Below are 72,089 nucleotides of genomic sequence, written 5' to 3' on the forward strand. Positions count from 1 at the left end.
ACCACTTTGCCTGAAGGCAGAACTTACTCTGGTGTGCAATTCATAACTCACAGCCTCTTAGGCTAAGGCCAGACTCCAGCTGAGATAACATCTTTACTTAGCTCTTTCCCCCATCCTATTCTGTTTCTCTCACTTTTTTATGATTTCTTTCAAGGGCATCAATGAATCATATGACAAGAATTTCCCTCAGGCTCTGTTTCTAGGGAACCCAAGCTAAGGCCAAAAAAATAAATTGTGAAGCCCACATAATGGAGACAGGACAGGACTCATAGCAGTACTGGGACTCTCAGGAGAAGAAACCGAGCGCTGGCCTCTGGCCTGTTCAGTCTGTCCCGCACAGGATGAATCAACTCCAACCATTTTCAAGGTTTTTTCCTCTCTACTGAACATTTAAATTTCCATAAAGAGAGTCTGACTTATCCTGAGTCACATGCACACCTTAGTACGGAGAGAGAACAGGGCACCTCTTTCAACCACCCCATCAAACCATCCAGTTTCCTTGCAGTAGCATTTGGGTACCTTACCAAAAGAAAAACAAGGATCATCTGGACAAATATCACCTCATTCAATCCTTAGGACAGCTCATGAGGTAGATGCTATTATAGTTGTTATACAAATGAAGAAACTGAGGCACAATTCAGGAAAGGCCAAGGAACTAGACCAGCACCCCCCACATTTCTTGTTTTGAAGATCTCCTACTTTGTAGGGTTGACTCTCCAACATTCATTCAACCCCCACCTGGTTAATAAACCTGTCATGGCAATCCCAAGCCTGTTTAGTCTGTTTTGTGCTGTTGTAAGAGAATACTATAGATTGGTATAGCTATAATGAACAGAAATTTATTTCTCACTGCTCTGGAGACTTGAAAGCCCAAGATCAAGGGGAAGGCATCTCACAAGGGCCTTCTTGCTGTGTCATAACATGGCAGAAAGTATCATATGGCAGAAAAGCAAAGAGATAGAGAGAGAGAGTAAAAGGGGGCTGAACTTCCCTTTCTACAACAAACCCACTCCTGTAATGACTACATTAATCCATTCACTCCACCCTCATGGCCTAATCATCTCTTACTAGGCCCCACCTCCCAACACTGTTACACTGGGAATTACGTTTCCAACATATGCTTTTTGAGGAACACATTCAAACCACAGCACATGCCTCTCAGCCGTTATTGGTTCAGGAATGGGTATGTGTCCATGTCCTGGCAACAGGACATGAGGAAAATTTTCCTGAGCCATCTGGGAACTATCTTCTTCTTCCTGTGGAGACACAATATGAGACCATCCCCAACTCTTCCTGTAGACATTGCTAAGTGTGCCTCAGACACCTTGCTCACCCCTGTGGTCAATGCTAGCATAAAGAGGTGGACAGAATTGAGAAAGAAATGGAGCAGAGCTTATGTATGTCCTACCTGAAGTCTGCTGAACCTCTGATCTCTGTTATATGGCAAAATAAAATTCCCTGTTTTTAAGATACGGCTCGAGCTGAGGATTTCTGTTACTTTTAGCCAAAAGCATCTTAACCGATGCACTCACTACTCTGGGTTGAGAAAGATGTCAAAGGAATAAGGACAGTTTCAAAGATAAGTCCCAGGACAACTCATGATCTTGAGAATTGCCATTGACTACCTGTGTAAATCATCTAACCTCTCTGAATCACAGCTTCCTCATAAATAAAATGGAGATAATATAGTTAGCCATCTGTATCCTGGGTTTTACATCCATGGATTCAATCAACCACAGATGGAAAATATTAGGGAAAAAAGATTCTGCAAAGTTCTAAGAGCAAAACTTGAGTTTGCTGCATGTTGAATGCTATGTTAGATGAAGTGATGTGTAAGCACTGTTTTAGGTATTATAAGTAATCTAGAGATGATTTAAAGTACACAGGAGGATGTGTGTATGTTGTATGCAAATACTATGTTATTTTATAAAAGGGACTTGGGTGTTCATAAATTTTGGTATCCGTGGGGAGTTCTGGAACAAATTCCCCATGGATACGGAGGGATGACTGTGCTTGTATCTACTTCATAGTGTGATCTTAAGAATTAAACAGGATCAAACATTTAGAACAAACAAGCCACTACCTGATGCTAGTAAGTGTGCAATAATAGCTGGCTATTACATATACTCTTGGAAGAAAAGTTAGAATAGAAAAACTAATATCTATTGCTTTAACACTATTGGTGAATATTTAACTATTTTTTCTGCATTCTCCCCTCACACATCATTTCGGATATTTACCTATATATGTATCTAACTCAGCCAATGCATCATCTCCTTTCAAACAGCATAACTCTGTCAGTGCATCCACTTACAAGTTTGACCATATTTAAATTGTGAAAACGCAAAGATTCTTCATGTTCTCTTTGTTCTGCTTTGAATAGCCCCCAGCATAATTCCAAGAACATGCAGACACAATATATTCTTAGTTCAGTGACTTTTAACCATGGGTCAAAAATCAAATTCAACTGCAGTGGTTCTTAAACATTTTGGGGTCATGAACTCTTTTTTGAGAATCAAATAAATGCTGTGGACCAATTCCCAGACAAATGCAAAGCCAAGCAAAATGTCCATACATGAGATGCCTCCCCTCCCCCAGGCACAAGGCTCCCTGAATTAAAGTTTTTAAAATAAACCAAAACAAAATGATGAGTAAGCATCACCATGTACCAGAGGCTTTACTAAATACTTCTGGTATCTAATCTTTGCATTTAATTATTTACTATATGCATCCATTCATACATTCATTTAATCTTTACAAAAATACCAAGGTGAAGGGACTACTCTTGCCTTTTGTGTTAGTTCAGAGATGTTAGTTATCCTTCATGATATCAGCTAAGTGGTTTTACTATCCCAACTTATAAGCCCTCCTTGTTCCCTCACAACCTTCCCTAGATCACCAACCGAAGTCACAGGCAGGAACAAGCATTTTCCCACCAGTTCTGCTGATTGGGAAACGAAGGCATTGTGAGGAGAAGGCCTCACGAGAAGTAAAAATGTTAAAATGAAGTCAACTCAGCTCATGGGAGCCTGAAAAGGCCTCCATTCACTGGCTCCTTTCTTCTTTCATTCTCTCAACACGCGTGAGCTTTGCAGTGTGCCAGGCGCTATGCCAGGAACTGACATCATGCAGCATTACAGGAAGAACCCACAGAGAATAGATCTGAATTCAGCTTCCTCATTTAGCTGCTGTGTGGCCTCTAGGAAGATAATTAATTCCCTGAGCCTCAATTTCCTTATCTGTAAAGTAGAGTTACTTTCATCTTCCTTGCAGAGTTGTCCCACAGATCAGATGTCAAGACAGCAGCCTGCCTAGGACCTGCACAGGATGGGCGCTGAACAGAAGTCAGTTGCTGACAGATTTCATACCTCTGAGGTCCAATAGAGATCCTTAGAGGAAAAAAAGCAAAGTCCTACTCATGACAGGGACCCACTAAAAAGGGCAGAGCAGAGGCCTGAGCTAACACAGGGAACATTAACTTCCTCTTCTCTTCAGACCATTCGGCTGACTCTCCTCTTAGTTTTCATGCTGAAAAGGGGAAAATATTTTCCAGGCAGTTGGGAGGAGAGTTTTTCCATTAATCTTCCCTTTGCACATTGCTTCACCAAGATCCAAAGTGACACAAAACTAACTCCAGGAGTTCACACCAAAGAGGATGGAAAAACGTACCCCTGCCAGAGCTAAGCAAACGAGCTCTCTCCAGGCAAGGAGCCCTTTCATCAGGGGAAGCGTCAGCACCGCCCCCCAACCCATCGCTGCACCCCAAGAGCACACATGAAAGCAGCATCCCACAGGCCTCCCCAACGTGTCTGAACACAGTCCTGAAAGAGTGCTTTACAAATTTCTGGACACCCAAGCAGAAGCGATGTGCCTAGGAAGTATGGGGCTGAGAAGGAGGGTAAGCCAACCATACGAACCTTGTCTTGTGCCCCAAAGCCTCTATCAGAGGCTAGACCTCCATTTTTTTTTTTTTTTTTTTTTGACATGGAGTCTCTCTCGGTGACCCAGGCTGGAGGACAGTGACTGATCTTGGCTCACTGCAACCTCCACCTCCCAGGTTCAAGTGATTCTCCTGCCTCAGTCTCCCAAGAAGCTGGGATTACAGGCATGTGCCACCGTGCCCAGCTAATTTTTGTATTTTTAGTAGAGATGAGGTTTCACCATGTTGGCCAGGCTGGTCTTGAACTCCTGACCTCAGGTGATCCCCCTGCCTCAGCCACCCAAAGTGCTGGGATTACAGGCGTGAGCCACCACACCCAGCCAGACCTCAACTTTTTTACTCAGTTTCCTTCCAGCCATGAAGGATGATCTTTGAAGTGGACTCCTTCAGTCCAGCCTGACAGCCCATCCAGATCTGGGTACCCAGATTTCAAATGGATGCCCTCCACATTTATAGAACCAAATAAACAGGGAGGGAAGAACCTAGCAAGAACTGCTAGCCCGGAATCCAGTTGGGATTGACCAGAATGTGCACTGAAGCCTTCCCAGTGTTTGGCAGAAAATCAGCCTCCTTGGTCAAAGGGATGCTTGTTTTGCTGCTGACAAGCTAGCTATTGATGGTGCCAGCTGGCCTTTCCTTTCACACCAAGGCGAAGCTGGGGGCTGAAGGGTAAGGCAGGCATCTGGAAGTGTACATCCCGGCTCTAGACACTCTTCCTGCTGCGTCAAGGGTGCTGGCCCAGAAAAGAAAGAGAGAAAGGAATAAGATGCTCTTAACCTATGCATCTCTCCCTCCAAGGGCAAGTGGTTAAGGGAGCATGGGGCTGGTTCTAGTCCAGGCTCTACAACTCAGGTCCCCCCAGCCTCTCTAGTACGTCTCCAAGCCCCTCTCTCAACCCTTCCAAAGAAACTCATCTCTCCTCCTTCAGTCAAAGAACAAAAGCTCTCATGCCTATTGACTCAAGAATAGACACCCCCAAAATCACAAACTACCAGTTCCACAAATAACCAGACTCCAAATCCCAGTTTGAGCTAATCTGGGACCCCCTGCTGTCTTTTTGGAGGGGCAAGAAGAGATATCTTGTTGCTGATTTTTTTTTTTTTTTTTTAAGACAGAGTCTAGCTCTCTCACCTAGGCTGGAGTGCAATGGCATGATCACAACCTCCGCCTCCTGGATTCAAGCAATTCTCCTGCCTTCAGTCTCCCAAGTAGCTGGGATTACAGCTGCGCACCACCACACTCAGCTAATTTTTGTATTTTTAGTAGAGATAGGGTTTTACCATGTTGGCCAGGCTGGTCTCAAACTCCTGACCTCAGGTGCTCCGCCCACCTTGGCCTCCCAAAGTGCTGGGATTATAGGCAGGAGCCACCGTGCCAGCCTGTTGCTGATGTCTTTGTACCCCCAGGGCCTACCCTCTGCCTAGCATGGTTAAGAGCACAACTAAAGTTTACAGAACACTGATCCCTTCGTATGCACCTTCCCATTTAATCTTCCCCCAACCCTAACAGGATGAGGAGGAAACAGCTGCAGGAGGAGGTTAAGTAACTCTCCAAAGGTCACTCAGCTGGTAAGCAGGGATTTGAACCCACCACAACTGATGCTTCATCACTGTGCTCTGCTGCCTCCTACTCATTGGATGAGCAAGTGGTCCCTTCTGAGATGCACTTTTCTCATTGTGAAATAGGTTGTTCTGATGTTTGTATGAATTAATGTTTGTAAATAGCCTCCCGATGTTTGCACATAGTAGGCCTTTCCCTCCAGTCTAGTGAATACATCAGGTCTTGAAACAATATCATTTTGTTCAATGTCATTTCATTATAATGGTGATGAGGGAAAAAATAATGGATTCCCTGCCGGGGCCACTGTCTGCATGGGGTCTGCACGTTCTTTCCACGTCTTTGTGAGTTTTCTCTGGGTACTCTGGCTCCCTCCCACATTCCAAAGGTGTGAACATTAGGTGAACTGGCATGTCTACATGGCCCCAGCATGAGTGAGACCGTGTGTGTGTGTGTGTGTGTGTGTGTGTGTGTGTGTGTGTGTGTGTGTATCCTGCCATGTGATGGCGTCCTGTCCAGGACTGGTTACTGCCATGTGCCCTGAACTGCCAGGAGAGGCTCTGGCCACCCACAATGCTGAACTGGAATATGTGGGTTGAAAGAAGAATGAATGAATGAATACAAATGATTGTAAAATAAAAAATTATAATGTCTACAATAATTATACAAATGTACAACCATAAATGATGGGGGACAAAAGCACTCAGCAAGCCTGCCATATTTGTGATTGCTTGTTTTGGAACTGTGTGGTGGGAAGAGGTGCTCCTGACAATTTTATTTGTTTTGCAAACATTTATTCCTTGATTTAACCTGCCACCATCACTCACTGCCCTCACTCACTGATTCAAAAAAAATTGGATAATGACCTTACTTGTTTTTATTAATCTTTCTTAAATGTATGTATAGCTCACATTTATTTCAATGTTTAATATTAAAACTATTTTGGTATTTATTTAGAAGTTTGATGATGTTTTTGTGACCAGAAATATGCCATAGGAACTTAATTAACTCTTGTTTTTATCAATTCGCCTACTGATTGGTTTCACTTAAGACTGAAGTTTCCAAGAACTTACCAGAAATGTTAAATGAGGACTTACTGTATGTGAGAAATGGTAGGAGTTGCACGATGAGTCAGAAAATTTTCAGGATATTAACATGTATGAAACATGTCCCCTCCTCCCCAGCCTGCCTTTTGAACACAGTTTACTGGTCCCTTTCACTGCCCACCGCCCCTACTGCTCAGACGCCAATGTTCTCTATCCCACCCTCCTGTCACATGTAAGATGTTCATCTACTAAAGTGTTGAAAAACTATGCTGTTCATCCTCTTGGGGGCATGTGCATTTATTTTTGAAAAGGCCATGGGGAGAGGAATGCTGGATCTAAAGGATGTAATTCCTTGAGGTGGCATTCCAAGCACTGAGGCATTTGAGGTTTACCATTTAGATGACCTACACATAAAGTTAGTTCCAGAGCGGTCATACATCTGGTACATCACTGACCAAGAACTAGCAACAGTACATTGGTAAGAAGTGTAAGTCCAGCCGGGCGCAGTGGCTCACACCTGTAATCCCAGCACTTTGGGAGGCCGAGGCGGGCAGATCAAGAGGTCAGGAGATAGAGACTATCCTGGCTAACACAGTGAAACCCCGTCTCTACTACAAAAAATTAGCCAGGTGTGGTGGTGGGCACCTGTAGTCCCAGCTACTCGGGAGGCTGAGGCAGGAGAATGGCGTGAACCTGGGAGGCAGAGCTTACAGTGAGCCAAGATGGTGCCACTGCACTCCAGCCTGGGCAACAAGCGAGACTCCGTCTCAAAAAAAAAAAAAAAAAAGAAGTGCAAGTCCAGATAGAAATCAGGATAGAAGAAGGGTTGACTCTGTATTCCAAAGTCACTCCACTACCAATAACAATTCCAGTAACGAGAGAGTAAAGTGACACCCATCCTAGGCCATGAAGCAGAGGACTTGATTTCAAGTTGTCCATGCTTAGTCCAGACCTGGCCTGAGCCCAGCACTTGCTCCAGCCTGCCAGACTCTCCATGCAGCATCCCACTGACATCTCACTTCCAACAATGTGTCCACAAAGGAGCGTGTCTACCCAACCTCACCTCGCCCCAAACCCACCTCTTTTTTTCTGAGATGGAGTTTCGCTCTTATTGCCCAGCCTGGAGTGCAACGGCGCGATCTCGGCTCACCGCAACTTCCATCTCTTGGGTTCAAGTGATTCTCCTGCCTCAGCCTCTAGAGTAGCAGGGATTACGCTTGGATATTTTTTTGTATTTTTTAGTAGAGATGGGGTTTCTCCATGTTGGTCAGGCTGGTCTTGAACTCCCAACCTCAGGTGATCCGCCCACCTCGGCCTCCCAAAGTGCTGAAGTCACAGGCATGAGCCACTTGCCCGGCCCCACCTCTTCTCTCGAATGGTTCCCTGTGACAGACTGATCTGGAAACCCCTTTGTCATCAGTGGGTCCTCTCTGCACTTCACCTCTCTTTCATCTATACATCTCTGTCAGAGACACCATTCAGTCATCCATTCACTCAGCAAACATTTAAGGAGACTTGGCCACAGTAGTGAGTGAGACTGATGTGACACTGCCTCATGCCACCTGCAGCCTGGCTTCTGCCCTTGGTCAAGCCCTCCCCACAACTTGCCTCAACTGTTGCCATTGACAGGCCTCATCACCATCACTCTGTCTTCCTTCTACTCATCCCCACAGCTGCCAGAGAAATCTTTCTAAAGAGCTGCTTTGATCATATTATTTCCTCCCTCTTTCTTAGTCCAAATATGTCATCTATAAAAACTCAGAAGGATAAGCAACATCACAGCATTGAGGTGAAGATAAAAGGAGATCATATGCTGTGAACACTCTTGGCTCCACAATAGGTATTCAAGAACAGTTTGTGAAATTCATCTGATTTGTTTGGCTTTTGTCAGTTAGTAAGATGCCAGTAACCAGTGGCTTACTAGATCCCAGGTGCTGAGCCAGGCATTTTGTATACATCATTCCTTTTAATCTTCTCATCAATCCTGCAAGGAAGGTTCTTTCATTACACCCATTTTGTGCCTAAGAAAACTGCAGCCGAGAATGCTAAAGGAATCTGTCCACCGCCCCTTGAAGAAAGAGGGCAGGGGTAAGACTCAACTCCAAGTCCTGCTTTCAAAGTGTAACTGTGATGCTATGGAGCCTCTCTCAAGAGTTTCCTTTTTTGTAAACATAATGTTGAGGGTCCTCCTCTCCTCAACAAATGCCTGGAGAATTTAATGAGTTCTATTTTAATGAGCTTGGAGAGCATCATCTCCAACCATCTCATTTTATAGATGAGGAAACTGAGATCCAGGGAGGAAACTTACCCAAGGCCCGGCAGCTGGTGCCAGAACCTCGAACTGCAGGCTCCAGTTCTGACAGCCCCATGCCCTACCGTGGAAAACAGCAGGCATACAGAGAATAACATCGCTTCACGGAACATCCAAAAATGAACACTCTTGCAACCACCAGCCACGTCAAAAAAGAGAACATTCCAGCATCCCAGGAACTCCCTCTCCTACTCCTTTCCCTCCTAAAGGTAACCAATATCCTGACTTTTTTTTTTTTTTTTTTTTTTTGAGACCCAGGCTGGAGTGCAGTGGCGTGATCTCGGCTCACTGCAAGCTCTGCCACCTCCTGGGTTCATGCCATTCTCCTGCCTCAGCCTCCCAAGAAGCTGGGACTACAGGCGCCCGCCACCACACCCGGAGAATTTTTTTTTGTATTTTTAGTAGAGACGGGGTTTCACCGTGTTTGCCAGGATGGTCTGGATCTCCTGACCACGTGATCCGCCCGCCTCGGCCTCCCAAAGTATTGGGATTACAGGTGTGAGCCACCGCACTCGGCCAATATCCTGATTTTTATGGGAATCATTTACTTGCTTTTCATTATATGATACATATATCCTATATATCACCAAAGTATGCATTCCTAAGCACTATAGTTTAACTTTTCCTGACTTTGAGTTTTACAGTGTAACACCACAGTACATACTGTTTTGTGAGTAACGTTTTTTCCTGGATATTGTGTCTGTGTTTCAGCCACGTTGTTGCATGCAGCTGTAGTTCATTCATTTTCATGGCTGTAGAGTATCTGCACTGGTTGAATAGTGTCCCCCCAAAAATTCACATCCACATAGAACCACAGAATGTGATCTCATTTGGAAACAGGACCTTTGCAGATGTAATCAGTTAAAATGATTCACACCGGATTAGGGTGGGCCCTAAATCTAATGACTGTTGTCTTTATAAGATGTTCATGTGAAGACACTGAGAGAAATGGGGTGAATACCATGTGAAGATGGGGACAGAGATGGGAGTGGTGACAGCTACAAGCCAGGGAATGCCAAGGATTGCTGGCAAAGACCAGAAGCTGGGAGACAGGCATGGAGCAGGTTCTCCCTGAGAGCCTCCAGAAGGAACCAACTCTTCTGACACCTTGATTTTAGACTTCTAGCCTCCTCATTGTGAAATGATAAATTTCTGTTATTTTAAGCTACCCGGTTTATACTAATTTGTTATGTTAGCCCTAGGAAATGAATACAGTATTCCACTGTATAAACAGCCACAGTATACCTATAAATATACCATTTCTTATCCATTCTGAAGTTCATGTTGTTTGGTTCATTTCTCATTTGGAGCTATTATGAGCAATGCCACTGTGAACATTGTTCATGTGTCCTGGTGCAAGGATGTGCACTTCTTTGGATGACACGCCTCTCCTGCCACCCTGCTTCCTGAGCACTCAGCCTTCTATGGCTATAGCAGTAGAAACTCTGGGTCCTGGTAATGAAACAACTCAGCTAAAGCAGAAAAGGATAATAGTGCAACTGGCCAGAGCCCTGCTGGTGATGCACCCTCTGATTCGCTGCAGCTCCAGCCAAACTTCTCCTGCATGAGTTCTCCTCCATTCCTCCATCTCTGGCCTTGCTGTGGCCCTGACTCCAGCCATCACTACCTCCCACTGGCAGGGGAGGATCCTCTTCCTGACTTTGGCTCTGCCCTGCCTTCACCAGAGTGTGCTTCTACACTCCCTTTAGTCCCGTTTTTTTGTTTGTTTTTTTTTTTTTTTTGATTTTTTTTTTGTTTGTTTGTTTGGTTTTGATTTTGCTAGCTGATTGAGTTTGGAACTGGTCTGTTCTTTGTTGCCCCCTGGACTCAGCCATAGCATCTCAGCCCAAAAGTTCCTAACAATGGCCCCTCCTTGCAAGGAGAGGCTTCCTGAAGTATTTTCTCCTCCAGGTACCAGGAAATCCAATGATTTTAGAGAATTTCCACCCCTGAGGACAGTGAGAGGCTGAGGGCAGAGAACGTATGGTATCACGGGGCAGGAGAGGTGAGCATCTATGTGTTAGAAGCTGGGGTGCCGATGCACGTGGCTGCAACAGCATCTCCCGGTGGCCAAGTCACAGGGGAAGAAAAGAATGTTTGTGTCAACCACCAAAGGGCTGAGGTAAACAGTTGTCTTCACTCAGTACCCATTCCTGAAGATGAGTCACTTCCTAAACTTCCAGAGCTGTGACGACGATTGTTTATCTGACATGAACATTGAGCTTGTTTTCATTGCTGCAATACCATCTCAAACACTGGGTTGCCCTTCCTCTAAGTAACAACATCCTCTTATTATGAATTCTGTATTTCATTTGGACCCACCTTCTTAGCATTTGTATTATTCTGTACAACGTGTTCTGGGAAACTGTAAAAATAGCAATATTGAGGTAAATAGAATTCTTTTTTTTTCTTTTATTTTAAGGAAAATCTTACTGCTTTGATTTTAAAATCTGATGACAAATCTGTGGTTAACCCCACCCATCACTGTGCTGAAGAAGGAAATTGGATATTTTTTCCGTGGAGATTTCAGCAGTCAATACTCTTTCCTTATTGCTCCAAGTCCTCCCATAGAGAAGTTCTGGGGAAATAGTGAGAAGCCAAAGGGTGGTAGCTGGGAGCCAAAATGCTTAGAGTTATGGTAAATGCAAAATGTGTTAAAAAGAATCCTGAGCTTTCAGTGGTACCACTGTCTTATATCCAACTCACAAAGTAATGCGGTGGGGAATGTATCAGGCAAGGTCCAATCAGGGAAGCATGACCATGATGAGTGATGTAGAAAAACACAGATTTGCAATAGAGATTGGACCTTGAATCATGATGGGAGCTGGTGGAGACGTCTGTGCAAGGCATTCCCTCTGCTTTTGGTGGGCCAATCCTGAAGTTGCTATGGGTCAGCAGGCCAGACAGTTTGGATGGAAGGCTGAATATGAAGTGCAGAAAAGCAAGGATAACGAAAATCTGTGAAGACAAAGAGGAATCCATGAGGACCAACTGCAAGTCATATCTGTCTTCTACCATCTCAATCTCAACCACATGGGCGACTCGCCAGCTGGGATCCTCCATCATGGAGTGACACACACACCTGGCCAGAACAGCTACAGGAGGAGGTCCAGAAGGAGGAGAGGAGGTGCAGGTCCAGCTGCTGCCCTGTGTAGGTCCGTGATGAGTGAAGACTGCAGCAGCGCCTGGTGCCCGACACTGACCTCCAGACAGTGATGGATGATGCTCCATATTCACCTTCCAAATCTCATGCAGATTCCTCATATGGCAATCCTAATCTAGACCATATAGGGGAAGGAATTCTGGGAAATGTAGTTCTCATAGCTAAGTTGACACAATACAAAACCATCACAGTGGTGGAGTCAGAAATACCAGGTAGATGGTAAGTATGGTGCTCCCTTCTAGAGGCACCACTAAGCTAACATGCATATACTACTTACAGTGTGCCAGACACTCTTCCCAGCACTTGACACACACCAACTTACTCAATCCTCTGAACAGTCTGATGAAGTAGTTACTTTCATTATTCCTATTTCATACATGAAAAGCTAAGGCACAGAGAAGACCACAAAGATAGTAAGAGGCAGACAAATTCTGGCATGATAATGGTCATACTGGGCAGCCCTTCATCTTCTGTATTTTTTATGGCCTGCTATCTTTAAATCCTGAATCCTGCTTTCTTCTAGTTTTCTATTTTAATACGCTGTTCCCTCTCTATCAGATATAGGGACCCTGACAGAATTTTCTTATGAGTGAATTATTCTGGTATGACTGTAACTCTCCTCTTCCCTGTAATCCATGTGAAAAGAAATGTATGTCTTTTCTCGTATTCTCTTCATTCCAGGATAAAAATCTCTGCCTGAAAATAACTCACCTAAGTATTAACTAGGTTCATTTCTCAAGGTCATATAAGGAAGTGATTAAGACATGGAATTTAGAGCCAGATTTGAATTCCATCTGCACTGGTCACTAGCTGAATGATCTTGGTCAAGTTATAGGCAAGTTGGCTATTATTATTGTTTGTGGCAACCATTTATTGCTGGGTAACAAATCAACCCAAAACTCAGTGACTTAAACAACAAGCATTAATTCTTGCTTGTGTGTTCAAAGGTTGGATGTGGTTCTGTTAATCTAGTCTAGCATCAGCTAGGTATCTCTGAATCAGGTTGAAGGTACAGATGGGCTTGGCTCCTCATTGATTTGGGGCTCATGTCTACTCCATGTGTGTTCCTCATTGCTACGAGGCAGCAGCTTCCCAGGACAAGCTCTTCTCATGGTAATGGCAGAGATACAAGAGAGGCAAACAGAATCAAGTACTGTCACTTAAGACATAGACCCAAAACTCTGCCATATTATCACTTTCACTCACATTCCATTGGCCAAAGCACAAGTCTAGGTCAGGGAAGTATAAATATAGATAGTAAATATAGACGGCAAAGGGTATGGACAGAGGGAGGAAATAATTCGAGTCAATAATTTAAAATATTATTAAAAAGCAAATAGCTCTCCTGAGGTTCCCCTTTTAAGTACATTTCTAGATATCAGAAGTTTAACTTTGAGAAGAAATGCAAAAGTGAGTGGATATTTCGGATTGGATATTGACTAGGTGGATGGTGCTCAGAGGAGAATTTGGAGCATATTTTCCTGCTCTCCTTGCAATGACTTTAGGTCAAATTCTGCCCTGTGCTATCCATCCTACATTCCTGTGGTCCACCGTCATAGGTCCAGTTATTGACGTTGTTTACATATTGAAATCCTTCCCAGTATCAGTTCTGGGCTTGGCCTAGAGAACCGAAGACCCATTTTAGGCTCTCACCATCTCCCATTCTGTTACTAAACATCTCACTCAAGGACATTTTATCCCACCAACAGAATTTGGATCACAATTCTCAAGGATTTTAGGGACAGACTGGGCCTCTAGGGAGAAACGTCTGTTCCATCCTTGTGACTGAGTTACATCGGAAGCACACGGCTTGAATTTCCTGATTTCTAAGTGTCTGCATCCAGTGTCTTATTTATTTGTAAATGTATCATTTAAAAAAAAAAAAGGTTTTGTTTCCATGATGAGATAAGTCATCTATATTTATTCTCTTGGGTGAGCTTTATTCATTTTTTTCTCCTAGAAAAAAAATTTAAACATTTTTTAGAGCAGAATTAACGTTGGTCTGCTGAGTTCCCAGTAAATGAGGCAGTCCTCCCCCAGAGTAGCATCAAATCAAAACCAAACTGTGTTACCCATTGTCCACCATACTGTAAGCTCCTTGAGGAAAACAAGTCATGTTGTCTTCTTGTTTCTATATGTACAGGGCCTGGCACAGTTGGAGCTCAAAATATCTTTGTTAATTAAATGAGTAAATTCCAATCCTCTGTGACAGAGTCCACTGTAACAAGACTTCAAAAAACAAGAACACTGTCATGTTGCATGGCTGTGGATGTAGGTTCTCATAGGAGACATTTTTTAGGAAGAATTAATTCTTGGCAAAATCATGACATGGACATAAAATTGTCAGCGTCTCAACTCTGTGGTCACCTCAAAGCCCTGCTACCCCTACATCCCTCTAGTTTCTTCCCATGATGCAAAAATGTAGGTGGGGTTTAGGGGCATTCATTTGCTTTTTTACTCACAATAGTTTATTAAGCATCTATTATATGCCAAGCACTATGTGTTAGGTTTTCAGAATTAAAAAATTAAATATAGGTAATTGCCCTTAGAGAGTTAATAGTTTAGTGACAGAGATATACATGTAAGCTGATTATTATTACACAACATGACAAATTCCCAGATACTGTGGGAATTCAGATGGGATATTCCTAGTTCTTCCTGGAAGAGGTGACATCTGAAATGATTCTTGCTGGACAAATAAGAGTTGGGAATGAGGTGCAGTTCCAGGAGAAAGAACAGCTTGTACAAAAACTTAAGCTGGAGAGCAATGAACGTTCTTGGAACACCACAGAGCTCAGCGTGACTGGGGAAAGGGGTGTGAGTTTGGGTGTGACCAGAGATGTGGCCAGAGAGGGAATCATAGCTGGATCATGCCTGTCAACTCTTAAGGCCTGCTGAGAAGTGTTGATTCATCCTGAGGACAAGGGGCAGTCACTGAAAGTTTGTAAACAGGAAAATGACCTGATCAGATTTGTGATTTTAAAAAGATATAGACTTAAATCAGGGAGACCAATTAACTGAGATCGCCACAGTTATCCAAACAAGAGGCCCCTGTCTAGAGTTTCCTGCACAGTGACAGGTCAGTTGCAGTGCAGGGTTTCACCTGCCAATACCCTGCATGAGCTCTGGTCTACGTGCCTTTAACACATTACAAGCTTTGGCCACTCTACTCACACTTGACTTGAATTTCCTCCTTTGGTGATTATTTTTTTCGTGCCAAGTTTGAAGTTGACAGCTTCCAATGTTTGATAGATTTTTGGTACATAGTTTTCAAGCTTTTTATTTCCTTTAAAGTAGAAAACTGGGGATTTTTCATACTTGAAACCCAAGATTGCATGAATGACTTAGTTCAAACTTCTCCCAAAATATTGACTTTGGGTAAAGACCAAATCTGAATTTCAGGCTGGAGCACAAAAACAGGTTTGGACATTGTTGTTGTTTCTTCTCTTTGAAAAGAAGGAAAAAAGGAATCATGTGAGCAAAGGAAAGAGATGAGAGAAAGCAGGAGGTTTTTTCATTTCACCATTCAAAGAATTAGCATCCAAATAATAAATAATATCCATGTGAACTTCCCTCATTCTATAGGAAACAGCAATGCCAAATTCTGAACCTTCTGAGCAAAATGTCACAGACTCAATATTCCCTATCGACACATGAATTGACTCTGGCTCCCTTCCTTCCCTGCCTTGCTATGCCTGCAGTCTCTCCCTAAATCGCCACCACCACAAGTGTGGCCTTAGCTGCCTGTCACTAGGATAGAAAGGAGTTCTCTTCTATTGATTCTCCAAAGAAGCAATTATCAAGTAAAATGAAAATTTCATTTTCAATTTTCATAGGCCTACAGCCCTTGCTATCTGTATCTGATTCTGAAGTTCTATAAGGCCAAGTATGATGCGTTCAGTGTAATCTATTTACTGTCCCTTACAAGGTTAACTATTACTGCATAAAACCACCCTAAATCTTACGGACTTTGAACAAAACAGTTTGCTATTTCTCACAATTCTGCGGGTTGATCCGGTGTGTGTATACATCACTGGATTTGGCTGGGGTAAGGTGTGTGTATATTAAACTAAGGTTGGCTGGGGGCATTGGGATTGTTAGAAGGCCCTAAATGGCTTCACTCACATAAATGGCAATTAGTGCTGGCTGTCAGCTGAGAGCTCAGCTGGAGCTGCTGGTTGGAGGTCTCAGTTATCCAGTTTGGTTTCTCACATGGCTAATTGGGCTTCGTTGCAGCATGGTAGCTGGGTTCCATGAAGGGGTGTTCCAACAGGTGGATGCTGCAGTTCTCTTATATAAAGTACTTCTGCTCTGTTCTGTATGTTAAAGCCATCCACATAGTCAGTCCAAATAAAGGAGAAAGAAAACGGCAAGGACATACCATAAATGCATGTGGGGATGAAAGATATAATTGGTAGAAAGAAAAAGCCAATAGGAAGAGGTTACATTGAACAGCTAACTTCTAAGTGTTTAGATATGGATGGTACAGGATCAGACTCAGTGGTCCCTGGGGAAGGTTCAGTGAGTAGCTAAGCACTAAGCCCTTTGTAAAAAGCCCCATTAGGTTCATAGCCTGTGAGGTGATCATATACATCCTTCCTCTAAGAATTCTGTCAGTCTCTTCAATTTTGGCCCAGTACACAATACACAACTTGATCCTGATGAAAGTAGTCATTACAGTTTCCTTCAAAATAAGTTGCCAAGCTCTAGGTCATGAGATCCTGGCCACAACTGATTGAACCAGGAGTCCAGGCCAGGGAAGCTGGACCTAAGGGAGACCAGCTGCCAATGAGAACGCCTAGTGTGAGACTCTGACCAATAGGATCACCTCTTATTGGATAGTATGAATCAACATACCCAGATCCTCACCCTTGGGAATTTGTAATGCAAAGTGAATTGAGAGAGGGATTGAGAAGCAGAAAGATGTTCATGGTGAGGCACTGAGAGAGAGAAGCCCATTCGAAAAGTGACTGAGTCATGAGGGTGACCGAGTCAATGGAGTAGAAAAAAATTGATTTCAGTTATGTGGGGACAAGATGTTTGGGGCACCAGAGCAACCGTTGGACCCAGTGGTGAACACATTGTGGTTTTCTCTGGGTCTGACCTCGTCTTCCAGCACTCACCCTTACTCCCTATGCTTCTGCCCCACTAGCCTTCTTTGTGTTCCTAAAACTTGCCAAAGTTTTAGGGGCATTGCACCAGTACTTTCCTATGCCTGGAAAATTCTCTCCCCAGACCTACTCCCAGCTGGCTCCTTCAAAACTCTCAAGGCTTGGTTACAATGCTACTTCCTAAGAAATATTTCTGGACCATGCAATCTAAAGTAGCCTCACACCCTTCTCCCTATCCCTCTTTACCATGTCACCAGATTCTTTTCTTCATAGCACTTACCACCATCTGAAACGACCTCATTCATTTATGCCCTTTGTTTCTTATCTATCAAACATGCAAGCTCCATGCAAGTGGGAACTTTATCTGTCTTGTTCACCACTAGAGTCCTTACAGCCTAGAACCCAGTGATCACACAGTTGGTGCTCAACAAATGTTTGTCTTGTGGATAACAGTGCACCTGCTGAGACAAAACAGCACTCCTCACTTTTCTTGTGTATCCTTACAATGAATGTGAATGCCCATTGTCAAAGTTCAACTGAGTATTCCCCTCCATTCCTTACAAATGGAAAGAGTCTCACACCTACGCTGGGGGTCCTAGAAACCTTCATGATGGAAGACTTTGTGATGAGGGAACCATAGTGCCAAAGTCATAGACCCCATCAATGGGAAGCAGCCCTAAAAGGACATTTTAGGAAGGTTCCCTAAAAATAAAACAAAAACTATTCCCCCAAATAAAGGCAAACCTAAGGACATTTGCTCCCCTTTAATTAACATTATTACTTTCCATTCATTCCCAACGAAGACAGTCAGAATGAGAAGACAGTCCAGATGAGTCAAGTAATTTCTGCTTACTGGAAATTTTGAGACTCTTCCTTCTCTTAACAGCACTACTGCCCTCTCCTCACCACAAACATACATTTTAAGGTCAGGCTTACATTTGGATTTGCAGGGCATATGCTAAAGGGGTATGCATACTTTATTTTTCATGTCTAGTCCTGTAAACCAGTGTTCCATGCTTAGGACATTTTATCCACTGTCTCTACAGGCACAGTAATTTTGAATGCCATAAGAAATATTTGAGACCTAAAAAAAATGATATTGTCTCTCAAATAGAATAAATATAATTCAATCAATGTTTAAGTGCACGTTGAACATTATATGATGTCAACTGCCACATCCATGTGCTTCCCAAGGAGGTGGAAGGACCTTTTACTGCATTTGGGATGCTGGAGATGCTGCCAAAGATAGCAGGCCCAGGGCTGCCCAGCATCCCAAAATGGCTCTCACACTATTTGATGTCCCTAAGTCATGACTGACATGGCCTCATCTATGCATGAATTTGTTTGTATGTGACATCCTTGCCACACAGACAAGGTCTGAAGAAGTGAACTGGCAGGTACCTAATTTTTTAGTTAGGGGATTCGTGTGTGAGCCATCACTAGGATTCCCAATTCCCTGGGACAGAACCAGTCTCAAGGACACTGCATCCTGCTTTGCCCATAAGTACACTTGCCCTTGTCAGATCCCATGTCATTGCTTGGGTTTGGAAAACATAGCCAAGTATAGGAACAAAGGTCTAAGGGTATGGCTGGAGAAGGCAGAGGGAATAAAGGGGAGTCTCGGGTCAGTGTTCCCCTAACTGCCTCTCAGCTGCCTCCCTCGCCCCGCTCTCCTGCCTCCACGTGTCTCTATTAAAGCAGCAATAGGGGAACAAAGACCCAGCAAGAGAGTCTTCTGGAAGTCTTGGGTCCTAGATTACAAAAAAAGTGAGGAAATGAGGACAGAGCCCGGCGAGAGGATGCAGAGGTTACAAACTTCCTTACACAATTAAATGGAGGTAGGAGGTTACTTAATGGGGAAAAAATCCTATCAGCCCCTCAGAGGTGGATTTTAACCTCCATTTGTGTGATAGACATAATTTTCCAAACAAAGTTGTGTCCCTGGGATTTCCTGCCAAATATTAATTTCCTTCCTCTGCATTGGAGCTCCAGTATCTGGGCGTGTTGCAAAGCATCTTCAATGTGTGTTTAATATTGTAGAGGCAATCAAAGGATGTGAGGACATGTAGCAAATCTAAAACAGCTTAAAATCAAGAGTTGTTGAAATTAAGAGCTTTGTGGTTGTCATGTTTTCCACCTTTTTTTTTTTTTTTTTTTTTTTTTTTTTTTACAGACTGTCATTCCAGACCATTACAGAGTGAAGAGAAGTGATTCTATTTTTAAAGACCGCCAAAGTCGATTCTGCCGTCTTCACAACCTATTCTGGTGTCTACAAGCTCTCAGGGTTGGCAAGTTTTCCTTGGGATCTAACAAAATTCTGTCCATAGAAGCTCAGGCCAGCCAGCCAGCCATGGGAGCCAGAGGAAACTTCCACCACCCTAGATAAAAGCTACCTCAGATTTTCAAGACGGTCCGTAATCCTTTGGAGCCATGATGATCCTAATTTCCACAGCCTCCTTTGGCATTTGGAGAGTTTGTTGTGGAAGCTCGGTGCTGCACTTCCCCTCACAGGGAGACCTCTTCACCCACCAGAGAGGAGGGAAGCCAACTCCAAACAGCGCCTCAGCCTTGCTGAGCTTAGAGGGTGAGGGCTGAGCGAGCCACTGTCCCGGCGCCCACGGAGGCCTGCCCGCTCACACCCTGGGCCTGCCAGCTGCTGTTGCCACCCCACCTCACTCAGCACCCTCCCCTCCATGTCAAGGGACTGGCCCTCCCCTGCCCCAAGAATGCCTTCTGGCCTTCAAGGAATAGAGGCCAGAAGTGTCAAGGAAGCATGGCCTCACCCAAGAGGAAAAGGAAGCTCAAAAACCAGGCCAGAGGGTGAGGTGGTGCTGGGGCATAGGATGCATCTGGTCTTCACATTACTGAGGGAGGAAGGGAGAAAGGAAACCAAGTGCTGGTGGCCTGAAGGCTGCCCAGCCTGGGAGATTTATTCACACCTGCCCCTGATCGCCCTGACCGAGGTACAAAACTGGCTTGAAAATCGCTTCCACCTCACTTTCTGATTCCAATATAAAGGTAACACATGAAAGACAATGGAAATGATGACCAGGGAGGCCCCTGAAAAACAAACATTTGTGCGTAAAAACTGTCTGTGTGGGGATAGACTGCCTGTACTGAGAGTAGCCTCGGCTGTATGCACAGTTTAGGCGTTCACGGATTCGCCCAGGCCTGCGGGGAGGATGGGTTCCAGAATGCAAGTCATGCTAACTTGCACAGTTGTGGATAGAGAGAGCATTAATCCTAACGAGAGAGGTCTGGGTTCCACCCCAATCTCTGGGAAGGCGCCAGGAGCCTGTTTTCTAGGCTAGATCAGTGTTTCCACGGATGGATTCCTATTTTGTCCGCCAAAATGTCATGTTCCCTCCACATGTGGAGTAGCATCTTCTATGGTGAGCTGGCTTCAAAAGACAACTATAAGACAAAATGATTGCTCATGTAAACGTTTCCCTTTAAAACTTCTTAAATTACTGACAAATACAGAAATACACTCTATTATGAGAGGTGTTGGCAAGAGCTGAAACCCACTGAGGGGAAGCAGTCACATCCACCAATCCCTGCTCAGCCTGGGCATCCATCCCTTCATGGAGCCAAATCACCAACTCTATTAAAAGATTGTGGGATCCCAGCACTTTGGGAGGCCAAGGTGGGCAGATCACCTGCGATCAGCAGTTCAAGACCAGCCTGACCAACATGGTGAAACCCCATCTCTACTACAAACACAAAATTAGCCGGGCGTGGTGGCACATGCCTATAATCCCAGCTACTCGGGAGGCTGAGGCAGGAGAATCACTTGAACCCAGAAGGCGGAGGTTACGGTGAGTCAAGATTGCACCACTGCACTCCAGCCTGGGTGACAGAGTGAGACTCTGTCTCAAAAAAAAAAAAAAAATTGTGGGTTTAATTTTTGTTTTGCTGTTTGTGAGAATTTCTTTTTTCTCTTTTTCTTTTCTTTTTCTTTGTTTTGCTAAACCCATAGAGTCATGTCTGCATAGGTTCAATATGCATATAATGCAACTCAATCCTAAATATATTTTTTAAATATACGTTGATTTTTAAAATACATTATGGGTTCAGCTGCAGTGGCTCATGCCTGCAATCCCAGCACTTTGGGAGGCCGAGGTGGGAGGATTGCTTGAGACCAGGAATAGGAGACTGGTCTGGGCCACATAGTGAGACCCCCATCTCTACAAAAAAAAATTAGCTGGGCATACTGGTGCACACCGGTAGTCCCAGTTACTCAGGATCCTGAGGCAGGAGGATTGCTTGAGCCCAGGAGTTTAAGGCTTCGGTGAACTTTGGTTGTGACATTGCACTCCAGCCTGGGCTACACAGCCAGACCCCATCTCCTAAGAAAAAATAGATTATAGTAAATGTGACTGGAAACTCAGGAAAGTTTTCTATGAATTTGTGTTTTATTTATTATAACAACATTTATGCACATTTACAAAAGAAAGAAAAGATATACATGTGTGGTGAGATATGTGAATTATTCAGGCATAGATGATGCTAGATGCAGAGGGATTAGCTGGCCTCTGGCAGTGCAGCTGAGGTGGTCAGGTGGGAACCAAATGAATAAAATGGTCTAAATAATGCACAGCTTGAAATCTTGATGCATCTGTGCTCTCAACACAAGTCCATGCTCATTGCAACTCCATGCTTATACTTCAGCTTTCAACTCACATTTCAGAAAACTAATTTTGAACAAGGGAGATTGAGATTATTTTTATTTAGCCCCTGATTTTTATTATGGTTTATTTGTTACTTGTCATTTTTAGGGTGCTTGTGTGCATTATTACCTGTGGGTCTCAAAACACCCCTAGGAGGTAGAAAAAATGAGTATGTCGCCCATTTGTCGGATTCAGAAACTAAGTCTCCAAAATCCAAGGGTCTCATCTGAGATCACACAAGCTAAATAATGTTAGAGTTGGAACCAGAATCCAACTCTTCAGATGTAATGTCCGCCTAGATTCAAACAATTCTTTTTGACCTAAAAACTTTAAATATCACTGTGCTTACCTGGAAAGGTTTGTTTAATTTTTGTCTAAAACAGAGGAACGCTTTACATGACCATTGAACTTCCCTTCCAGCCCTAGAATAAGTATTTAAATTCTCTACCTGGAGTTCTAGATGGGTGCTGTGTACTGGACCCTGTTCGTCTGCCCCCCTCTGGTGGTCATTAAACAAATAACAGATCCTAGAACAACTCCTAGGGCAATGGTTGCTTTCTCTTTCGTCAATCATTCATTCACGCAAACAGCACCCGATATGTTCCAGGCTCTGCACAAGGACATACACAAATAAACAAGATAGAGTGCTGCCCTCAAGGCTGGTAGACAAACAAGTGAATAGATGATTATAAAATACTAGCGCAAATGTCAATGCAGAGTATGCAGACAATGCTGAGAGTGTACAAACGATGCCTGGACTGGCCCTGTGGGGGAAGGGCAGATATTACATAGTTAAGAAGGGCAGGCAGTACCCAGGCTGAGTTCTGAAGGAGAGACAGGAGTCAAGGATGGAAGGAAGCATTAGGAATTCAGGGAGCTGCCAGGATGCTAGTTCAAGACGGTAGAATTCAGATCACAGGTTTTAAGGGGGCAGAGCAAGAAGTGGGGTCAGGGACATTGGCTGGGCCAGATTAGGAAAGGCTTTTTATGTCACGGTAGCATTTGAGCTGGTATCCACTAGCCTAGTGTCCCCAAACTTTATTTTATCTTGTTCCCCATCAATAAAAATATCTGCAGATGCATCCCTAATTTGTGGGTATTTATTCCTTTATACGTGTTATACCCAGGCTGTATAGCATAATGGTTAATTCATGGGCTCTGGAGCTAGACTGACTAGGCCCAAATTCTTCTCTAAAAAGAACTTAGGACAATGCCTGGTACATAGTAAGTGTTATATGTTAGCTAGTATTATTGCAGAATTATCCTATTTGGTGCTATTATAAAGGTAGGGTTGGGAATTACACCTTGCAGTGGCTTCACCTACTCCCAGAAAGCCTATTTTAATATAAATATACTTCAAAATATCAAGAACTACTCTAGTCTTCAAAATCTCAACCAGAGGAACAGACCACTCTCAACCCTCTCACCTACCCACCCACCAAACAGCAAAGTAGCTCTCTCATCTCCTGATTGTACTTATGGCAAAACTCATCCACACAGAGGATTCCTCCATTTAACTCAAAACAATAAGGTGAGGCCTGGGGTGGGGCTTGAGAATCTGCACTCCTTAGTAAGCTCCCAGGTGATGCCGATGCTGCCAGCCCAAATTCCACACTTTGGAATTTTCAAAGGAAAATATAAATATCTAATAAACTGTTTTTTAGAATATGTTATTTTACAGCAGACATTGAGAAACACAGGTCAGGGAGGGGTAAGGGTGGAAAACTATCCTCCTGGTACTATGCACACTACCTGGGTGACAGGTTCAATTGTACTCCAAACCTCAGCATCATGCAATATACCTTTGTAACAAACCTGCGAATGTGCCCCGTGAACCTATCATAAAAATGTTTTCGTGTTCATTTTAATTATTAGGGCACGGCATATTTGTGTTCTCATTTTTTAAAAAATGTCTTTTAGCAAAGGTAAATATGCTTTTTTAAAAAATAATCTTTAACACTGTGATGTTGCTGTGTGCAGTTCTAGGTCTAAATTCAGATTATTCCAGTACTTGGCTTTGAAATAACTGAAAAGGGGCTTCGCCAATATGCATAGATAGCAAATGAAAGAAGTGCTTCATGGGCTATGCCTAAAAATAGTGACAATCATTTTCAGCCTCATTCACCAATTTTGCAGAGGTCTTTGTTAAAATTCAGCTAATAATTTCCATTTTTCCTGATGTCAATCAGTTGTACTTACAAAATAATTAGAAGCTTTTATCTTTTCACATTACTAAAAAACTAGTTATTTTAGAAGATTTTTTATAAGATGAGAATATCCTGTTTCCAAGTTTTTAAAGTAAACAGATATGATAGTTTTTATAGATGGCCTGCTTACGTCATTTTCTGTCTCAAAATCACATAACTCTGCAGACACTGTCACTCTTCATTCTCAGTATACTCTCCTCAAAGTATGAGTTTATTTAAAAGGCTGTTGTTTTTGCACACTTGTTACAATATACCCTTTGCCTTGAAAAGACAAGTGTATTTATTTTTTCCAAGTATCTTTTAGGTACATTTTATCGACACCACTTTCATCACAAAAAAGGTCAGCAAACCTGGAACATTTTCTATTTATAAAAGAAAAATTCATGACATGTTTAAGTTTGATAACTCTTTTAAGTACTTTGTCACAGGAAACCCTTTTTGCCTCGTCTAGTATTGATTGTAAGACAAGCTGTATTTCTCATCCTCATTTATTCTACTTCTAACTAGGGAGCTATAATTTGCTTTTCTCCCCATTTTGCTGAAAAAATACATACACATACACCACACACACATACACCACCACCACCACACCACACATATACATACACACATATAGTTGAAATACATATCACTCCTGCTAGCATAATTTTAATCCGGCAGTGTGCTGTTACGTTAAAAACCAACTCTCTGAAAAGAAGACAAGGTCTTGATTTGTAGCATTTGCCAACTTGCATGGTCCAAATATTCCCACCACGGTGAATTTTAAGCTACTAACATGATGTCACTGATCACAGAGTTGGGAAGATAAACACAGCAGCACACCATTACATAACATGCCCATGACGCAGATACAATAGATGTGAATGACCTCAAAAGCATACACAATAGCAAAAGGTAACAAAATAATTAGGAAGTGATTAGATGTTTTAAGAAAGTGTTACTTGTGTTTTTAAAATAATTTCATTGTGAGTTTATGTAATCTGATTTTTAATAATGGCTATGTTTATCAATCAGCTCACAAAGTTCCTAAAAATGTAGTAATATATTCTCATGACCCAGTTGAGCCAGCTGCACATGCCACTTTGACATTATTTTGCTAAAATAGCAGAGCCATGTGTGTCTGCGTATGTGTCAGAGCATTACAAACAATGCTTACTTCTGAAGAAAATGTTTTTTAGACACACTTTTTAATGGCTTTTTTTCATATAATGAGTTTTTGAAATAAAATATTTTTCTTAAAAGAATAAGTCAAGCTCTGACAAAAATGTTGATAATTTGTTTGGAATTTGCCAGATATTTGTAAATTTTCAGAATAATCAATATCTTTTTAAAACTGACTTCCAAGCTACAAATGAGTATGTCTTTCCATGCATTCAAGTTTTCTCTTTACCTCTCAATAAAGTTTTATGCTGGTCCTTTTTAAGCATGCTGCTGGATAATACATAATTCTGGTTCCCATGGCAAATACAATGTATTTTCCAGATTGGCCGTTGGTCTTTTTTTTTTTTTTTTTTTGAGACAGAGTCTCCTCTGTTGCCCAGGCTGGAGTGCAGTGGCACGATCTCGGCTCACAGCAAGCTCCGCCTCCCAGGTTCAGGCCATTCTCCTGCCTCAGCCTCCTGAGTAGCTGGGACTACAGGCACCCGCTGCCACGCGCGGCTAATTTTGTGTATTTTTTAATAGAAATGGGGTTTCACCATGTGTTAGCCAGGATGGTCTCGATCTCCTGACCTCGTGATCCGCCCACCTCGGCCTCCCAAAGTGCAGGGATTACAGGCGTGAGCCACCATGCCTGGCCGGCTGTTGATCTTACATGTAAATGTTATTGGGTTGTTTTGTTTTTTTGCGAGGGAGCCGGTGGGGGGGACTGAGTCTCACTCTGTCACGCAGGCTAGAGTGCAGTGGCACGATCTCCACTCACTGCAACCTCTGCCTCCCGGATTCAAGTGATTCTCCTGCCTCAGCCTCCCAAGTAGGTGGGATTACAGGCATGGGCCACCACGCCCATCTAATTTTTGTATTTTTAGTAGAGATGGGGTTTCACCATGTTGGTCAGCCTGATCTCGAACTCCTGACCTTGTGATCCGCCCACCTTGGCCTCCCAAAGTTCTGGGATTACAGGCATGAGCCACTGTGCCTCGCCTATTACTTTTAAAAATATATATATTATATGTTGACAGCTGACTGGGAGATATTCTTTGACTTTTAAAGTGTGTAGCAGGGCTGGAGAAACTCAAGCAGCTCCAGAGTCAGATGGCTCAGGTTGGATCCTGGCTCCACACCTCACCAGTCACTGCCTTCTTCACCTTTCTGGAACTTAATTTCCTATTCTATAAAATAGAAACAATAATAAATGGACATCACAGGATTCTTGTGAGGGTGAAATGAGATCATGCCTATGAAGCACTTAGCAGAGGGCCTGGCAGGCAGGAAGCACTGGCATATGCAAGTAATTTTTTATTGTTGAGCCTCTTGGGTTTGTCATGTAGATTATCACATCTGTAAATGTTATAATCCTTCTTAACAACACTGACATCTCCTCTCTCTCTCTCAACTAAGATTAGTGGATTCTTTTTCTTTTCCTGTTGAACTGAAGTGGCCAAAATTTTGAAAACAGTATTAAATAATAATCATGTTATTGACTCCCAAGCCTGATGCCTGTGACTTTATTAGATAATGCTTTACCCTTTCTCTGTGAAATATGATGACCATCATCATTTTAAGAAAGGTATTCCTGATACTATTTGCTTTAAAAGTTTTTTATCTTCCTTATTTACTAAGATGTTTTTCAAGGAATAAGTAGAAGGTAGAAATTTTCTGGAATCCATCAAGTGTAAGTTTTTTTCTTTTTTGACTATTGATGGGATGAATTATAATATGTTTTACATTGTTCTTTATCATTTAGTTACACAAATATTATTTGAGGATATCCTACTTGTAAAAATGTTAAACAATACAGAGCTCAATACAAAAGACAAAAGTTCTAGATCTAAGATGCTCGACTAGATGCAGACAAGAAGAGCATCTCCCACTGAGAGTGCAGACTGTCAAGAAGATGGGCCCACTCTGAGTTAAATAGGTGAGGCATGGCCCACTCTTGCCACAGACCTCTGGGATCCCAGCTGCAGGAGCCTCCACCGTGCCCACAGACATTTGAGCTGGCAGGGATTGCTGCTTGGAGAGGGGGCAGGGATGGAACTCCTGCCTAGGTGGAGCCCAGAGAATGTGGCGTGGGAACAGCTGCAGTGGAGCATGGCCAGGGACGCCCCAATGCTCGCCACACTCCTCTAAGCGGGCTTTGCCCTTTATTGGCTGTTGGACCTGGACAGAGCAGGGCTATCTTGCCCGTGATACTGGGCCAGTCTGGTCTTAGCACCCCCCAACCCCCGTCTACCAGCCTCTCTTGGGATCCCTATGTGGCCATGCCTGCTTGCAGCACAGCCTTGGCTGCCCAACCTGGCTACTACCTGGCAGCCACCGCCAGAGCTCCTTCATCAGCAGACTCTGCCTAACCATTGGAGAACATCTCCTCAGACAGGCCCCCACCAGCACGCACTTGCCTACAGCCTCCCCTCACCACTTTGTGGGTATGCACTTGTCCACAGCCTCCTGCCACTGCTTTTCCAGTGTGCACACACACGTGGACCTTGCCACTGCTGCCCCCCCACCACTGACATACGTGTGTGAACCCCACCACACTGCCACCACCAGTGCATGTGCACACACACGGACCCCACCACACTGTCAACCCGCCACCACCAGTACACACACATGCACGGACCCCACCACACTGCCACCCCACCACCGCCAGTACTTACGCACACATGCACGGACCCCACCACACTGTCATCCCCACACCACCAGTACGTACGCACACATGCACGGACCCCATCACACTGTCATCCCCACACCACCAGTACGTACGCACACATGCACGGACCCCACCACACTGCCACCCCACCACCGCCAGTATACACACATGCACGGACCCCACCACACTGCCATCCCCACACCACCAGTACGTACGCACACATGCACGGACCCCACCACACTGTCAACCCGCCACCACCAGTACGTACACACACATGCACGGACCCCACCACACTGTCACCCCACCACTGCCAGTACACACACATGCACAGACTTCAGTGCACTGCTGCCACTGCTGTGCACGTGCAAGCACAGACCCCACTGTTACTTCCCCCAACAAAGTGCTTTTTCTGGCATCCCCGATCAGTGTTGTTGCAAGCAGACCAGGAATATCTCAGTCCCTCCAGTGGAGTATATTTACAACCTCGAGGTGCCAGAGAATAAAGCTATGGGCCTGGACCCAGTCCCCAAGGGTTACAGCATGCAGCTGAGGAGTGCTGAGCTGAATCTTAGCCCCCTAAAATCATTCAGAAATGAAGCCAGTTGACTAAACCCAACTTATATCACAGTCAAACCTTCAAGGGCATCAAATAATATAAAAGCAAAAAGCCCCATCCAAAGGATAGCAATTTCAAAGATTAAAAGAACATCGGCCCACACCGATGAGAAAGAACCAGTCCAAGAACTCTGGCAACTCAAAAAGCCAGAATGTCTTCTTACCTCCAGACAATCACCGTTGCTTACTAGCAATGGTTTCTAAGGCTGAAATGGCTGAAATAACAGACACAGAATTCAGAATCTGGATGACAATGAAGATCATTGAGATTCAGGAGAAAGTTGAAACCCAATCCAAGGAATCTAAGGAATCCAGTAAAATGATGCAAGAGCTGAAAGATAAAATAGCCATTTTAAGAAAGAACCAAACTGATTTGAGCTGAAAAAAATCACTACAAGAATTTCATATTACAATAAGAAGTATTAACAGCAGAATAGGCCAAGCTGAGGAAAGAATTGCAGAGCTCAAAATCCAGTTCTTCAAATCAACTCAGTCAGACAAAAATGAAGAATAAACAATTTTTTAAAATGACCAGTCTGGGTGCAGTGGCTCACGTCTGTAATCCCAATACTTTGGAAGGTCAAGGTGAGTGGATCACCTGAGGTCAGGAGTTCGAGACCAGCCTAGCCAACATGGTGAAAGCCTGTTTCTACTAAAAATACAAAAATTAGCTGGGCATGTTGCCACACACCTGTAATCCCAACTACTTGGGAGGCTGAAGCAGGAGAATCACTTGAATCCGAGAGGCAGACGCTGCAGTGAGCAGAGATCATGCCATTGCACTCCAGCCTGAGCAACAAGAGCGAAATTCCATCTCAAAATAAATAAATAAATAAATAGAATGACCAAAAACCTCTGAGAAATATGGCATTATGTAAAGAGAGCAAATCTACAACTCATTGATGTCCTCGAAAGAGAAGAGAAAGCAAGTAAATTGGAAAACACATTTGAGGATATTGTCCACAAAAATTTCCCCAACCTTGCTACAGATGTCAACGTTCAAATTTAGGAAATTCAGAGAACCCCTGTGAGATACTATAAAAGATAACCATCCCCAAGACACAGTCATCAGATTCTCCAAGGTCAATGCCAAAGAAAAACTATTAAAGGTAGTTAAAGAGAAGGGGCAGTTTATGCACAAAGAGAACCCCATCAGGCTAACAGTAAACCTTTCAGCAGAAACTTTAAAAGCCAGAAGAGACTAACGGTCTATATTCAGCACTCTAAAGAAAAGAAATTCCAACCAAGAATTATATATCCACCCAAACTAAGCTTCATAAGCAAAGGAAAAATAAAATATTTTTCAGACAAGCAAATGCTAAGGGAATTTGTCACCACCAGAACTGTCACATAAGAGGTCCTTAAGTGAGTGGTAAATATGGAAACAAAAGATCGTCACTGGCCACCACAAAAAGATACTTAAGTACATGAACCATTGACACTATAAAGCAATTACACAATCAAGTCTGCATAACAAACAGCCAACAACACAATGACAGGATCAAATCCATACATATCAGTATTAACCTTGAATGTAAATGTGCTAAACACTCCCACTGAAAAGGCACACAGTGGCAAGTTGGAGAAAGAAGCAAGACCCAACTCGATGCTATCTACAAGAGATCCATCTCACATACAATGACACTCATAGGCTTAAAGTAAAGGGATGGAGAAAAATCTATTAAGCCAATGGAAAACAGAAAAAAACAAGGGTTGCTATTCTAATTTCAGACAAAGTAAACTTTAAACCAACAATTATCAAAAAAGACAAAGAAGGGCATTGCCTGATGGTAAAGAGTTCAATTCATTAAGAAGACCTAACTATCCTAAATATATATGCACCTATGCACCCAACACAGGAGCACCTAGATTCAAAAAGGAAATTCTTAGAGACATATTAAGAGACTTAGATAACCACACAATAATAGTGGAAGACTTCAATATCTTACTGACAGTATTAAACAAATCACTGAGGCAAGAAACTAGCAGATATATTTAGGGCCTGAACTTAACATTTGACCAAATAGGTCTAACAGACATCTACAGAACTCTCCACCCCAGAACAACAGAATATACATTCTTTTCAACCATACACAGCACATAATCTAAAACTGACCACACAATCAGACATAAAACAATCCTCATACCAAACACACTCTTGAACCACAATGCAATAAAAACAGAAACCAATCCTAACAACATCTCTCAAAACCACACAATTATGTGGAAATTAAACAACCTGTTCCTCAATGAGTTTTGGGTAAGCAATAAAATTAAGAAAGAAATAAATTCTTTGAAACTAATGAAAACAAAGTTACAACACACCAGAATCGCTTGGCAGTAGGTAAAACAGTGTTAACAAGAAAGTTTATAGCACTGAACACCCACACGGAAAAGTTAGAAAGATCTTGAATTAACAACCTGAACACCACAGTCATGAGGAAAACATGAACAAACCAACAGCAGAGCTAACAGAAGAAAGAAAATAACCAAAATCAGAGCTGAACAAATAAAATTGACATGTGAAAAACCATACAAATGAGTAATCAAACCAAAAGTTAGTTTTTTGAAATAAATAAGATAGACCACTAGCTAGACTAATAAAGAAAAAAAGAGAAGATCCAAATAAAAATAGTTAGAAATGATAAAGAAAACATTACCATCAATCCCACAGAAATACAAGAAAACCCTCAGACTATCATGAATATCTCTATGTATACAGACTGGAAAATCTAGAATAAATAGATAAACATACAGTCTTCCCAAATTGAACCAGGAAGAACTGAAACCATGAATAGATAAATAATGAGTTCTAATATTGAATCAGTAATAAAAAGCCTACCAACCAGAAAAAGCCCTGGCCCAGATGGATTCACAGCCAAATTCTACCAGATATATAAAGAAGAGCTGGTGCCAATCCTACTGAAACCATTCCCCAAAAAATCTAGGAGGATGGACTCCTCCCTAACTCATACTATGAGGCCAGCATCATTCTGATATTAAAACCTGGCAGAGACACAATGAAAAAAGAAAATATAGGCCAATATTTCTGATGAACATAGATGCAGAAATCCTTAACAAAATATTAGCAAACCAAATCCAGCAGCACATCAAAAAGCTAATCCACTACAATCAAATATGCTTTATTCCTGGGATACAAGGTTGGTTTAACATATGCAAATCAATAAATGTGACTCATCATATAAACTGAACTAAAAACAAAAATCACATGATATCTCAATAGATGCAGAAAAGGCTTTCAAGAAAATTCAACAGCCCTTCAGGTTAAAAACCTTTAACAAAGTAGGCATCAAGGAACATACTGCAATATAATAAGAGCCATCCATGACAAATTTACTGTCCACATCACACCGAATAGACAAAAGCTGAAGGCATTCCCCTTGAGAACCAGAACAAGACAAAAATGCCCTCTTTCACCACTCCTATTTAACATAGTATTGGAAGTCCTAGTCAGAGCAATGAGGCAAGAGAAAGAAATAAAACACATCCAAATAGAAAATGAGAAAGTTAAACTATCTTTCTTCAACGATGATACAATTTTATACCTAGAAAATCCCATAGTCTCTGCCCAAAGGCTCCTAGATCTGATAAACAACTTCAGCAAAGTTTCAGCATATAAAATCTATGTACGAAAATCAGCAGTATTTCTAAACACCAATAACATCCGGGCTGAGACCCAAATCAAGAATGCAATATCATTCACAATAGCCTCAAAAAAAAAAAAAAATGTAGGGATATAGCTAACCAGGGAAGCAAAGGATCTCTACAGTGAGAATTACAAAACACAGCTGAAAGAAATCACAGATGACACAAACAAATGGAAAGACATTCCATGCCCATGGATAGGAAGAATCAACATTGTTAAAATGGCCATACTGCCCAAAGCAGTTAACAGATTTAATGCTATTCCTATCAAACTACCGACAACATTTTACACAGAATTAGAAAAAACACTATTCTAAAATTCATATGGAACAAAAAATAGCCTAAATAACCAAAGCAATTCTAACCAAAGAGAACAAAGCTGGAGGTATCACACTACCCAACTTCAGACTATACTACAAGGCTACAGTAACCAAAACAGCATGGTACTGGTACAAAACCAGACACAGACCAAGGGAACAGAATAGAGAACCCAGAAATAAAGCTGCACACCTACAATTATCTGATCTTTGACAAAGTCAACAAAAGCAATGAGGAAAAGACTCCCTTTTCAATAAATAGTGCCAGAATAGCAGGCTATCCACAAACAGAAGATAAAAACTGGACCCCTACACCATTCACCATATACAAAAATCAACTGAAGGTGGATTAAAGACTTAAACGTAAAACCTAAAACTGTAAAACTCCTAGAAGAAAACTTAGGAAATATTCTTCCACACATTGGCTTAAGAAAAAAAAATTACGATGAAGACCCCAAAAGCAAATGTAATGAAATAAAATGTATACAAATGGAATCTAATTAAACTAAAGAGTTTCTTCACAGCAAAAGAAACTCTCAACAGAGCAAACGGACAACCTACAGAACGCGAGAAAATATTTGGAAACTATGGATCTTACAAAGGTCTAATATCAAGAATCTAGAAGAAACTTAAACAAATTGACATGTAAAAAACAACCCCATTTAAACATGGGCAAAGGACATGAGCAGATACCTCTCAAAAGAAGATATACATACAGCCAATGAGCATATGAAAAAATGCTCAATATCACTAATCATTAGAGAAGTGCAAATCAAAACCACAATGAGATACCATCTCACATCAATCAGATTGGCTATTACTAAAGAGTCCAAAAATAACAGACACTGGTGAGGCTGCAGAGAAAAGGGAATGCTTATACACTATTGGTGGAAATTTAAATTAGTTTAGCCCCTGTTGAAAGCAGTTTGAAGACTTCTCAAAGAACTTAAAACAGATCTACCATTCTACCCAGTAATCTCATTACTGAGTATATAACCAAAGACATGTACCCAAAGGCATATAAATCATTCTAACATAAAGACACATGCACATGTATGTTCATTGCCAACACTGTTCACAATAGCAGAGACATGGAATTAACCTAGGTGTCCATCAACGGTGGACTGGATAAAGAAAATGTGGTACATACATACCTTGAAATATTACACAGCCATTTAAGAAAAAAAAAAAAAAGAACAAAATCACGTCCTTTGCAGCAACATGGATGGAGCTGGAGGCCATTATCCTAAGCAAATTAATGCGGGAACTGAAAAGCAAATACTTCCTGTTCTCACCTGTAAATGGGAGCTAAACATTGAGTACACATGGACACAAAGAAGGGAACATCAGACACTGGAGCCTACTTGAGGGTGAAAAGTGGGAGGAGGGTGAGGATCAAAAAACTACCTATCAGGTGCTATACTCATTACCTGGGTGGTGAAATCATCTGTACACCACACCCTCACAACATGCAATTTATCCACGTAACAAACCTGCACATGTACCCCTTAAACCTAAAATTTGGAAAGAAAAAAAAGTAGCATTGTATTTTTTTTTAAAAAGTCCCATCTCTTTGGCCCCCACTACTATCTCCATTGATCCCATTCTCATCTCTCAAGTTGTCTTTTATAGACAGATCTTCTTTATATTCAGTTACCTTTACATGTGTAGATATATAAATATATAGCTCTATTTTTTAACTTTAATGGGATCATTCTATAATGATTTAGCTCACAAATTTAGTTTTTTGTTTTATTGGTTTTTTTTTATTAAAAAAAACTTAATACACCAGAGCTTTTCCTGTTTCAGTATAGAGAGAGTAACAGTCTTTTTAAACTGCTACCATGTATTCTTAAATTTGGTGGTAACACTGTGATTTAATCATTCTTTTACTGATGAATATTTAGACTGTTTCTCTTTTTTTGTATTACCAAGAAAAAATGTTGCAGTAAAAACATTCTTGTACTAACATCTTGTGCCCATAATTTTTTAGAATACAGATAACTGTAAGAGGAATTGCTAAGCCACACATTAGATGCATTTCTAAATTTGATAGATTGTGCCAAATTATCCTCCCCAAAAGCAGTATCATTTCCCCACCTACAATGTTTGAGATTTTTCTATTATTGAACTATGCCTGCATTCTTAGAAAAACCCTGATATCACATTGTTCTTTTGTTGTTCTATTGATTTTGATTTGTAAGTATTTTACTTGGGATTCTTGGAACCATATTCACATCTGCGATTTTAGTAGATTTCTGCCACAAGTTTTGATACCAAGTTACGCTACTTTGGCAAAATTAAGTGAATCATGCTCCATTTTTTCCTATGCTCTGGAACAGTCTAAACCACACAGTAATTATGTGCTCCACGAAGTTCTCATAGAATTAGCTTGTAAAATCTAGACACATTTTGGGAGAGCTTTGACAACTTTTAAATTTTCTTCTAAGATCATGAGTATGTTTATATTCTCTTTAATAAATTTTGTTTGTTTATGTTTTATTAGGAAATCATTCATTTTACCCAGATTTCACAACTTTTAGCACAGAGTTCAACATAATCTACAAAATAAAACCTGTAAATCTCCCCTTTACTTGTCATTATATTCTGTTCTCATTCCAATTATTTTTTTCCTCTTGTTTATCTTGACTAGCTTTGCAGATTTTTTTTTTTTCTGGTGTTTTAAAGAACTATCTCTTTGGTTTATTTTTCAAATTCATTTATCTTCTCTCCTCTAACCACTCATTTCTGCTTTAGTTTTTATCAATTTCTTCTATTTTCCCAGTCATATTCTCTTGGCTCTCTTTTTAACTTCTAGTTGAAAATTTCTATTCTTTTTTCTTGTCTAATTATAAAAGCCCTTAAAACCTCTAGTTGTTCTATGTGTACAACCTCGGCCGCCTCATTTATATAATGTTCTTGTTGTCATTGTTTCTGTATAATCTGTAATTATAGTTTTGATTTCTCTTTAAAAGTTATATAGGAGTGTGTTGGGCTTTTATTATTTTTAAAGTTTTGGCATTAATGCTCAGTTTCTCTGCACTGTGTTCCAAGATTATGGCCTGCATGATTTCTTGTCCTTGGAACGTATTAAAATTTTTCTTGTGACTTAATAACTGATCACTGTTATTAAACATTTCATGGACCTGAGAGAGAAGATAAATTCATTGCGGAGAACAAAGTGTGATATGTATCTGGAGTTGGGAAAAATATTTTGATATAAACTGATTCAAGTAAGTCAATTGCCGAATGGAATTTTTAACTCACAGCACACGTAAAGCATTTTTTATTGAAAAGGGCAGACTTTGTTGAGATTTTAGCAGAAGGCAAAGGAGAAAGACAAGGGGGAGGAAGAGGAGGCAGAGAGAAAGAGGAGAGGAAGGAAGTCAGTTTGCTTAGAATTCCAGAAACTAGGATTTAAATACCATCAGCCAATCTTAAAGGACTACCCACAGAGATTTGTACTATGAATCACAGACTTGAGGGGACCCAAAAAATGATGTAAAGGCCATTTTTCATACTCAAAGAAATAAGTGCATAAGGCAGGAAGAAGACTTGGAGAAAGGTAAGAAGTTTAGATGCAGGTGAGTGTTTCTGAATGGGGGCTCTGGTCCTGCCTCCTCCTAATGTTGAAACTTGGAAAGGGGAAGGAAGGACTTAGGTTTAAGGGTCTGAAGAAAGCCCTGCCTCTCCCCTGGAGCCCTAGGAGGAAGAAAACCCTCCAAGTGTCCTATGCCAACATGAAGTAACAAGCATCGAGTAGAAACAGTGGCAGGGCTGACCTAGACAATGAGAGGACCCACTGTTTCTCAGATGACAGCTGAGAGGGAGTGGAAGAGTTCACCAGGGCAAGGGGATTCTGAACTGCATGGGGGTTTGGCACTCCTAACCCCCATGTTGTTCAGGGGTCCGGCACTCCTAACCCCCATGTTGTTCAGGGGTCCACTGTATCACGAATAGTGCTGTGTCTTAGTCTGCTTTGGCTACTATAACAAAATACCATAGATGGGGTGGCTTGAACAACAGGAATTTATTTTTCATTGTTCTGGAGGCTAGAAATTCAAGAGGAGGGTGCCAGCACAATTGGGTTCTAGTGGAGGCTCCCTTCCTTGCTTGCAGGTGGCCACTTTCTCACTGTGTCCTCACAGGGTAGAAAGAGTGAGAACAAGCTCTCTATGTCTCTTCATAAGGGCACTAGGCCCATTATGAAGGCCCTACCCCCACAACTTCACCTAAACCTGATTACCTCTCAAGGGCCCCATCTCCAAATACCATCACATTGAGCATATGAATTTCAAGACACAATACAGTCCATAGCATGAGCTGCTATGAGCAACTTTCTGATGGATACATACCTAGAAGTAAATGGTTGGGTCATAGGGAATTCAAATTTTCACCTTTAGTAAATACTCTCAGATACTTTTCTGAACTAGTTGTACCAATTTGCATGCCTATGAGGTATAGTGCACTTGAATTCCATTTGCTCCACATCCTTGAACTACAACTTAGATTTGAAAATGCATAGTACTTGCTTCAAAGAAATTGAGTTACCTACATTCCAAAAGTTGCTAGGTTATCATGTAAGTTGGGTCTTTGGGAAGCAGATGCTGAGACAGTGTTTAAAAGTGTAAGGGGGCCGGGCGCGGTGGCTCACGCCTGTAATCCCAGCACTTTGGGAGGTCCAGGTGGGCAGATCATGAGGTCAGGAGATCGAGACCATCCTGGCTAACATGGTGAAACCCCGTCTCTACTAAAAATACAAAAAATTAGCCAGGCGTGGTGGCGGATGCCTGTAGTCCCAGCTACTTTGGAGGCTGAGACAGGAGAATGGCGTGAACCCAGGAGGAGGAGCTTGCAGTGAGCCAGTATCACGCCACTGCACTCCAGCCTGGGTGATAGAGCCATACTCCGTCTCAAAAAAAAAAAAGTGTAAGGGATTTATTGGGGGGCAATGCCTGTAAAAGATTTTTAAAAGGAAAGATTGGGAATGAAAGTCTTTAGACTGTGATGCAGACCTTAAAAGAAAGAAGAGAGGAAGCAAAATTGGGCAGAAGGAGTCTCAGATCATAGCGCACATCTGTCAACATCTTAGCCAACCCAATGGAAACTAAGATTGTCTATCGGAGGAATCCTATGTTGGGCAGAAATGGCAAGACCCTAAAACCTCCTGCCCTATTTAGTCATTGGCTAGGACCTTCCAAGAAGATTGTTGTCTAGACTTAACACAGGTAAATCCGAAGGTATTGACAGCTGGAGGCTGTCAGCTAACTGACCTCCTGACAGCTGGATGGCAAATTGTCTCATGAAGGAAGAAGATCTGGGCACCACGCCTCCATGACTGCCACAGTGCTCCCCTTGTGCCATGTGATTCCACTTTCATACATGCTTACAGAACAGCTCTTCCTGGGTTCCAAAGGGCCTCACTTCTTACTGGAAAACTTAGAAGACAGAGGTTTATGGGATGACCTACAGCCCACTCCCTGTTGGTCCTGGAGTCACAACTACTATTCATCAACTCCTTTGTCCACTGTCCATTCTCAATTTCTCTCATTCTCAGCTACTACTCCAGCTGGTCTGGGTGACTCACCTGGTAGCATGAACCAAATCCTCACTCTTGAGGAGTCTGAGCCCCTGGTAATCACACCCTTATGAGGCTGGGCTAGCTGCACTTGTCCTTCTGTAGTCATAATTGACCAGGTGATGCTACCTCACTTCCACATATATTTCCCCATCCCCATTGTATAACATAGCCCTACCTCCTCCTTTTTATTAAATCAATTAGCCCTGTCAACACAATGACTCATTTTCTTGCCTATTGGTCCCTGATTGCAAGGAATTCAAAAATGCCTATATTTTAGTGTGTAGTTCAGTTCTCCTTTGACATGTCCTCTGGAGAGAGTGTTCTACCTTTGGGACCAGTACCACTCACACTGCAGACCCCAATGTTGTGGGCCAGGGAAGCATAAAGCCACATAATAGGTCACTGGGATTGATGCTACTTAGGACCACTCCTGCTTCTACCCCTTGATTATCCATGTATTTTTCCTGCAGGGGACACAGAGTCAAGTAGGGGTGTCTGATTCAGTGCTTAAATCATGTCTTAGAGGAAGGCACCCACACCCCATTCTCACAGAGTATTGCCTCAAGCTCCACCAGAACATTTCAATGCTCTATCAAGTGCCAGCTTCTGGACCGTATGGTAAGTGATACAACCAACGGATACCATGATCATGGGCCCGCTGCTGTAGCTCCTTCACTGTGAAATGGTTATCCTGATCAGATACTACGTGTTGTGGGATCCCATGCCTGTGGGCCAGTTTCTCCATAAGCCACTGGATAATATGCTGGATGAGGCTCTGCAGGCACGAAAGGCAGACCCACACCCAAAACAGGTGTCTACTACTATGATAACAAATTGCCACCAAGTAGATCAACTGGTCTCCCCAAAAAGTGCCATATTTGGGGCTCAGCATTGGTCTCTGGTACTGGCAGGTTAGACATTCAGAAGGGGCAATAGCTATGTCAGTCTTTTTAAGTGGTAGCCCATGCAGTTGCGTTCATGTGGGACCTCTATCTCTGCTACCATGACCACTCTATTCATGGGTCCATTTGACAATCTATCATGCCAGTTCTGGAGGAACCAATGATGAATGCTGACTAATGTAAACCGGCTGAGAATTTTGTCTATTTGGATATCCAATGTCACTTCTGTGATACATACTTTATAATGGACATTAACATGTCACATAAAAATCTTTACACTTTATGCCCATTTCCACAGATCTGTCCACATGCCTCTACTCCAGATCTCCTCATCTCCAAGTACCCAGTCATTTTCTTTCTAGATCTCTAACCGATCCATTAAATCATTGGCCATTTCCCATGAGTATATATATGTTCTTATCTTGGCCACTTGTCTTTCCATGCAAAGTAGACGACCAGATGCATTACTTGCAGCTCTACCCATCAACAAGATTTTTCTTCTCTATTTAGAGCCTATCCTGAGTGTGGTGGTTAATACAGTAGCTGTTCATTTTCAGCCCGTACTTGTATACTGAGCCAACCCAAATATAAACCAAGCTAAGGCTTTTTTCTTTTCCTTAGCTGGTCCTATGGGATCCCACCTATGGCCACAGATGTGAGCAGAGGGAGGGGTGCTGATGCAGTTGTGATGGGCGACATGAGGACTGCTGCTCCCTGCCCATGCAGCTTCTCATGCCCTCTAGTCTTGCTTAGACTCAGTTCCAGTTGTACCTTTTCCATCTTACAATGGATTGCTACTTGGCTTACCCAGATCTATGACTTGGCAAATCTAACAGTTTTCTATGGGAAACTTAATTCCATGTCACAATCAGAGCCCACAGGAGCTACTCAGTGGGAACCAGATTTTCTCCTTCTTTGCATTTATAATAATTATAGCATTTTAAAAGATGTACCAGGGCTCCAGGCTCCCAGAAGAAGCAGAAACAATGGGGATGGCAGAAGTTTGGCTCTAAGGGATTTATGATGATAAGAACTTAGAATTTGGGGAGCAACTTCTGTGGCAAGACAGACTGGTTCCAAGCAGAAATAATACCTCTTCAGGGACAGAGTTGGAGGCAGAGAAATTCCTAAAGTTAATGCTTGACTCAAGCGGGAGCGTTTATAAACAGTGAGGTGCATATTTGGGGCACTTATATGCTCAAGGTTCCTTGAATACAACTTTTTTTACACCTTTTATTTGCATCTTTTATTAAGCAGAGAAGTGAGATAAAGCACAACTGAAAGTGGAGACTGACTGCCTGTATTTGATTATGTGATGGATTAAATACAGTCATCAATTCTTTGCCCCTCCTTTCACTGAGAGGTAGAATCCCCTCCCCTTGAATATAGGCCGGCTCTGGTCCAGTTTTGACCAATCAAATATGGTAGAAATGTTACTCTGTGCAAGTTCCATGGCTGTACCTTAAGACCACCATGCTGTGAGGGAGCTCAAGTCCCTGGAGAAAGCGAGGCCATACGGAGGAACGCAAGAACGCAGAAGCACCAGAGATGCACATGAGGCCAAACATAGAACTGAGCCTGGCCACCAGCTGAATGCAGCCAAATGAATGATCCCAGCTGACGTCCCCTGGAGCAGAAAGACCACCCAGCCAAACCCTGAATTTGTGACCTATAGAATTGTAAGCCGATTAAATGGATTCTAAAGTCCCGAACCATGGAATCGCAGGCAAATTAAATGGTTGTTATCTTAACCAAATAAGTTTTGAGGTAATTTATTATGCAATAGATAACTATTGAAGGTTATTATAGTGTTAGTGATAGAAGACCTTATGGAAACTAATCTCGATAATGACTTATAACCCCCTTAGATAAATTAAAAATAAAATCATCAGTCTGAGTGAGAAGTAGTAGCAGAGAGGGAATTCAGAGACGACGACTCAGTCTGTCTCTTTTAAAAACGGGAGTTTTCTATTTGGTTTCCCAGGGCTCCCTGTTATAAAGGGGGCACTGGCTTTATTAATAGAGCAGCTCACATGAATAAGCCAATGTTTCTATATTCCTTCTCCTCAACTGCACCTCCCTCTCCCCATCTCCACCACCACCACCACCAATTCCTTGCTTGAGAGTTATTCTGTAAGTTTTGACACATGAATATAATATCATGCAAACAAAAGGGCATTTTCAAGACAATGCATTCAACTGAAAAACCACATTTTAGAGTATTCACGTGGCTTTCTTGACCTTGATGAAAAAGTAAATGCAGAAAATTCCAATGCTATCTATCTATTCGGCTCTGCAGTGAACTCCCTGGAACTTTCTCCCCTGAGTCCCACTGTCAATCAAAGGGAAGCAAGGATTAGGTGATGAATGTGGCTTCTAGCATGGAGGAAACTGATGTCTACTCCCAAATGCCTCAGTAATGTTTGTGACTGAGAGTCAGCCTCAGATTACTTGTCTTAAATGGAATACACTTCATTAAACAAATATTTATTGAGTTCCTATTATATGCCATGCACTATTCTAGACAAAACAGGCACAAAAGAAAAAAATCTATGCCCTCTTACTGCTTATATTTCTACTTGGGAGGGACAAAGTATAAATATGATAAATATATAAATTATATGTTATGCTAGAAGATGATGCATTCTATGGAAATAATAGAACCGGGTGAGGAGGAACAGCAATAGAGAGGAAGAAGGCAGTTTGCAGCACTGCATAGTACCATACGTGCCAGGGTGGACCTCGCTGAGAAGGTGATGTTTGCACAAACATGAAGGAGGTGAGTGAGTGAGCCACTTGGATATCTGGGGGAGAGTGTCTTTGGCAGATAGAACAATGAGGGGAAAGGCCCTGAGGCGAGAGATGCCTGATAAGTTCACAGAACAACAAGATTATTGTGTCTACTGAGGAGTGAGGGAGGGAGTGAATAGTAGGAAATCAGGTATATAAAGGGCTGGGGGGGATAGGAGCTGATCATGTAGAGCCTTTAGCCATTGGAAGGCTTTGCCTTTACCCCTGGTGGAAGGGAGAGCCACTGGAGAGTTCTGAGCAAAAGAATGGCATATTCTGATTTACCTTTTAACAGAACCCCCCTAGCCTCTGAATTAACAGATTTGAGGCTGGCTGCAGTGGCTTACGCCTATAATCCCAGCACTTTGGGAGGCCACAGCAGGCAGATCACAAGGTCAGGAGTTCAAGACCAGCCTGACCAACATGGTGAAACCCCATCTCTACTAAAACTACAAAATTTAGCCAGACATGGTGGTGTGCACCTATAATCCCAGCTACTTGGGAGGCTGAGGCAGGAGAATCGCTTGAACCCGGGAGGCGGAAGGTTGCAGTGAGCCGAGACGGTGCCACTGCACTCCAGCCTTGGTGACAGAGTGAGACTCAAATAAATAAATAAATAAATAGATTTGTAGGGGGCAAGGACAAAAGCAGAGTCTAGTTCAACAGTCCAGGGAAGAGATAATGATCTAGGTTTGATTTCTTTTTCTCATTTTGGGCTCTCTCAAGTCAATGGCAAATAAAAATAAAACTTGAGGGAAAGGACAAGGGAAAGGTAAATTATTTTTCCTGTTTTGTTTGACATGTCTACCCTGTGCTGGGCTGTGGCTGGAGGCTGGACAGGTCCCAGCTGACCTTTCTTGGGGGTTATGACTGATGGGACAGAGGTAGTGAGGGAGAAAAGATGACTGTTTGCTTGCTTCCAAGCTTATTTGTTGGCAACTGCTCATGTTAGAGAAGCGGCTGGCTGGCTGAGGGAAATCTGATCCTTGGCTGCATGTGTATTTTGGGGAGATGGGTGATTGTGCACTTTTTGAACAGGAGACTCAGCCAGTCAGTCAATAATGACTGGGTTTTAAAGACTGAAAATACTTCCCGACTTAGAGGACTGGTATCCAGGTCCCTCCAAAAAGATGTGGGGAGGAGCCTGCAGCCAGGGCACACAGGAGGATGCATGGGCTGGAAGGAGAGTAAGCTCTCCTGGGCTTTTGATGTTCCATTGTCACTTCCCTCACATATGATGCACGGAAAATCCATTGCCTCCCACATTCAAGGAAGTATTCAATGAATGTTATAAAGGAAACAGGAAGGATTGTCCGCTGTGCATCACCCAAGACACACATCAAATACCAGGAATGATATGATTACCAGGTGACTTATCTTGTTCCTCTGAACACATGGAACCCCGAGACAAATCTACTCCCCATCAAGGGCTTTTATGGGTTGTGGTTTTGGAAATCAAAGCTTGCTGTATTTTATACAGACCTTTAGGAACCCTAAGAAGATTTAAATTTTAAAAGATGATGTATAGTACTGACCATTGTGCCTTTTCTAAGTATGCGACTTCCTCCTTTTCTTTTTCTCTTCCCCACTCACTGCCTTCAAGACTCTCATTGTTTCTTTTAACCAACACCTTTTGGGTACGTCCTATGTACCAAGCATGGAACTCAGCTCCAGATGTTCAGAACTGAGTAATTCAAAGCCCCTGCCCTTCAGCTGTATTTGTTCTAGGAAGTAGAGGGAATTTCACAGAACCCTAATGCATTGTGAACAAGGGCTAAGACAAAGAACCCCAAAGAAGGGATAGATTCGTCCCTGAATTGGGTCTTGGAGGGTGAGATAAAGAAGAAAGTATATTTGTGGCAGAGTAAATAACAGCTAATAGTTACAACTGGCTCTCCCTCCCAAAATGTGTGCATATGCATATATATTTATGTAAATTATGCTGATGGAATGTGTACACAATTTACAAAAATAATGAAATATATAATACTCATTATTATAAATTCCATTTCACCAATTAATTCTCACAAAATGCTTTCAATGATTTTTTGAACTCTTGTATCCATAGCCAATTTATGGTTGCAACTGACAAATAAGTGTAGCTGTGAGAGATATATTGGTTGATGTTTTTGTTCACATTAATAAGATTAAAAATGAGACAAAAATGTATGCCAGAATTTCACTCATTGGTCAATGACGTGAGTAACTACAACTAGTTTGCTGAATCAGGTAATAGTCATAAATACTGGAAGAATATTTTCTCAAATTTTTGTGCTGTTCATATTAGGTTGGTGCAAGTGATTGCGGTTTTCCCCATTACTTTTAATTATTGACATTTTCCCCAAAATTTTTTAAGTCTAAACAATCAACAAAACAATAAACCAAGTTTGAATTTGTAGCATTTGCTGATTTCTGTGGTGTAAATACTCCCTACATGAATAATTTCAAGCCACCAATGTGACAGGAGATACACAGTAGCAAGTTATCATTCAGTAGCTTCAACATACAGGCACAATAGACACAAATAACTTCAAGAGCATAAATAAAAGTAAAATACTTAGAATATGATAAGTTGAATTTATTGCCTTTGTTTTTAAGTATAAGGTAATATAATTGATTTTTAATAATGGCTGTGTTTAACAGCTGTCTTGCAAAATCCCTGCAAATTGAACAATTAAGCTGTCATGAGCCTGTCTAAGCCATCTTCAGCACACTGCTGGTCCTAGCACACAGTAAGAGTTCAATAAATAACACATAACTATTGGGTATTATGCTTATTAGTTGGGTGATGAAATAATCTGTACACCAAACCCCCATCATATGCAGTTTACCTGTATAACAAACCTGCACATGTAACCCTCAACCTAAAATAAAAGTCTTTTAAAAAAGAATTCAGTAAATGATAGTTGACTTTTTTTCTTTTATTAAGGAACAAAAAATTAGAAATGGATTAGCCAAGGGGGATAAAACAATGATTGGCATGAGTGCATGAAGAAAGGGTTTTCCAGAAAGCACAGTCATGTTTGCCCCTCCTCTGCCTGAGTGCTTTCAGTGTCATTTTCCTCTGGAAGTGTCAGGCCTTCTTTTCACTATGGAGGAGAAAAGGCACCGTGGAATGACCCACATGTGTCAGTCTCCCTCCTGTGCAGGCCAAGCATGATGGGCCTCCCCACAGAGCAGATAATGTTCCCACTTTGTGCAGAGACAATGCTGTTCACCCCTGCCTGACCTCTCACACTGTGTCAAGTGACACCAATAGATTGTCTCCAGTGGTGCAGCCATCTCCATGCCCAGCAAGATCTGGAAATGTTTGTGACTTTGCCACAAAGAGCTTCTAAGGTGTCAGTCAGGAAAACACTCCCTCCTGAAATGTATGTGACAAAACCCATGGAGAGCAAGCTGTTAATATTGAAATAACAAAATCTATATGCTCCCTGGCAGAAGCTTGGGTTCTGAAATACACCTCACCATCTCTGTGAGCTGTTGCTTAACTCCCCAAGACACTTCCCCCAAGCACCAATGTGCTTGCTCTCAGGACAGCAAAGGAACAAAGTATTTCAAGTGATGGTCCAATGGTCTTGGTAAAGTGTGCCAGTATCTTTCACTTGGAAGCCTCAGCAAGCCTTTCTTTGCCTACAAGCTGGACGATGGGAACAGGTAAAGAGAAACAGAGAGCGTTCAGGAGAAGGCATATGCACAAGCTAGGTTGTTAAATATGAATTCTAAATTTCTCTTCAAATAATTAATATGTCAGTATGTTCAATTCTTTGCTTTCTACTTTTAAAATCAACTTCCTCATAAAGCAACCTTTTCAATTACCTACTCCACCCTGACTCATTCCGATCACCTGCTCCACCCTGACTCATTCTCCACCCTGCATCACCATTTTTTCCTGCCAAAGCACTCACCTCTTCATTCTCTTTAAATTAGCCAATCGGAATTAGTTTAGCCTGTGCGGTCTAACCCTAGCCAATAGGGGAACAACACAGCAGCAAGGGCCACCTGCATCAGGGATAAGAACCCCTTTCCCTCCCTTGTCCAGGTGCGTGCTCACCATTGCTCCATCTGTAAGGGCATACCCTTCTATAGAAGTACCTTGCCTTGCTGAGAATTAAGAGAAAATTTTATATTCTAATGCTATTTCTTTTGCGGCACCGAAATCTGGGGGCTCATTCAGGATTATGTTCCCCTCCGGGGCAGTCTCTGGTTCTCTCTGGTGTGCACCCCGCCCCCTGTGGCGTTCTCAGCGGGGGGAAATCAGAACCCACCCAGTGCCAGGAATAACCCGCACTCTCAGCAATGCAAAAAAAAACAAAAACAAAAACAAAAACAAAAAACAAACAAAAAAACAAAAAACAAAAACTGGCCAGCAACCTAGCTTAAAGGATCCTCACATACTACGGCACAGACCAAGGAAGGAGAAACCATGGGAGCCAGTAAAGTATTTCCTTGGTGGTCAGAACCAAGGTCAGAAAGCCACAGCAGGGGCAGTGAAGTACTCCTTGGTTGGGGTGGTTTAAAGGTTAAAAAGCAGCGAGACATCCCCACTGTGGGGGACTGAACCTCACACAAACCTCCAGTAGTAGAAAAGGCAAGAAATTTCCAGTGGGGAAATTGAGCCTCACCCCAAAAGGCAAGAAATTTCCAGTGGGGAAACTGAGTGTCACCCCAAAAGGTGAGAAATTTCCAGTAAGGGAAACTGAACCTTGAACCTTACCCTAAAACTATCAAGATGGAAAATATCCCAAGCACAACAGAGAGCAAGGCGGATAAAGATGGTAACAAAGATATCCCCCCAGATAGCCCCCTAGGTCTCATGCTAAAACACTGGAAGGATAATGAAAGGACTAAACATAGGAAAAAGCAACAAATGATAAAATATTGTTGTTTTATTTGGACTCAGGGACCCATCCTCAAACCCTCAATCTTCTGGCCAAAGTTTGGGTCAAACGAGGATGTAATGTGTTAGCTTCTAATCTGATATGTTAATGATAAAAGTCCACTGTCTCAAGGAGAACTAGGTTATGCCCTTTGTTGGAAGCAAGGACCTGCCCTCCTTTCTCCCTTAAAAACAAATAGGGAAGCACCCAATCTGGCACCTCAAAATGAAAAGTCAGAGGAGCCAGCTCTCATGCCTAAAGATTCCAGTGCATGGCATCCCCTAGACTATCTTCTCCTGTTCAGTGTCCCCAATATTTTCCCTCAGACAGCCACTACCACCTCAGATTCCATTCCAAATTCCCCCTCTACTCACGTTATCCCTCTCCTTATAACCCTGACTCTTGGGAATTACCATCTCACCAGCCTGTTCTCTCCCAACTTAACTACCCCTCTCTAAAAGGACTCCAGTGTGAGGTAGAACAATATAAAAAAGATATTCAGAATTTCGCATTTCCCTCTGTACCTAAGAGGTCAGCCCTGACCCTCTTCCATTTGAAAGAGGTACCACAATGGGGGGGGGGAGCGTTGGCTTTGTAAATGCTCCCCTAACCAGTTCAGAAGTCCAGAATTTTAAAAAGGAGTTTAAACCACAACTAGATGACCCTTACAGAGTGGCAGACCAAATTGACCAATTCTTAGGACCTCAGTTATACACTTGGGTTGAGTTAATGTCCATCTTGGACATCCTCTTTTCAGAGGAAGAAAGGAATATGATTCGTAGGTCTGCTATGGTAGTTTGGGAATGTGAGCACCCTCCCCGTGAAAACTTTCCTACTGCGGACCAGAAATTCCCCGCCCGAGACCCCCAGTGGGACAATAACAACACAGATCACCAGGAAAATATGCAGGACCTAAGGGAGACAATAATAAAAGGAATTCGGAAATCAGTACCCCAAACCCGAAATCTTTCTAAAGCGCTTGATATACAACAGGAAAAGGATGAAGAGCCTATGAGATTCCTAGACAGACTGAGGAAGCAAATGAGGCAATATGCAAGCCTCAATTTGGATGACGTCCTTGGGTGAGGAATGTTGAAACTCCAATTTGTCACTAAAAGTTGGCCAGACATTTCAAAAAAGTTACAAAACATAGACAATTGGGAAGACCGTCCTCCAAGTAAGCTTCTCGGGGAAGCTCAGAAAATATATGTGAAAAGGGACAAAGAAAAACAGAAACAAAAGACAAAACTTATGTTTTCCACCTTCCAACAGACAGCTCCAAACCCAGGTACTTCCAGACAGAGCTTCCAGGGAGCCAGAAACTATAAAGGGTCTGAACCCTCTTTTAAAGGACCCCAGCCTCCATCTGGAGGACCAAGGTCCTTGTCTACCAGGCCCCCTAAAGAGTATAGGGGAGCAGGGTTAAAGAATCCCAGAACTAAGAGGGAGGAAGTACAAGATAGGTGCTATAAATGTGGAAGAACAGGCCACTTCAAGAGAGGAGGTCCTGAACTAAGAAAGGAGAAAGAAGCCCTTCCACTCATGACTTTCCAGGAAGAATAGGGGGCTCAGGGGCTCTGTCTCTTTTATCTTGAGTCCCACCAAGAGCCCTTGATAAATTTGGAGGTGGGACCTAAACATGAGCTTATCACCTTTTTAGTTGATTCAGGGGCTGCTTGCTCCTCTGTTTGTTTCCCCCCATCTAATGTTGTCTCCTCCTCAGAGGAACTTTTAGTCTCCTGGGTAAAAGGGGAAGGATTTAGGGCTAAAATTTTAGAAAGCACAGAAGTTAGATACCAGGATCGCTCAACTCATATTCAGTTCTTGTTAATCCCTGAAGCAGGAACTAATTTACTGGGGAAGGATTTAATGTTAAAGTTTGGCATAGGTCTACAAATCAGTCCAAGAGGATTCCTCACCACATTAAACCTACTCACCACTGCAGATGAAAAATATAGGATTCTAATGTCTGGTTCAAAGAAGGAAACTGAGGGAAACTCCAAGTTCCTCCTATCCACATCAAGCTAAAAACCTCGGGAGAAGTAGTAAGAAGGAAGCAATACCCTATTCCTCTAGAAGGTAGGATAGGGTTGAAAGCTATAATCAAAGGCCTTATTAAGGACGGGCTTCTCAAGTCCTGTATGTCCCCTTATAACACCCCAATACTGACAGTCAAGAAATCAGATGGGTCATACTGGCTAGTACAGGACCTTAGAACTATCAAGCAAATAGTCCAGACTACCCACCCCATTGTCCCCAATCCTTACACCATTCTTAGCAAGATTCCATATAATCATCAATGGTGTACTGTAATAGATTTGAAGGATGCTTTTCGGTTATGTCCCCTGGCTGAAGATAGCCAAGATATATTTGCTTTTGAGTGGGAGGATCCCTACTCAGGGCGGAAACAACAATATCAATGGACGGTCTTGCCCCAAGGTTTCATAGACTCCCCTAATCTTTTTGGCTAAATTTTAGAACAAGTACTAGAAAAAGTTGTCATCCCAGAACAAATATGCCTTCTTCAGTACGTGGACAACATTCTTATATCTGGTGAAGATATAGAGAAGGTAACTGACTTCTCTACACATATTCTTAACCATCTGCAGTTTGAGGGGCTACAAGCCTCAGAAAGAAAGCTTCAGTATGAAGAGCCTGAAGTTAAATATTTAGGCCAGTTAATAAGTGCAGGCAAGTGACGGCCTGAATGAATTGAGGGAATTGTATCCCTACCCCTGCCTCAAACTAAGTAAGAACTCAGGAAATTTTTAAGGTTAGTTGGATACTGCCACTTATGGATTCACTCATATGCACTGCACAGTAAAGTGTTATATCAAAAGCTTGCCCAGGAGAAGCCTAACCATCGCCTGTAGACTTCTGAGGAAGTTGACCAAGTCAAGAGGCTGAAGGAAAGGCTCATAACTGCCCCCGTTTTAGCCTTACCCTCCCTAGAAAAGCCATTCCACCTTTTTGTTAATGTCTACAGTGAGTTAGATTTAGGAGTACTAACTCAAGAACACGGAGGCCGCCGGCAGCCTGTAGCCTTCCTGTCAAAGGTCTTAGACCCAGTCACTTGTGGATGGCCTCAACGCATCCAGTCCATTACGGCTATGGTAATAGTAGTCGAGGAAAGCAGAAAGTTAACTTTTGGAGGAAAACTGACAGTAAGCACGCCTCACCAAGTTAGAACTATCTTAATCCAAAGAGCAAGGAGATGGCTTACGGACTCAAGAATCTTAAAGAATGAGGCCATCCTGTTAGAAAAGGATGATTTAACATTGACCACTGATAACTCACTCAACCCAGCAGGTTTCCTAACAGGGAATCCAAATATAAGGAGAGAACCTCATGTTTAGATTTAATTGATTACCATATAAAGGTTCAACCAGACCTAGGAGAAACCCCCTTCTGGAATGGACAGCACTTATTCATAGATGGTTCCTCCCGGGTGATTGAGGGAAAAAGACACAATGGGTATTCAGTGATTGATGGAGAAATTCTCGTAGAAATTGGGTCAGGAAAATTGCCCAACACTTGGTCCGCTCAAACGTGTGAGCTGTTTGCACTCAGCCAAGCCTTAAAGTACTTACAGAACCAGGAAGGAACTATCTATACAGATTCCAGGTGTGCCTTTGGAGTGGCCCATACATTTGGGAAAATTTGGACTAAACAAGGCCTCATTAATAGTAAAGGTCAAGACTTTGTTCACAAGGAGCTGATCACCGAAGTATTGAATATTCTTCAGTTGCCGGAAGAATAGCCATTGTCCATGTTCCCAGACACCAGAAAAGCTTTCTTTTGAAAGTCGAGGAAATAACCTAGCAGATCAGGTAGCCAAGCAGACTGCTGTGTTTTCTGAAATGCATATTTTTCACTTAACTCCCTACCTCCCTCCGCCTACCATAATCCCCATTGTCTCTTCCACCAAAAAAGAGAAACTAATAAAAATAGGCACTAAAGAGAATTCAGAAGGAAAGTGGATACTGCCAGATCAGAGAGAAATGTCCAAACCCCTTATTTGGGAACTCTCGTCCTAAGTACATCAGGAGACCCATTGGGGGCCCCAGACCATGTGTGACGCAGTTCTCATAGTTTATGATTGTATAGGAATTTATACCCTGGCCAAACAGGTTACAGATAGTTGCTTAGTATGTAAGAAAACTAATAGACATACTATAAAAGATTACCTCTCGGGGGAAGGAATCCAGGCTTAAGGCCATTCCAAAGTATCCAAGTTGATTACACAGCAATGCCTCCAATAGGTCATCTAAAATATTTACTAGTGATAGCAGACCACCTCACTCACTGGGTCGAAGCTATCCCATTTTCAAATGCAACAGTCAATAATGTAGTTAAGGCCCTAATTGAAAATATAGTACCCAAGTTTGAACTAACAAAAAATATTGATTCAGACAGCGGAACTCATTCCACCACACGATTATTAAAAAGCTATCCCAAACATTAGACATTAGATGGGAATACCATACTCCCTGGTGCCCGCCCTCATCAGGGAGAGTAGAAATAATGAATCAGACTTTAAAACTACTTAACCAAATTAGTCTTGGAGACTCGATTGCCATGGACCAAGTGTCTTCCTATCGCCCTGCTGAGAATTCGAACTGTACTATGGAAAGACATTGGTCTTTCTCCTTATGCGATGCACTATAGATTACCTTATTTGCACTCCCCTGCTGATATTCCTACCTTTGAAACAAAAGATCAATTCCTTAAAAATTATATACTTGGTCTATCTTCTACTTTCTCTTCTCTTAAAACTAAAGGTCTATTAGCACAAGCACAGCCCTTGGAGTTCCCGGTGCATCAACATCAGCCTGGGGATCACGTCCTCATCAAGAGCTGGAAAGAGGAGAAGCTTGAGCCAGCCTGGGAAGGGCCTTACTTAGTGCTCCTAACTTCTGAAACCGCAGTCCGCACAGCAAGAGAGAGGATGGACTCACCACATCCAAGTCAGGAAAGCGCCGCCCCCTCCAGAGTCATGGGCCATAGTACCAGGGGAAAACCCTACCAAACTAAATCTAAGAAGAATTTACTCTCATCTGTTCTGTTACTCTTTCTTCTGTCCTCACTCTATCGCTGACCATCTAGTTATTAACATAATCAAGTCAATTTCGCCTCAAAACCATTGCATTTGATACTTGCCCTGTGGAGATTTGTCAAGTCAAAGACAGCTCTCTACTTCAGAAAAGTATCTCTGTCCCTCCTGGCTCTCCTCAGATTGGGCATTAGTGAATTGGGACCACTTAATCTGCGGAGATTTTGATAAAGACCAGGGTCAACCAGGAGTCTTGCCCCCCGATGTAGAGTTTTTATGCCATACTTGGTCCAATATTCTGTGGACCACTAAAGAGTGAGGATGGACTGCCCCAACTAGTGTTTGTAATTTCCTAAAACCATTTATTCATTTTACTAAAAGGATAGCTCCCCCCGCAACGGTCAGCTAAACCAGTGCAATCCTATACAGGTTATTATTTTGAGCCCCCAAAGTTCTTCCCCTTTTCTAAGCCAGTTACCTTCTTTAAGCTGGTTTTATGGTATGGGGGCTGAGGTTTCAGGGACAGACCCTATTGGATTATTTGAAATGTGTTCCTTTGATCCCCTGCCACCTGCACCTGCCTCTAAGCTTTTTTCCAAAACCCCTCACAACGGAACCATTGTTCCTCCTCCATCTAACGACAAGGCCAATATAGTGATGGTAGAAGTTAAAGACTTAAACTTTGGCAATTGAGACAGGATACCAAGATGTAAATGCCTGGTTGGAATGGATCAAATATTCTGTCCACACGTTAAACAAAAGCAATTGTTTTGCTTGTGCACACGGCAGGCCTGAGGCCCAGATTGTCCCTTTTCCACTAGGGTGGTCCTCTGGTCGACCGAGTACGGGCTGCATGGTAGCTCTTTTCCAGGATTCTACAGCCTGGGGTAATAATTCATGCCAAGCTCTCTCTCTGCTATATCCCGAAGTCCGACACCCTGCAGGTCAGCCCCCGAGGGCCATCCAGCTTGCGTTTCCCAACACTAAGTTCCCTTCGTGTCTCTCACAACAGGGAGGAAACTTAGCACGTAGTGTCTCTCATGACAGGGAGGAAACTTGGCATTACTTGGAGACCTGAGGGATGCAGTGAGCTTAAGAACTTTCAAGAGCTTACCAATCAGTCAGCCTTTGTTCGTCCCCAAGTGGACGTGTGGTGGTATTGTGGTGGACCTTTACTGGACACTCTGCTGAATAACTGGAGTGGCACTTGTGCTTTAGTCCATTTGGCTATCCCTTTCACCCTGAGATTTCATCAACCAGAAGAAGGAAACATAAGAAATAATAAAGCGAGAGAAGCCCCTTATGGATCTTTCAACTCTCACGTCTATTTAGACACAATTGGAGTACCATGGGGAATACCAGATCAATTTAAAGCCTGAAATCAAATAGCTGCAGGATTTGAGTCAATATTTTGGTGGGTGACAATTAATAAAAATGTAGATTGGATAAACTATCTCTATTACAACAGTGATTTATTAACTACACTAGAGATGCTGTTAAAAGAATAGCTGAGCAATTAGGGGCTACTGCTGGCCAGATGGCTTGGGAAAATAGGAGAGCCTTAGACACGATATTAGCAGAAAGAGGAGGAGTTTGCGTCATGATTAAAACTCAATGTTGCACCTTCATCCCAAACACCACCACCCCTAATGGAAGTATAACAAAGGCATTGCAAGGTCTGACTGCTGTATCCAATGAGTTAGCCAGCAACTCAAGGGTAAATGACCCCTTTACAGGATGACTAGAGAAGTGGTTCGGTAAATGGAAAGGAATAATAGCCTCAATTCTTACCTCCCTCGTAGCCATAATAGGTGTACTTATTCTGTGTCATACCATGCATCCGTAAGTAGATGCAGAGGCTCATAAAAATGGCACTTATAAAACCTCCCTTAACTATCCTCCACCTTATCCAGAGAAGCTTCTTCTTTTAGAAAATCAAGCAGAACAACTAACTCAAGACATGTTAAATAAGTTTGAAGAGAAAGCTGTAAGAAAAATGCAAGAGGAGGAAGTTGTTAAATATGAATTCTAAATTTCTCCTCAAAGAATGTCAGTATGTTCAATTCTTTGCCTTCTACTTTTAAACTTAACTTCCTCATAAAGCAACCTTTTTCAATTACCTACCCCACCCTAACTCACTCCGATCACCTGTTCCACCCTAACTCATTCCAATCACCTGCTACCTGCTCTGCCCTGACTCATTCTCCACCCTGCATAAAAAGCACTCACCCCGCTATTCTCCTTAAATTAGCCAATCGGAATTAGTTTAGCCTGTGCGGTCTAACCCTAGCCAATAGGGGAACAACACAGTAGCAAGGGCCACGTGCATCAGGGTTAAGAACCGCTTTCCCTCCCTTGTCCAGGTGCATGCTCACCATTGCTGCATCTGTAAGGGCGCACCCTTCCATAGAAGTACCTTGCCTTGCTGAGAATTAAAAGAAAATTTTATATTTGAGTGCTATTTCTTTTGAGGCGCGGAAACTTCATATATAACACAGATGAAGTACTGGTCAAACTAGTAATCAATTCCCACTTCCCTGAATGAGTGTTCAGAGAAGCCTGCTCCATCTCCTTTCTCGAGGGCCACAGGAAGATGGCAGGGAGGCTGGATGTGGTGGCTCACACCTGTAAATCACAGCACTTGGAGAGGCTGAGGCAGGTGGATCACTTGAGCTCAGGAGTTTGAGACCAACCTGGGCAACATGGCAAAACTCCATCTCTATTAAAATACAAAAATTAGCCAGGTGTGGTGGTGTGTGCCTGTAGTTCCAGCTATTCAAGAGGCTGAGGTGGGAGAATTGCTTGAACCCAGGAGGTGGAGGTTGCAGTGAGCTGAGATTGCGCCACTGCACTCCAGCCTGAGCGATAGAGCAAGACTGTGTCTCAAAAAACAAAAAAGAAGATGACGACGGCAGGGAGAACCAGCCACAGTGAACATCTATACACCGTCTGTCCTACCACTGTCCCTGCTTCTCTGGATCTTGCCTTCCCATTTCCTCAAGCCACATGGTTTCCATGAGAGAGGTTTGCGTAACATTATCCTGTTCCCCTAGCTCCAAGTTACCAATTCAGAGGTAGGCACCATCACAATTTAGCCTAATTAATCTTATCCCCTGGGAAAATGTGACTTTGGGCTTTGGAAAAGGGATGGGTCTCTCTCCAGGCTACTGAACCTGCTACACATAAAACTTTGGTCCAGTCGGCTGCCATATTGCTTGTGCAGATTAAGTAGAAGGCAAAACCAGTCATCAGAAGAGAACAAGAGAGCAAGGCCACAGACAGAAGCAGAGGCAAGCGATGGCAAGAAGTCCCGACCATTTTCAAGTCTGTGGTTCCACTGGGATCCTAAGCCCCGGTGCATTGCTGCTCTAGGTCCATATCTTTTTTAAGAGGCTTTTAAAGCCCTGAAGAAAGGAGGAAATAAAGAGCTGGCTTCTCCAGAAAATTCTGTGGTCGCCAGCAGCTTTCTCTTGTCAGTTAGTCTACTATATTGCTTGCTGTGTGCCACTGTGAAAAATGGTTATTTTCGAACTGCCACTAATGATGATAATATAATAATAATATTTATGGAGCATTTAAAAGAAGCCAGATACTGCCCCAAGCACTATACACGAATTAGTTTCTTTAATCCTCCCAACAATCTTATAAAGAACGTATTGTTATCATCCAGTTTTAGAGATAAGTAGCATTAAGTGTTGGGATTTACTTGATTAAGTTTCTGTATCTCATGTGTCCATAGAGTATCTAGGCAGTTTCATCACTTGTGAACTCCATTTGTTATACTTAACATTCTGACTTTTGTTTCATAAATATGGTTGTTTTACTTATGTTTTATCTGATTCCAGAAAAAATTGAGGAGCACCTCATTAAAAACATATGTGATGCTTACATAAATATAGTCAACTGATCTTTGTCAAAGGAGCAAAGGCAATACAATGGAGAAGAGTCAAAGAGTCTGCTCAACAAATGGTGCTGGAACAACTGGACACCCATATGCACACACACAAAAAAATGAATCTACACACAGACCTTATACCCTTTCACAGAAATTAACTCAAAATGAATCACAGACCTAATATGTAAAACACAAAACTATGAAACTCCTAGAAAATAACAGGAAAAACCTAGATGACCTGGGACCTTGGGTTTGGCAATGACTTTTTAGATATAACACAAAGGCATGACTCATGAAAAAAAGAACTGAACTATTGTATGTGATACTGCAATTATGGATACGTCATTATACATTTGTTAAAACCCATAGAACTTACAACAGCAAGAGTGAACTCTAATGTAAATGATGGACTCTAGGTGATAACGATGTGTCAATTATAGGTTCAGGAACTGCAATAATTGTACCACTCTGGTGTGGGATGTTGATGATGGGAAAGGCTAAGCATGTGTGGGAGCAAGAAGTAAATGGGAAATCTCTGAACCTTCTGCTCAGTATTGGTGTGAACCTAAACCTACTCTTACAAATAAAATATTTTAAAATACATATATAATACAGTACAAACAATGAATGTAACTGAATTCTCCACTGGGACAAAGATAAAATGAGAATAAGACATGATGAGTGCAGGAGTGATGATGATACAACAAAAGCATGACAGGGAGTTTAATGTGAAGGACATGTATCACAGCAGCATGGTTTATAATAAAAATTAGAAGCTAAATCTATGTCCCACATGAATAGCCAAAATAAATTATGACACATGCATTTGATGAAATATACCACGAAATCAGATTAAAGACCTTGGAAAATACCCACAAAGTATTTTTATGAATAAAATGGAATTGTTGTAACACTAATTTTATACAAATTTAAGGAATGTAGGAACAAATTTCAGGCTACAAATTCAAGTCTGCGAAAAAGTACTTCTTTATTTTTTAAAATAACTTTCAAGTGGTAGAAACTGAATTACCCAGAGTTCCAGAATCCCTATCTGCTGCCAAAGATGCCAAGGCATAGGGGTTGAGAGAGGCGCAGGGAAGGATCCCTCTCTAGATCTCATCTTCTCTCCACACTGGCATTGATTCAGACAGCCTCAGTTCCACACAACCTTTAATTATTGATCCAAGCAGGACACTGCTGGGCCATCCTTGTCCAGGCAACAAGAACACTCCAAGACCACTAACTCTCTGAACCATATCCACACCACTCCTACCTGTGCCAAAATATTCTGCTCCTCCTCCCCAACTCTGAAGCACAGAAGCCTTACTGGCAACATATAACATTCATCTACTCAGGTATTTCCTCTGATCTGTGAAAGAAAATCCCCAAGCCCTTGCTGAATGTCCAGACTGTCCCCAGGACACGGCACACAGACTCCCCTGTGTTTCAGTGGCTCCATCATTGTCTTCCCTAGGGCATCAATATAATGAAGGAGAACCCAGGAGGCAAGACTACATCTCAGGCATCCTGCCAAGGCCTAAGCTCTCTGTTTCCTCATGTGACTGCTGATTTTTAACTTTATTGATTAGTTTTCCATGGTTTTGAACTTACTATAAATGAAATATACAATAAATACTCTCATTAATTTTGTTTCTTTCATTCAACATTGCATTTGTAACGTCCATCCATGTTGTTCCACATACAGTAATTTATCCTTTGTCATTACTAATGGGCATTCCTTTGTACCTCCATGACATTTTATTTCTATAATAACTTACCAGACTGATGAGGAAGGCTAGAGTCACAGGCACGCATCTCCATCTACCAATTCAACTGAATTAAAAAAAAAAAAAAAAAAAAAACCATGACTTAATTTTTCAAAAACTGTACCTAATTTCTACTTCAAGCATCTATTCTATGAGACGATAAAACAATTTTTGCCTATTCAGGTTCTTTCCCCTGCCTCTTTCTTTGCCTTCCTTCCTTCCCTCCTTCCTTCCTTCCCTTCTTTTTTCCTTCCTTTCTTCCTTCTTTCATTTCATCTTTCTTTCCTTCTTCTTTTTTTTCTTTCAGAGATGGGATCTCGTTATGTTGCCCAGGCTGGTCTGAAACTCCTGGCCTCAAGCAATCCTCCTATCTCAAACCTCCAGTGTAGTTGGGATTACAGATACAAGCCACCATGCCCAGCTCTCTCCCCTTTTCTAAGAAGCATCTAATTTCTGGAGAAGGAGTTTACGAAAGTATGAAAAGGGACAAGCCAATTACACTTAAAAATTTCCAAAATTTTCCATAAAGGACAGTATATATGATTTTGAAATCCAATCCTATACAGGAAGAAGCATGAGTAAATATGTAATGTATGCCATTATATATTATGAAATAGATGCTCCAAAAATACCTAGAATCATACTTAGTGTAGCCAATGACTTAACCTTTGGAGTGATGACTTGGAATTGAGGCTGAGTCAACAGCAGATTCATGCCTTTCATACCACCCCCCTCCCGGCCCCCAACACACACACACAAACACAAATACACAGGAATGATTGAATTAGCATAACATGTCTAGAACTCAACTTCACTCTATTTGAAGAGCATCTCATTGTCCCTCCTACACCATGAATGCCTGTATTAGATGCCCAGCACCTCTTTCCTTCCCTAGGAATTGTCCCTTACTCATTCACATGGTGATAGTGATGACAGTATTGACTACTGACTATGTTTTCCTGTGACTACATTAGCACATTTTATTGGCTTACTGCCACGGAACTGTAACAGGCTGAGGTAGGTTTGTTTGTTTGTTTGTTTTAACAGATAGGATCTTGCTCTATCATCCAGGCTGGAGTGCAGTTGGGTAATCTTAGCTCACTGCAGCCTCAAACTCCTGGCCTCAAGTAATCCTCCCGCCTCACTCTTTCTAGCAGCTGGGACTTCAGACATACACCACCAGGCCTAGCTAATATTTTTTCTATTTATTTATTCATTTCTCCATTTTTATAATTTAACTTTTGTTTTAGAATCGGGGGTACGCGGGCAGATTTGTTACAAGGGCATATTGCATGGGGCTGAGGTTTGGGATATGAATGATCCCGTCCCCCAAGTAGCAAGCATAGTACCCAACAGTTTTTCAGCACTCCTCTCTCCCACCTTCTAGTAGTTTCCAGTATCTATTGTTGCCATCTTTATGTCCATGAGTACCCAATGTTTAGCTTCCACTTATAAGTGACAATCTGTGGTATCTGATTTTCTTTTCCTGCATTAACTTGCTTAGGATTATGGCCTCTAGCTGTATCCATGTTGCTGCAAATGATATGATTACATTGTTTTTATGGTTGCATAGTTTTCTATAGTGGATACATTTTCTTTACCCAATCCACCATTGATGGGCACCTAGGCTGATTCCATGTTTTTGCTATTGCGAATAGTGCTGCAATGAACGTACAAGTGCATGTGTCTTTTGGTAAAGTGATCAATTTTCCTTCGGGCATATACCCAGTAATGGAATTCCTGGGTCAAATGGTAGTCCTGTCTTAAGTTATTTGAGAAATCTTCAAACAGCTTTCCACAGTGGCTGAACTAATTTGCATTCCCACCAGCAGAGTGTAAGCAATTCCTTTACTCTGCAGCCTTGCCAGCATCTGTTTTTTGACTTTTTAGTAATGGCCATTTTGACTGGTGTGAGATGGTATCTCATTGTGGTTTTAATTTGCATCAGTGTGATGATTAATGATGTTGAGCATTTTTTCATGTTTTTTGGCCAATTGCGTAATTCTTTGGAGAAGTGTCCATGACTTTTGCCCACTTTTTAATGGAATTACTTGTTTTTTGCTTGTTGAATTGGTTAAGTTCCTTATAGAGTCTGGGTATTAGACCTCTGTCAGATGCATAGTTTGCCAATATCTTCTCCCATTCTGTAGGCTGTCCGCTTACTCTGTTGATAGTTACTTTTGCTGTGCAGAAGCTCTTTAGTTTAATTAGGTCCCACTTGTCAATTTTTGTTTTTGTTGCAATTGCTTTTGAGGACTTAGTCATAAGTTCTTTCCCAAGCCTGATGTCCACAATGGTGTTTCCTAGGCTTCCTTCTAAGATTCTTACAATTTGAAGTCTTACATCTAAGTATTTAATCCATCTCGAGTTAATTTTTATATATGGTTAATAGTAGGGTCCATTTTCATTCTTTTGCATATTGACCAGTTTCCCCAGCACCACTTATTGAATAGGGAGCCCTCTCTCCATTGCTTATTTCTGTCAACTTTGTCAAAGATCAGATGGCCATAGGTGTGTGTCTTTATTTCTGGGTTCTATGTTCTGTTCCATTGGTCTATGTGTCTGTTTTTGTACCACTACCATGCTGTTTTGGTTACTATAGCCTTATGGTATAGTTTTAAGTCAGATAATGTGATGTCTCTGGCTTTGTTCTTTTTGCTTAGGATTGCTTTGGCTATTCAGGCTCTTTTTTGGTTCCATATTAATTTTAGAATAGCTTTGTCTAATTCTGTGAAAAATGACATTGGTAGTTTGATAAGAGTAGCATTAAATTTTATTGATTGCTTTGGGCAATATAGCCATTTTAACAATATTGATTCTTCCAATCAATGAGCATAGAATTCTTTTCTACTTGTTGGTGTCATCTGTGTTTTTTTCAGTGATGTTTTATAGTTCTTCTTGTAGAGATCTTTCCCCTCCTTGGTTAGATGTATTCCTAGGTATTTTGTGTGTGTGTGGCTCTTGTATTGTGGCACTGTGTTCTTATTTTAAATGGGATTTGGCTGGCTCTCGGCTTGAATATTACTGATGTATAGATATGCTACTGATTTTTTTACATTAATTTTTTTTTTTTTTTTAGTAGAGATGAGGTTTCACTATGTTGCCCAGGCTGGTCTCAAATTTCTAGCCTCAAGTGATTCCAGTTGGCCTCCCAAAGTGCTGGGATTACAGATGTGAGCCACCATGCCTATTAGGCTAACTTGTTTGTTTTTGGTTTTGTTTTTTTGAGACGAAGTCTTGCTCTGTTGCCCAGGCTAGAGTGCACTGGTGCAATCTCAGTTCACTGAAACCTCCGTTTCCTGAGTTCTCCTGCCTCAGCCTCCCAAGTAGCTGGGATTACAGGTGTGTGCCACCATGCCTGGCTCATTTTTTTTTTTCTTGTATTTTTTTTCTTGTATTTTTTAGTAGAGACAGGGTTTCTCCCCATTGGCCAGGCTGGTCTTGAACTCCTGACCTCAGGCAATCCACCTGCCTCGGCCTCCCAAAGTTCTGGGATTACAGGCGTGTGCCACCACACCTGGCTGCTAACTTGTTAATTTACATTTAGGGATGAGCCAATCAGAGGTCTTTACCAGAACCAGAAACTACTTGTGACTGTCCTTCTTGGGTGATGGAAGACACAAAATGGAAAACCGAGTTGCCATCAGGGGTCATTGCATCAGTAGATACTGCTGCATAACAAACAATCACAAGAACTTTGTACCAGAAGCATTCATTTGGTTCATGCTTCCTTGAGTCATTTGAGAGTCAGTTGCTTCCGGCTAGGCTCATGTGGGAAGTTCTGTTCCACATGTCTTTTATCCTCCTGCTGGGATAAATGTGCTAGCCATGGAATGTTTTTCCCATAGAGGCAGGTGGAAGAGAAAGAAAGCAAGTGGAAGCATGTGAGGCATCTCAAGATCTAAGCTTAGACACTTGAACTTGTTGTTAGACAATTCTCCATGGATCTCTCACATTTCTGTACATCCTGCTAGCAAGGTATTGATTGCACCTTGTTCCAAACTTTGTATAGCCAATGGCCCTGGAAGATAGGGATATTGTCACCCTCCAGATCAAGGAGATTTGAGAGTGTCTCCCGCTAAAGCAAAAGGCAGACAAGCTTATTGTTAATAAAGATAATGACTCCCCCTGGGACAAAGGTCAGAGAGGCTTACTGTCCATTATAAAAGATTTGGGTTCCCTAAGCTCAGGGTTCTTCAACTTGACACACATACTGCAAATGCATCATCCACCTGGGTCCCTCCACATCATCCTAATGCAATTTGGTGGAAGGCAAGGAGAATTGATGCAAACATGAAGCTCATGCTGCTTGCTGTGTCATGAGTAATAAAGTCCTTTGTTTCTGTCACAGGAATCTCATGTCTTCTGCCTACATCCATAAAATAGTGGCATGCTAACTGAATATTTATAAGTAGAATAAAATCTCATAACATTTACAGTTCTTAATAGAACTCTGTCACTTATACCTAATTCAACTGGCTAAACCAAGTCACATGACTATTCCCAAAGTCAAGATGGAGAATACATTCTACCCCTTCAGTGGGAGGAGCTGCAAAATCACATGGCAAACGATGTGGATCCATGGAAGGATGAAGAATTGGGATCAATGATGAAATCTGCCACTGCCATCATTCTTGTCAGATGAAGGAGACTGTCCCACAATGACAGGGAATGAAGCTTCAGAGAGAGAATAGAGATGAGAGGAAGACAGAGAGTACTGGAGGTTTCTAAGCCCTGGTTCCAGTATATGAGGTTCCATCTCCAAGCCTTAGTGCCATACTACCCAAAGACTGGTTGTCCAACCTTGGCTTTGATTACATAAGGCACCCCAAAATTCTTCCTATAAAGATCTTTCTTTTGCCTACACAAGTTCAAGCTAGGTTTATGTTTGCTTCTACAGAGAGAATCTTAAATAATACAGTTTTACTCATCTTTGTTATTCTCTATGGTACAGTGCTTATCTCATCATAGCAGCTACTCAAGAAATGATTATTTCATTGACTTTGGCTTTTGTTGTACAACTAAGTGTAAATACCCAAGTAGTTTCTGACATCATGTACACCCTGTATCAACATATTTATCTATTACATGTAACACTGACAATATAACTTGGAATTGTAGGTGCCCTATAGTCCTAGTTTCCTACTCCCATCTATCACATGGATCTCTTTAAAAATAACATAAAAGTAGCACTTCCAGGATGATGGATAAGGACCTTCAAAAATCTACTCTTCCATAAAGCAATCAGAACACTGGCAAAAACTGGCAAAATCAACTTTTTCAGAGCTCTGGAAATTAACCAAAAGTTTGTAAAAATTCAGGAAAAATTTCAAGAAAAAATGGCTGAATCTTAGTAAGAATTAGAAGCTTTGTGGCTTGATCTCATCCCATTCCCTTCTCCCTGGCTCCACAATTACTGTGAAAACCAATAGCCTCACAGCCATAATAGCTGTGAAAACCAGCAGCCTAATAGACACTGGAGGGTACAGAACAGGTGTGGAGTTCCCCCAGAAGCTCTGTCCCCAGATAATTGTCACTATTTGACCTATGTGGAAGCTCCCTGTAGAAGTTCCATTCTTAGAGTGGGAGGACTCACATTCCCCAATTTCAAAACTGTAAAATTATAGTAATCAAAATGGTGTGGTACTGGCGTAAGAATAAACATATAGATCATTGAAATGGAATTGAAGTTCTACAAATAAACCTTCATATTTATGATTAATTGATTTTTGACACAGGTGCCAACACAATTCGGTGGGAAAACAACAGTCTTTCCAACAAATTGTGCTGAGACACTGGATATCAATATGCAAAAGAATAAAAACAGACCCCTACTAATATGGTTTGGCTCTGTGTCCCCACCTAAATCTCATCTTGTAGCTCCCATAATTCCCACGTGTTGTGGGAGGGGCCCAGCAGGAGATAATTGAATCATCAGGGAGGGTCTTTCCCATGCTGTTCTCATGATAGTAAATAACTCTCACAAGATCTGATAGTTTTAAAAACGGGAGTTTCCCTTCACATGCTCCTTTTTTTTTTTTTTGAGACAGAGTTTCGATGTTATCACCCATGCTGGAGTGCAGTGGTGCAATCTCAGCTCACTGCAAGCTCTGCCTCCTGGTTCAAGTGATTCTCCTGCCTCAGCCTCCCAAGCAGCTGGGATTACAGGCACCCGCCACCACACCTGGCTAATTTTTTGTAAGTTTAGTAGAGACAGGGTTTTGCCATGTTGGTCAGACTGGTCTCGAACTCCTGACCTCAGGTGATCCGCCCACCTAGGCCTCCCAAAGTGCTGGGATTACAGGCGTGAGCCACTATGCCCGGCCCACACGCTCTCTCTCTCTTTGCCTGCTATCTGTCATCCATGTAACACATGACTTGCTCTCCTTGCCTTCGCCATGATTGTGAGGACTCCCCAGTCACAAGGAACTGTCAGTCCATTAAAACGACTTTTTCCTTCCAGTCTCAGGTATGTCTCTATCAGCAGCATGAAAACGGACTAATACACCTACCTCACACCATTTATAAAAAATTAACTCAAAATGGATTTTTAAGTGGGTAGATGATTTCAATAGGCCCTTTTTTCAAATAATATATTCAAATTACTCATAAAGACATGAAAACATATTTACCATAATTAGTCATCAGGGAAATGCAAAGCAAAATCACAATGAAATACTATTTCACATTTTAGAGATTTCTAAACTTGAAAGGACAGGCAATAACAAGTGTTGACAAGGATGTGGAGAAACTGGAACCTTCACACATTTCTGGTGGAATATAAAATAGTGCAGCCACTTTAGAAAAACGTTTGGGAGTTTTTTTTTTAATGTTAAATATAAAGTTATCACATGATCTAGCAATTTCACTCCTGGAAACATACCCAAAAGAATTGGAAAAATATGTTCACACAAAAACTTATACATGCATGTTCATAGTATATACCCAAATATTCATCTACTGATGAATCAATAACCAAAATGTGGTATATCCATACAACTGAATGCAATTTAACAATAAAAAAGAATGAGGTACTGATACATATTACAATATGGATGAAACTCAAAAACATAATGCTATATGAAAGAAGTCAGCCACAAAAGGCCATGTATTATACGATTCCATTTATATGATGTGTTCAGAATAGGTAAAAGTATAGAGACAGAAAATAGATGAGTGATGGCCAAAGGCTATATGGTTTGGCCAGAGATAGGATGGGTGAGGCAGAATGGGGAGTGACTCCTAATGGATATGGGGTTTCTTTTTGGAGTTATGATGTTCTAAAATTAGATAGTGATGATGATTGCACAACTCTGAATATACTAAAAAAAGAACACTGAATGGCATATTTCAAAAGGGTGAATGTTATGGTTATGTGAATTATATATCAGTAAAACTATTATAGAAAACAACTCAGCTTTGTATTAAGATTAATAAAAAAGGGTATGACAGTATTTTAAAAACAAAGAAACTATGTCCTAAAAGATTAGAGATGCAAATCATCACCCCAAAATAAGACTACATATGCTTGCACAGTGCTTTGAAGGTGAAAATCATTAAATATTTACGGTTAAGGCCTTGTTCTAAAGTGTGTAATTTATCTTGGCTTGAGACAATAAATGAGGAAGATTGTATAGCAGGGGGTCTCAAGACTATGCTGCTGCTCATGTGAACTACACAATCAGAGTGTTTGGTAGGACAAACAGAAGCAGTCTGAATACAGATGGGATGCTGGCAGAAGAAAAGTATCCCAGAGCACTGAGCCACATGAAGTTGCTATATTTAAAACAAAAACAAAAATTAAAAACCCCAGCATTCTTTTAGTAGTTGTCTCTGACACTCTCAGGGTCTCTGACACTCTCAGGTTTTTTTTTCCCAACGATAGGGACTATCTGTAAGTTTATTTTGAATAGTGATAATTTTATCAACTGGGGGCTACCAAAGAATAAGTCAAAATTGCCAACAAATATTGGCACAACCATTAATTTCTTCTCCTACCCCATTTTGTTAATTACCCAAAAGACTGAGCAGCTGTAAGTGAAATTTCTAGTTGATATCTTTGCAACGTCTTAGCTACTGATAACTACTTTTTCCTTAAAAACACTGCTTAGGCAAACAAAATGAAAAAAAAGAAATTCTGTGTACCTCATACTTCTTTTATACACTTTTAGCATTTGTCTGTCTTTTCAGAAGTTAATGAGTGAACTCTAAAGCAGTTTTACAACTTTTATGTCCTTCTTTGCAATTCCTTATCCAACACATAAACACATACAGCAACACAGCTACACAGAGTTGTAGATATCTAGTATCCTGAGGATGTAAAGCTGCTATTCTAACTCTTCACTTACCGTACCTTCTCCCCACTTCCTGTTTCCAATGACATAGATATTTATTTTGGCTACTTTGGATACCCAAATATAAATAAATTTTATTTGAAGATACATGTCCAAATATATCATTCTCCTATAGTGGAATCATCCACCATCTTGCTATAGCTTCATGGAGGGTGGATACCTACCTCTTGACTTTGGGCTGGACCATGTGAAATGAACAGAGGCTTGAAATATATTTGTATTTCTGGGCTGCTCTTTTGCACTCTAGTTATTTATGATGAGAACGATTACTCCAGAGAGCTACTGCCTCTTTGGCCTGGGCCCCAGATTAAAACATGTAGAACTTGCCTGAATCCAACCTGCAACCTGGAGACTGGAACAGAATGCCAGCCCAGCTAAGTTGTAGTTGACCTTCCAAGTCACAAATATTTTTTAAAACATTGTTTTAAGCCATTAACTATTGGAATGGTTTGTTACACAGCATTATTGTGGTAATATCTCACCAATATACGTATGCCACCCCCTCTTCCACAGCATTTCTGCTACAGTAAAACCACTGAATCCAACCATCTTAAGAAAAATGCACAACAGGGGATTTATTCAATAAAGTTATTTGGTGTGAAGAAATGTCCTTGTTGTCTTTCTAACTTGATCACCTTCCCCATCTTGCAGGATCTATCCAAAGTGTGTCCAGAGAAGAAACAAATGGAGATGGCCCAGCGTGACCTCACTAGACAAAGTTACATGCCAACTTCAGAAGTTCTGGTGAACACCAAAACATTTGTTAAAAGACTCCAAACCCAGAGGATCTTCCCATTTGTACAGTGATAGACTCCTTTCTAGAGCACACTGCCCAGTATCTTTGAGGACTAAACATAAGTATGGTTGTAAAGCTATATCTAACTGGTCCCCACAGTAAGAATCCCAGATAGTTCTTATTTAAAGCAGGAACAGGAAGGGGGGTGATCACTGGGCATGGGGCCAGGCTTGCAGCTGAGGGAAAGGACAGTTAAGTCAAAGAACTATGCCCAAAATGGGTCATCAAAGGAAATGGCAGTGAAGGTCCCTTTATTAGAAACTGAGAGAGACAAATGAAGGCCCAAGAGCTAAGAATGCAGAGGCAAGGAGCAGTAGGTCATCATGCGTGAATGGAAGGTGGTCTGCAAAAATTCCAAAAAACAGGAGAAATTCCAGGAGACCGTGCTTTCCATTCTCCTTATGAAGATGTGAATGGGTTTCCCTAGAGGCAGGAAACCCAGGCTCTGAGAGACAGCGGAGGGGAGCCAATTAAGACAGTGGCAAAACTGGTTTAAAAAAAAAGAAAAAGAAAAAAAAAACACTAAGCCAAGTGTTCTTGGGTTTGTTTTTGTTTTGTTTTTGTTTTGCTTTGTTTTGTTTCTTTGAGACAGGGTCCCACTCTGTCCTCCAGGCTGAAGTGCAGTGGCATGATCTCCGTTCACTGCAACCTCCACCTCTGAAGCTGAAATGATCCTCCCACCTCAGACTCCCAAGTAGCTGGGAGTACAGGTGTGCAGCACCACACTCAGCTAATTTTTGTATATTTTGTAGAGATGATGACACTTCATGTTGCCCAAGCTGGTCTCAAACTCCTGAGCTTAAGCCATCAGCCCGCCTTGGCCTCTCAAAGTGCTGGGACTACAGGCATCAGCCACTGTACGTTGCCAAGTGTTCTGTTTAGAGTAGATAGTTAATAAATGTTTCCTTTTTTCCCCCTAAATCTCTACCCCTCCACAACTTTTCTGAGTGCCTAAGAATCTCCCTCTTGACTCCTGATATTCAAGGAATTTTGTGTCTCTCTGACCCTCTAAGTCTACTGATCATCGATTTTGCCCAAGTCTTTAGACAGACAGTTTATCAATTCAGCAAATTCTGGGTACTTCTGTGTATCACAAAGTAAAAGACTGCCTATGAAAAACAGTGTTCACTTGCGTTAATAAAGGTACTATGAAATAATGAAAATGTATAATCTCTTTGAGGTTAAAGTTGACCAAAGAAGAGCACTAAAATTTGAGAACTGGTTTCTCTTTTCCAGCAGGATGTACTAGGGAAAGTTCAAAGGGTTAGGGAGTGGAGTATGTTTTTTTGATTTGTAAAGACCATCTCTCCTATCTGGGCCTGCACTGCTTTCCCCCAGCAGGCCCACACATTAAGTGAGGAACATCAATGTTATCAATTGACTCTAAAAATGGAAAAGTTCTGGTAACCCCAAGAAGATCAAGGGGGAGAAACACTGCTATTTCCAAGTTTTACTGACGATGAAAAGAGAGCTCTGACCCAAAGAGCTTCCCGGATAGACTCTGCCAGAGATGAAAGTGCAAAGCGCTGGTGGGCAAGGGGCTATGAATAGTAATAAGAATTGTTATTTATTCTCACTCTGCATTTACAACCATCACTGCATTTAATTATCTCAACAATTCTCTGAGGTAGCTATTATCATCTCCATTGTATAGATGAGGGAACTAAAATTCAGAAAGATTAATAGGTTGCTCAAAATCATTGAGCAAGTAAGTAGTACAGTTAAAATTTCAACCAAGTCAATTTCATCTCCAAGTTCTACTTCTTAACCATTATACCGTACTCCCTGCCTGGGTCACTGTTATGCATTGAACTGTGTCCCCAAAAAAATCATATTTTGAGGTCTTAACCTCCAGTATCTCGAATGTGACCTTATTTAGAAATAGGGTCATTGTAGACATAATTAGTTAAGTTACGACAAGGTCATATTGGAGTAGGCTAGGCTCCTAATCCGTTACGACTGTTGCCCTTATACATAGGGGAAATTTGGACACACACTGGGAGAGTATCATGGGAACATAAAGGCAGAGATCTGGGTCATGCATCTATAAATCAAGGAACACCAAAGATTGCCAACAAATTTCCAGAAGCTAGGAGAGAGACATGGAAGAGATCTTCCCCCACAGCCATCAGAAGGAACCAACCTCGTTAATGCCTTACTCCTGAACCGGGAGACAACAAATTTCTGTCATTTAAGGCACCCAGTTTGTGGTACTTTGTTATGGCAACTCTTGCAAACCAACAGAGTCACCATCTTCAAGTGTACACCAAGGAAAGAGAAAAAATATAAATGGGTCAAGTCACAGTGTTTAGGGGTGATGAGCTAAAAGTTTAAACAAATGTTTGGGCTTCCACTAGGACACGTCTGTCTTGACTTTGTCTCTTTAGAATGTTGTCATCTTATTCCCCTTGAGGTTAGGAAGCCAAGAAAGACCTGTGGCTGCTTCCTGCTTTGAAGAGGTCTCAACTTTAGAGTGTCCATTGTAAAGGACACAAAGAGGCCATGTGATCTGTGTATACTGTAGACATGGTCCAGGGATATCGCATGGTATAAACTAGTTTACCAGGCCTAGAGGTCTCCAGAAAGAGCTTGGAATCAACATGCTATGTTCCTTTTTCTGATTTTGTCCCTTGTGCATGTTTCTCCTTTGGGTCCATCAGAAAAGCCAATCAAATGTCCTTTTTTCATGACTAACATACTGGGGGCTCACTTTAGGTTATATTGCCTCTGAAACACTTGGATGTTCATCACAGAAGAGATAGTTGTAGTAAAAAACAACAACAACGAAAACAGTCTGCAAGAAGAAAAAATCCGAGCAATCTTCATGAATTAACTTGGGTCCCTAAGAAGCAGACTCTGAGACAAGGATTTGAGTGAAAGTTGTTATTTGGGTGGCAAAGGAGTAGAATTATTAATACTTATTATAATACCATTCATAGCTTGTTACCCACCAGCCCTTTGCACTTCTCCCTCTGGCAGACTCTGGGTGGAACCTTCCCTCCATCATTGATAAAACTTGGAAATAGCCATGTTCCTTTCTTTTGGTCTTCTTGGGGTTGCCAGGGCTTTTTCTTTTTCAGAGTCAATTAATAACATTGACGTTCCTTGCTTGAAATGTGAGCCTGCTCAGAGGAAATCAGTGCAGAGGAGCAGGGGAAAGTGAAACAGGGAAGGGGTATCTCTTCAATCAAGGGTGTATTAGTAAACCAGCAACCATCATGGGCTACTGTAGCTTAATGCTAGGAAGACACTCTGGGAAAAGTGGAGAATACAAGTCTTAGCATTCTCCCACTAGAGGAGCCATCAAGTCCCATCAATCTTTGGTTGAGAGCTATTCCAGAGGAAGAGTGACATTAATCTTCTGACACTTCCAACCTGCAGAGTGGGCAGACAGAGTCTTCCCATAATTTCAAAGAAAACCCTCAGGCAAGAGATGCATATACTGGCAGTTGGAATTTGACCTGAGGCACAATGAGGGCCCGAGGGATATGGGAGAGGCAGTTCTGTAGAATTCTATCCTTGTTTAAACCAGCATCCCAACGGATTGGTGAACCATGCTATTGAGAAAATTAAAGCTGAGTTTGAACAGCACATGATCCAGGGATCAATATCACAAAAGCCACCACATTAAAATAAAAACGTATAGAAAATACTCATTCCTCATTAGAAGGAGCACTGCTGCCATAAGGCAAATTCATTATCTAAACAGTTCAGGGAACTCCATATGGGATTGGGATCATTAATGTCATTAAATCTGGTGCCAAAAAAGCAAGTTCCAGTAACTCCAGGGTGCTGGCCCCTTACTCTGAAGGCAATTTTAGAGCTTGGTATTATGTCTGGGTGACTTACGAGGCCCAGGCTAATTACGGGGAAGTGGTTGGCTTTACTGTCTCCAGCATCCAGAGAAACATTCTACTCACAAAATAAACTTCTAGACTTGGGTTTGGAATCTTTCCTCAATTCCTACAGTGCCCTTTTATCCACCTGGGATGAGGCTAAGTTCACCACTCCCAACCCTGTAGAAGGCACTTCATTTGGACATTTTCTTAGAACACTCTTCTGCTCTGGCAGGTGACATCAGCATGACACCATGCAGCAAGCAAGAAGCTGCCTGCAGGTCCAACTAAAACACAGAATCCCTTCATGCCAGCTCTCCTTAAAATGGAGATAGGCTGCATGTGAATGCTGAAGTGTCCATCTCCTCTAAATTGTCTGCTCTGTCACTTATGTTATTATTACCTTATATTCTTTCTTAACTCTCATATTGTTATTCAAATATCCATGCATATGTTTTGCTCTACAAGCCATAATTAGATCCTTGAGGGCAGAGACTATGCGGTCTATGCATTATGCCACTCCCATAACTTTCCCTCCTTTTTCCTTGCCAGTAGAATCCTAATTTTCAGGTGGTAACATGCCCAAATTTGGACAGTGAGATCTTGGATAAGCCGGTTTTGAGGGCTTCTGGGAAAACCTGTCTTCTGATAAAAGAGACAGACATAGTTAATGTTACTGTTCTCCTTTTCTACTGTTTTTATTTTGTTTTGCCTTGAATAAAGCAGGTCCAACAATGGTCTTGTAACCATGAAGGAAAATTCACAAAAACTGTACAGATACTGATCCTGATTGATCCCGATATTGGTAAACTCATGAACAAATCCAAATATTTGCCTACATCCAAACTTCTTGCTATCTGAGAAAAATAGGCTTCTATTTGCTTACACTTCTGTAGGTGGGTTTCCTACTACTTTCAATTTCACAAACATGCTTGCCAGAAGAAACAGTAGTAATAGTGAAAGCACAACCTCCACCTCACTATGTTCATTGCTGTTTCCCAAATTTCACACAAGTATATCTGCTTGGCAAAATCTGTCTCCTGTGAAACCTGAACTAAAAATGGGTGTCTGGGGAAATAAGGAAATATCTTTGCCTTTCTACAGTTTACCTTGCATACTATAAAAGGTTTGGAATGGAGGCAAGTGAGCCAGTCTGCAATACCTGCCTTAACATCCATGATGAGTAGAGAAATGGAGATCCCCAGGAAGCATCCCTAAGCAATGCTTGTTATGTTAGTTTACATAACACACTAGCTGTTGTAACAGACAAACCCTAAAATCTCAATGGTTTAGCACAATGATAGCTTATTACTTAATCCTGTAAAAGCCAAAATGGATCTTGGTAATACCGGAAGGGGGATGGGAATGATGTATTCTCTGTAGTCACTCTGAGATCCAGGCTGACTTCTTTAAAATTCAACTGGTAGATAGGAGAAGAAAAAGAGTGAAAAAGGAATGTCCGCTTCTTAAAAGTCTTGGCCTGAAGGTTCATGAGTATGTAAATGGCTATGATTCCTATTAAAAGTCATAACCAACAGTTATTCCTGTAAAAAGCTTAGAAGTCATCACTCCATCCTAACAAGTAAAAAGCTAAATAAACTAAAAAATCAACAACTCTTCTTAGAGAAGCATGGTCACAGGGCAAACTGCTGCCCCTAAAATGGAAGCGACAGAAAAGAGAACATAAGAAGCATAACTTGCTGTAGTAGAAATCCACAAGCAGGAATCTCAGGAACTAGTGCCAGGATAGGAACACCGGAACTGTAATTGATGAACTGCTGAAGGCTCAGTGTGGACACTAAGAGTTAAAAGCTCCAAGGGG

The 72,089-nt window shown here is 41.8% G+C and overlaps 1 long non-coding RNA gene across 1 annotated transcript; it reads right to left on the reverse strand.

The window, feature by feature from the left end:
- Positions 1–11,246: 11,246 nt before the first annotated feature.
- Positions 11,247–28,732, reverse strand: LOC144339013 (uncharacterized). The gene is made up of 2 exons (XR_013413548.1): positions 28,596–28,732; positions 11,247–11,812 (listed from the first exon to the last, which is right to left on the reverse strand). It is a non-coding gene; the product is annotated as an uncharacterized LOC144339013 (long non-coding RNA).
- Positions 28,733–72,089: the final 43,357 nt, after the last annotated feature.

Source organism: Macaca mulatta, chromosome 2, assembly GCF_049350105.2.
Source record: "Macaca mulatta isolate MMU2019108-1 chromosome 2, T2T-MMU8v2.0, whole genome shotgun sequence".
Classification (NCBI taxonomy): Eukaryota; Metazoa; Chordata; class Mammalia; order Primates; family Cercopithecidae; genus Macaca; species Macaca mulatta.